The 71846-nt window shown below is 44.9% G+C and overlaps 1 protein-coding gene across 1 annotated transcript; it reads right to left on the bottom strand.

The window, feature by feature from the left end:
* Positions 1-25311: 25311 nt before the first annotated feature.
* On the bottom strand, positions 25312-46280 carry LOC106989718 (piezo-type mechanosensitive ion channel component 2-like). Its single transcript, XM_053206019.1, has 9 exons — positions 45485-46280; positions 42612-43007; positions 42018-42276; positions 38780-38962; positions 35836-36088; positions 34477-34609; positions 32126-32273; positions 31813-32027; positions 25312-26424 (listed from the first exon to the last, which is right to left on the bottom strand). Exons 1-9 carry the CDS (start codon positions 45631-45633, stop codon positions 26262-26264), a joined length of 1899 nt encoding a protein of 632 aa, XP_053061994.1. The 5' UTR covers positions 45634-46280; the 3' UTR covers positions 25312-26261.
* Between the last annotated feature and the right edge of the window lie 25566 nt (positions 46281-71846).

Here is a 71846-nt window from a genome sequence, read left to right as displayed (position 1 = left end):
ACTGATTCACAAGTGCACGTGTTATGCCCAGAATTCGTGATCCCCAAAGACCACCAGGGAGCTGAGTCCGATGCAAAAGCAAAGAGCCTTTATTCGAGCTAGCTCGAGCTCAATCCCCTACCTGCACCGACACAGCGGTGAGATGTCGGGGAGAGAGAGCGAGTTTCAAAAGCACAGAGGTTTTATAGGGGTCTAGGGGCAGTTGGTGAGGTAATGGCTGTGGCTTCAGCCGATTGGCTGGGGAAGGGTTGGAGTCCTGTTACGAAGGTCTCCGGGTGGGCGTGTTTTGATCGGGAAGTTTGAATGGGTGAGCGGGAGGTTACTCAAGGGGAGGAGGCGTGGTCTGAGGTTTCTGCGATTTTCCCGGAAAAGGGGCCATGTCGGGGACATAGTCACTCAAGGTGGAGGACACAGAACAAGATGGAGTCAGCCGGTGTAGGTCCGCTCTTTCACACAAAGCCCCCTTTGTAGGGGTCCTAGAACTGCCTTGGCATGATCTTATGATGCAGCAAGGAGCTCAGGCTCTAATAGCGAGAGAGAGGAGAGACCATTGATTGTGGTCATGGTGACCACATTTTGTGCGGGAATAAAGAAATTGAATTTATGTGTCATGGCTGTGAGCAGAGTCACCAGCACAGCATGTGCCAAATAAAGAGATGGAGCTCCCCCTCTTCTCAGGCTCCCAGGCAAGGCAGGCTCTGAGAAAGCCTGGCCATGTCCATACACTCCATCGGGCCTTCATCGGGGTGATTCCAGAATCAGCCAGTCTTGTGACAGCTAGGGAAATAGCCCATAAAAGGCATATGGCCCATTTTATTCCCTGCAGGTTAAGAGTACACGCAATCTGAAAGGCGACTGGAAGTGGGGGGTGGGAATGAAGGAGCTAACCCTACAATGCATATTAAATGCCTATTCCAGGGCAGCTGAAATGAGCCTGTAATTTACAAAGCAACTTGGATAATGTTTGTCTTTTTCCGAGTTTCGCCGGCACTGCCTCAGGGAATTAGTGTTTGTCGTTAGGAGTGTGAGTGTGAGTGTGTGTGTGTGTATTTATTTTTTTTCAAAAGTGAGGAGAGGTACCGAGGGTGGCTCCTTGAAGAAAAAGGTATACTGGGGAGAAGAGACAAGCCGGGGACCTGAGAGAAAGTTTGAGCTCTGCATAGCTTTCCCTCAGACTGTGTGGACATAAAGGGTCACATGTCTCCTGCCCCAACTGTGCTCTGCTTCTCTGCAAATTTCCCCCCGCCGCGCGGTATAGACGTCCGTGTGCGGTGTGGCAGGCAGGGTTCAGGTGCAGGAGCAGAGCCTGGAGGAGACAGCATGAGGAGTACTGGAAGTGGACACAATTGTGGGCCCCGCCAGGCAAGTGTGAACGGGCAGGTGAGGAAGGACGGCTGAAAGTCTGGACACCGTGGCCGGCCATCCATCAACATTCCCCTGCTTCAGGGATTGCTTGATCTTCTTTTATACCCTATAAAAGACTTCCCACAGACTGAATGAGGCCAGTCCTTATCTGGGCAGATTCTCCACTTACCACCGAGGAAATATTGGAAATGAAATCCTTTTCCTTTGGTGTCTGACCGCCAGGCTTTCCCATCTCTAATGAGTTACTGTATTCTCTCTCCTTCCCCTGCGGAGGGAAAAGTTCCACGGGTTGTTTCTCTTGCCAACTTTCTGGCCATCACTTCCCAACCTGTCTCTATGTTCAGAGCCTCTCCCTTCTCGTAGCACTGTGGTCCCCAGCTGGGTGTCTATCCTGCGACTCACCCATCATTAGTAATGAGCCTCAGTGGTGGCAGAATGGCCAGCCTGGTTTATTAGACACTTAGACTGATGTCAGTAGCTGAGGCACATAAGACACTGTAAGAAACACCACAAAACGGGACGCCTGGGTGGCTCACTCGGTTAAGTATCTGACTTAGGCTCAGGTCATGATCTCATGGTTCGTGAGTTCAAGCCCCACATTGGGCTCTGTGCTGACAGCTCAGAGCCTGGATCTTGCTTTGTAAGGGTTAAATTGTAGTGTAGGGCTAAAGCTTAGCTTGAAAAATAACAGCTTTGTGTCCACACTGAAGGTTAAGAGATAACAGCCTTGCTTTGCTCTGGTAAACTACACCTCATACCCTTGTAAATTAGGCTTCACCAATTAAGGAAACAAAAGTTCAAAGAAAAGAGCATCAGAGGCAGGGTCAAGGAGATCCACTGGTTGCAACTTAGAGGCAGAAAGTCTAAAGTAAACACCTCATTAGGCAACTGTTTCTTACTCATCTGGAACCTGTTTCTTTGTTCTGTTCCCAGGTGATGATAAAACGATGTGATCGGTTATAAAAACTCTGTACCCCGGCCGTTCGGGGCTGCACTCTTGTCAAGAGTGTTGGTCCCCATCGGTCGGCCTTGCCTCTCATTGTAATAAACTTTGTTGTGACTGTCACTGGTGCCCGTAGCATTCTGTTTCAGGAGTCGTGTGGATGCAACAGCTTCAGATTCTGTGTCTCCTTCTCTCTCTGACTCTCCCCAATCACACTCTGTCTCTGTCTCTCAAAAATAAATAAACATTGAAAAAAAATTTTTTTAATTAAAAAAAAAGCACAACAAAGAAAAAGCTTGCCATCAACTTTCCTTGACACTGTAAACTGACTTCAGCTAGGTTTTATCTTCCTTGGAGAAAACCATAGAAAGGTCGGGAAGATCCTGCACTTTTTCTGTGAGCTCCTCCTGCCTCTGCTGGGGTCACCGGGTGTGTATCAGTCAATTTCATGCCCCCCTTGTACCAGCATCCTGGCGGTCCTTCACGAGCTCAGTGTGTGTTCAGCACCACTGCTCTGTGTGGGATGGAACCCATTCCATCATGGTAGATTTTTCCTTTTCTTCTTTTGGCATACTGCTGATTCTATTTGCTAATATTTTGTTAAGAATTTCTGTTTATTTGTTCATGAGGGGTATCTTTCTTTAATTTTCTTTCCTTGCAATGTTCTTAATGATTTGAGAATCAGAGTAATACTGACCTTATGAAATGAGAAGAAAAGTACTCCTTCTGTTTTCTAAAAGGGCTTGTGTAACGATCGGTATTTCTTTGTAAATTTTTGCCGGAATTCATCACTGAATACACCCGGTCTGCAGTTTTCTTTGTGGGAAAGTTTCCAATTATGAATTCTAGCTTGCTAATTGTCACAGGGCTATTCTATTTTTTTTTTAATTATTTTGAGTCTGTTTTTGCAATATATGCCTTTCATGGATTTCCCCCCCACTTTATTTTAGTTGTAAAATTCATTGCCCAACATTTGTCCATAATATTTATAACCTTGCTATCCTTTTAATGTCTGTAAAATCTAAAATGATGTCTGTCCATCAGCTTTTGGTCTTTTTTAAAAAATTGTCTATCCTTTCATTGTTTTCTATCCTTAGTGTAATTATTCCTTACATTTTTGTTTCACTCGCTCTTCTTTTTCCATCTTTTTAAAAGATGGAAGCTTAAACTATAAGTTGTATACCTTCCTTATCTTCAAATAGAGGCAGTTAAGTTGTCCCCTAAATACTGCCTTACTTGCAGCCCACAAATTTTGACATGTTGTGTTTTCACTTATAATTGCTATTTTCTTGGGGTGCCTGGGTGGCTCAGTGGGTTAGGTGTCCGACTTCAGCTCAGGTCATGATCTCATGGCTTGTGAGTTCAAGCCCTGCATCGGGCTCTGTGCTGACAGCTCAGAGCCTGGAGCCTGCTTCGGATTCTGTGTCTTCCTCACTCTCTGCTCCTCCCTGACTTGCACTCTGTCTCTCTCTCAAAAATAAATAAACATTAAAAAAATTTATAATTGCTATTTTCTAATTTATCTTGTGTTTTCCTCTTTGATCCATTAGTTATTTGGGGGATTTTTCAGATATATTTCTTTTTTTTTTTTTTTTAATTTTTTTTCAACGTTTTTATTTATTTTTGGGAGAGAGAGAGACAGAGCATGAACGGGGGAGGGGCAGAGAGAGAGGGAGACACAGAATCAGAAACAGGCTCCAGGCTCTGAGCGGTCAGCCCAGAGCCTGAGGCGGGGCTCGAACTCACGGACCGCGAGATCATGACCTGGCTGAAGTCGGACGCTTAACCGACTGCGCCACCCAGGCGCCCCTCAGATATATTTCAATTATTGATTTTTTATTTAATCATGTTGTGATCATAAAACATACTCTATGTGCCTTCATTTCTGTTAACTTCATTCGATCTTGTTTTATGGTTTGACATGTGATCCATCTTGGTGAATGTTCTACTGGAAAGTGAATGTATTTTGCTGTTGGGTGAAGTGTTCTTTTTTTTTTTTTTTTCAATATATGAAATTTATTGTCAAATTGGTTTCCATACAACACCCAGTGCTCATCCCAAAAGGTGCCCTCCTCAATAGGGTGAAGTGTTCTCTATATGTCAATTAGGTTAAGTTGATTGGGAGTGTCATTCAGATCTTCTGTATCCTTACCGATGTTTTTTTTCTACTTATTCTGTCAGTTACTTAGAGAGTATTGAAGTATCCAACTAAAATTTATATTTATATGTTATGTATATTTATATGAATAGAAATTTTTTACTTACAAATCAAATAACTGTTTAACTTATATTTAATTTATAATAATTGAATATATTGTATGTATAAATAAAAATATATAATATAAATCATATAATATATACATATATATTTATAACTTGTTGATTTATTTATTTTTCTCCTTTCAGTTTGTCAGTTCTTGTTTCACATGTCCTGGAGCTACATTATTAGAGTATCTGTTTATATTTATGATGGTGACCTTTCATCACTATGCAATATCTCTCTGTGTTTCTGAAAATTCTTGCTTTCTTATCTTTTCTTATTTTTTTCCTTGTCTATTACTTCTGATATTAATAGAAATTTGTCGGCTTTTTGTGTTAAGTGTTTACATGATGTACACTTTTGTATGTTTTTACTCTTAACCACTTCATGTCTCTGTATTTAAAGCCCATCTCTTCTAGAGCAAATGTAGTTGGGTCTTGCTTTTTAAACCAGTTCAAAGGTTTCTGGAATTTCATCGAAATCTTTAGTTCATTTATATTTGCTTATGTGTTTATGTAATTTTATATGAATTTAATTATACATTGAACTGCATGATATGGTCTGCCATATGGTCTGCTATTTCTTTTTTTTTTAATTTTGTAATGTTTATTTTTAAGAGAGAGAGAGAGAGAGGGTGTAAGCAGAGAGGGGCAGAGAGAGAGGTTGACACATAATCTGAAGCGGGCTCCAGGCTCTGAGCTGTCAACACAGAGCCCAATGCCAGGCTCGAATCCACAAACTGTGAGATCATGACCTGAGCCGAAGTTGGACACTTAACCTGCTGAGCCATCCAGGCGACCCCCATTTTGCTATTTCTTTTCTATTTGTCTCACTTATTTTCTGTGTATCTGTCTCTCCTTTATTGTCCTGTGTGTGTGTGTGTCTGTGTGTGAAGCACATTATTTTTATTTATTGGTTTTTTAGCTATATTTCTTTGCATTGTTTTTGGAGGTTTCTCTAGAGATTAAATGAGCTTTTTAAACTTACTGAAATATTTTAAAAGTTAATACTGAATTACTTCTGTTAAAATATAAGAATTTTGCAATGGCATTGTATATTAAATCTGTCCAAAGATACAGTATTATAAACTTCACTTTAAACATTTAGAAAATAAAAGAAAAAATAGAAAAGATGTGTTCTTTTAAATTTATTCTACACATTTTCCATTTCTGGTGCTCTTGATTCCTTCTGTTTATCTAAATTAACTTCCGGTATCATTTATCATTTCTATCCAGCCTGGAGGATTTTTTTTTTTTTTTTTGGTAGTCGGCCAGCAATAAATTCTCTGTTTTTATTTATCTGAAAATGTCTTTATTTTGCCTTCATTTTTGATGGATAGTTTTACTTCATGTAAACTTATTACTCAACAATTTTCTTCTTTATAACTTTGAACAGTCATTCCAAAGTTGTTTTTGGCCTCCATTATTTTTGTTTTTGTTTTCTTTTGTTTTGTTTTTAATTATGTTTTTGTCTTTTATTTTTTATTTTTTTATTTCTAAATTCTTATTTATCTTTATTTAGAGAGACTAAGTTAGTCATATAATTTAATGCAGTCAACTAAAATGGTTTTTATTTTAATCTCTTGCCTTCTTGCGTGCTGGCTTTTAAACTGACTTTTTTTTTTCAAATATATGAAATTTATTGTCAAATTGGTTTCCATACAACAACCAGTGCTCAACCCAAAAGATGCCCTCTTCAATACCCATCACCCACCCTCCCCTCCCTCCCACTACCATCAGCCCTCAGTTTCTTCTCAGTTTTTAAGAGTCTTTTATGCTTTGGCTTTCTCCCACTGTAACCTCTCTCTTTTTTTTTTTCCTTCCCCTCCCCCATGGGTTCTTGTTAACTTTCTCAGGTTCCACATAAGAGTGAAAACATATGGTATCTGTCTTTCTCTGTATGACTTATTTCACTAAGCATCACATTCTCCAGTTCTATCCACGTTGCTACAAAGGGCCATATTTCATTCTTTCTCATTGCCACATAGTACTCCATTGTGTATATAAACCACAATTTCTTATCCATTCGTCAGCTGATGGACATTTAGGCTCTTTCCGTAATTTGGCTATTGAGAGTGCTGCTATAAACATTGGGGTACAAGTGCCCCGATGCATCAGCACTCCTGTATCCCTTGGGCAAATTCCTAGCAGTGCTATTGCTGGGTCATAGGGTAGATCTATTTTTAATTTTTTGAGGAACCTCCACACTGTTTTCCAGAATGGCTGCACCAATTTGCACCCCCACCCACAGTGCAAGAGGGTTCCCATTTCTCCACATCCTCTCCAGCATCTATAGTCTCCTGATTTGTTCATTTTGGCCACTCTGACTGGCTTGAGGTGATATCTGAGTGTGGTTTTGATTTGTATTTCCCTGATGAGGAACGACGTTGAGCATCTTTTCACGTGCCTGTTGGCCATCCGGATGTCTTCTTTAGAGAAGTGTCTATTCATGTTTTCTGCCCATTTCTTCACTGGGTTATTTGTTTTTCAGGTGTGGAGTTTGGTGAGCTCTTTATAGATTTTGGATACTAGCCCTTTGTCCGATATGCCATTTGCAAATATCTTTTCCCATTCTGTTGGTTGTCTTTTAGTTTTGTTGATTGTTTCCTTTGCTGTGCAGAAGCTTTTTATCTTCATAAGGTCCCAGTAGTTCATTTTTGCTTTTAATTCCCTTGCCTTTGGGGATGTGTCAAGTAAGAAATTGCTACGGCTGAGGTCAGAGAGGTCTTTTCCTGCTTTCTCCTCTAGGGTTTTGATGGTTTCCTGTCTCACATTCAGGTCCTTTATCCATTTTGAATTTACTTTTGTGAATGGTGTGAGAAAGTGGTCTAGTTTCAATCTTCTGCACGTTGCTGTCCAGTTCTCCCAGCACCATTTGTTAAAGAGACTGTCTTTTTTCCATTGGATGTTCTTTCCTGCTTTGTCAAAGATTAGTTGGCCATACATTTGTGGGTCTAGTTCTGGAGTCTGTATTCTATTCCATTGGTCTATGTGTCTGTTTTTGTGCCAATACCATGCTGTCTTGATGATTACAGCTTTGTAGTAGAGGCTAAAGTCTGGGATTGTGATGCCTCCTGCTTTGGTCTTCTTCTTCAAAATTACTTTGGCTATTCGGGGTCTTTTGTGGTTCCATATGAATTTTAGGATTGCTTGTTTTAGTTTCGAGAAGAATGCTGGTGCAATTTTGATTTGGATTGCATTGAATGTGTAGATAGCTTTGGGTAGTGTTGACATTTTGACAATATTTATTCTTCCAACCCATGAGCATGGAATGTTTTTCCATTTCTTTATATCTTCTTCAATTTCCTTCATAAGCTTTCTATCGTTGTCAGCATACAGATCTTTTACATCTTTGGTTAGATTTATTCCTAGGTATTTTATGCTTCTTGGTGCACTTGTGAATGGGATCAGTTTCTTTATTTGTCTTTCTGTTGCTTCATTGTTAGTGTATAAGAATGCAACTGATTTCTGTACATTGATTTTGTATCCTGCAACTTTGCTGAATTCGTGTATCAGTTCTAGCAGACTTTTGGTGGAGTCTCTCGGATTTTCCATGTACACTATCATGTCATCTGCAAAAAGTGAAAGCTTGACTTCATCTTTGCCAATTTTGATGCCTTTGATTTCCTTTTGTTGTCTGATTGCTGATGCTAGCACTTCCAACACTATGTTAAACAACAGCGGTAAGAGTGGACATCCCTGTCATGTTCCTGATCTCAGGGAGAAAGCTCTCAGTTTTTCCCCATTGATGATGATGTTAGCTGTGGGCTTTTCATAAATGGCTTTTATGATGTTTAAGTATGTTCCTTCTATCCCGACTTTCTGAAGGGTTTTTACTAAGAAAGGGTGCTGAATTTTGTCAAAGGCCTTTTCTGCATTGATTGAGAGGATCATATGGTTCTTATCTTTTCTTTTATTAATGTGATGTATCATGTTGATTGATTTGCGAATGTTGAACCAGCTCTGCATCCCAGGAATGAATCCCACTCGATCATGGTGAATAATTCTTTTTATATGCTGTTGAATTCGATTTGCTAGTATCTTATTGAGAATTCTTGCAGCCAAATTCATCAGTGATATCGGCCTGTAGTTCTCTTTTTTTTACTGGGTCTCTGTCTGGTTTAGGAATCAAAGTAATCCTGGCTTCATAGAATGAGTCTGGAAGTTTTCCTTCCCTTTCTATTTCTTGGAATAGCTTGAGAAGGATAGGTATTATCTCTGCTTTAAACGTCTGGCAGAACTCCCCTGGGAAGCCATCTTGTCCTGGACTCTTATTTGTTGGGAGATTTTTGATGACTGATTCAATTTCTTTGCTGGTTATGGGTCTGTTCAAGCTTTCTATTTCCTCCTGATTGAGTTTTAGAAGAGTGTGGGTATTTAGGAATTTGTCCATTTCTTCCAGGTTGTCTAGTTTGTTGGCATATAATTTTTCATAGTATTCCTGATAATTGCTTGTATCTCGGAGAGATTGGTTGTAATAATTCCATTTTCATTCATGATTTTATCTATTTGGGTCATATCCCTTTTCTTTTTGAGCAGCCTGGCTAGAGGTTTATCAATTTTGTTTATTTTTTCAAAAAACCAACTCTTGGTTTCGTTGATCTGCTCTACAGTTTTTTTAGATTCTATATTGTTTATTTCTGCTCTCATCTTTATTGTTTCTCTTCTTCTGCTGGGTTTAGGCTGTCTTTGCTGTTCTGCTTCTATTTCCTTTAGGTGTGCTGTTAGATTTTGTATTTGGGATTTTTCTTGTTTCTTGAGATAGGCCTGGATTGCAAAGTATTTTCCTCTCAGGACTGTTTTCGCTGCATCCCAAAGCATTTGGATTGTTGTATTTTCATTTTCGTTTGTTTCCATATATTTTTTTAATTTCTTCTCTAATTGCCTGGTTGACCCATTCATTCTTCAGTAGGATGTTTTTTAACCTCCATTCTTTTGGAGGTTTTCCAGACTTTTTCCTGTGGTTGATATCAAACTTCATAGCATTGTGGTCCGAATGTATGCATGGTATGATTTCAATTCTTGTATACTTATCAAGGGCTGTTTTGTGACCCAGTATGTGATCTATCTTGGAGAATGTTCCATGTGTACTTGAGAAGAAAGTATATTCTGTTGCTTTGGGATGCAGAGTTCTAAATATATCTGTCAAGTCCATGTGGTCCAATGTATCATTCAGGGCCCTTGTTTCTTTATTGACCATGTGTCTAGATGATCTATCCATTTCTGTAAGTGGAGTGTTAAAGTACCCTGCAATTACCACATTCTTGTCAATAAGGTTGCTTATGTGTGTAATTGTTTTATATATTTGGGAGCTCCCGTATTTGGCGCATAGACATTTATAATTGTTAGCTCTTCCTGATGGATAGACCCTGTCATTATTATATAATGCCCTTCTTCATCTCTTGTTACAGCCTTTCATTTAAAGTCTAGTTTGTCTGATAGAAGTATGGCTACTCCAGCTTTCTTTTGGCTTCCAGTAGCATGATAAATAGTTCTCCATCCCTCACTCTCAATCTGAAGGTGTCCTCAGGTCTAAAATGAGTTTCTTGTAGACAGCAAATAGATGGGTCTTGTTTTTTTATCCATTTTCATACCCTATGTCTTTTGGTTGGTGCATTTAGTCCATTTACATTCAGTGTTATTATAGAAAGATATGGTTTTAGCGTCATTGTGATGTCTGTAGGTTTCATGCTTGTAGCGATGTCTCTGGTACTTTGTCTCACAGGATCCTCCTTAGGATCTCTTGTAGGGGTGGTTTAGTGGTGATGAATTCCTTCAGTTTTTGTTTGTTTGGGAAGACCTTTATCTCTCCTTCTATTCTAAATGACAAACTTGCTGGATAAAGGATTCTCGGCTGCATATTTTTTCTGTTCATCACATGGAAGGTCTCCTGCCATTCTTTTCTGGCCTGCCAAGTTTCAGTAGGGAGATTGGTCACAAGTCTTATAGGTCTCCCTTTATATGTTAGAGCACGTTTATCTCTAGCTGCTTTCAGAATTTTCTTTTTATCCTTGTATTTTTCCAGTTTCACTATGATATGTCGTGCAGAAGATCGATTCAAGTTCCGTGTGAAGGGAGCTCTCTGTGTCTCTTGGATTTCAATGCCTTTTTCCTTCCCCAGATCAGGGCAGTTCTCAGCTATGATTTCTTCAAGTACACCTTCAGCACCTTTCCCTCTCTCTTCCTCCTCTGGAATACCAATTATGTGTATATTATTTCTCTTTATTGCATCACTTAGTTCTCTAATTTTCCCCTCATACTCCTGGATTTTTTTTATCTCTCTTTTTCTCAGCTTCTTCTTTTTCCATAATTTTATCTTCTGGTTCACCTAGTCTCTCCTCTGCCTCTTCAGTCTGAGCTGTGGTTGTCTCCATTTATCTTGCAGCTCATTGATAGCATTTTTTAGCTCCTCCTGCTGTTCATTAGTCACTTGATCTCTGTAGCAATAGGTTCTCTGCTGTCCTTTATACTGTTTTCAAGCCCAGCGATTAATTTTATGACTATTATTCTAAATATACTTTCTGTTATATTGTTTAAATCGTTTTTGATCAGTTCATTAGCTGTCGTTATTTCCGGGACTTTTTTTGAGGGGAATTCTTCCGCTTTGTCATTTTGGATAGTCCCTGGAGTGGTGCGGGACTGAGGGGCACTTCCCCTGTGCTGTCTTGAATAACTTGCATTGGTGGGCAGGGCCACAGTCAGACCTGATATCTGCCCCCAGCCCACCGCTGGGGCCACAATCAGACTGGTGTGTGTCTTCTCTTCCCCTCTCCTAGGGGTGGGATTCACTGTGGGGTGGCCTGGCCCGTCTGGGCTACTTGCACACTGCCAGGCTTGTGATGCTGGGGATCTGGCGTATTAGCTGGGGTGGATCGGCAAGGTGCACGGGGGCGGGAGGGGCAGGCTCAGCTCGCTTTTCCTTCTGAGATCCGCTTCAGGAGGCGCCCTGTGGCACCAGGAGGGAGTCAGACCCACTGGAGATATGGATCTGCAGAAGCACAGCGTTGGGTATTTGCGCGGTGCAAGCAAGTTCCCTGCAGGAACTGGTTCCCTTTGGGATTTTGGCTGGGGGATGGGCGAGGGAGATGGCGCTGGCGAGCGCCTTTGTTCCCCGCCAAGCTGCACTCTGTCCTCCGGGGCTCAACAACTCTCCCTCACGTTGTCCCCCAACCCTCCTGTTCTCCGAGCAGGGCTGTTAGCTTACAACCTTCCAGATGTCTAGTCCCGCTTGCTGTCGGAACACACTCCGTCTGGCCCCTCCGCTTTTCCAAGCCAGAAAGTACTGTGGTCTGAGTCAAGAGACCTGTCCCAGACTGAGTTCTGTGGTTAACCAGCTGTGTGACTTTGGACCAAGAACTTAATTTCTCTGGCATTCTCCTGCCTCATGAAGACGAGGGGGTTATGTTAGATTCTGTCTAGTTTTAACATTGGGGGATTTATTTCTGGATCATATCAGCTGCTTCTGAAGGTGACCCTGTGGTAGTGGAAAAATATCTGGACTGAGATCCAGGACCCTTGAGACCGTGGGGTGACAGTAAGACATACCGGGACCTTAAGCTTAACCTCAGGGACTTAGAAGTACAGAAGTCCATAATGCACAGATAAGACATGAAGTTAGCCCTTGCTAACCTTAAAATTGAGTTTCTGGGCCTATATAGCTGATGGCCAGAACTTAGGCCTTGAGGTTCAACCAGGAGGTAGCAAAGATGAGGCCTCCAAAGATTTCGGGGAGATGAGCCATGTGCAGAATGGCACATAGTTAATTAAAACAATCTACAAAAGGCAGCAGGGAAAAAGAGGAATATAGTGTTTTAAATTTAATTCTTTACCCTGTGACAGGCCGCGCCCCAGTTTCACGATTATGTGTATGGCAATTAGAGTAGTTACTGGCGCAATTCACTCAGACATGACACTCTCGACCTCGTTTCCTGTAGAGTAAGGGAGTTGGAATAGCCGGCCTCAACCTCCCTTTCAGCTCTACTGATCTGTGATTTAATTTTGCATCCCTGAAATCCTAGGTAGCAGATGCATTTTGACCTGATCTTACCCTCTTTGGGATGGCGACTTGATACTCTTTGTTGGTGGCAGGCTCAGCGGAGGGTGAAGGGCCACCGCGCTGCAGAGCTAATGGTTGCATGAATGCTATTGGGCAGAGAAGCTCATCTCTCAGCCTAGGGCCTCCTTTATTGGTGATAGTTCGGAGAGAAATCTTTGTGCATCCAGAGTACTTGTCTGTTACTGATAGAACATACCGGCAGATATGATGCCCCACAGGTTCCCAAGCTTGCTTGGCCAACAATCCCCCTTTCGTACACAAGCAAAAGTGTCCTCATATAAAATCTGTCCTTTCCACGGAAGGACTGACTCCCAGTCTTGCCTCCGTTCCTTCCTTCGTTTGGTGAGATGAAAGATGTTGTTTTTTCTTTGCACAGCCAAGCTTGCGGCATGATTTTTGTAATCATACTCCCCTAATTTACCAAGACAACATTTCTAGTAACAATTCTTAGAACAATTAGTAACAATTAATAGGAAGGATTAAGGCCATTTATAATAACCGTAACATGGGGGTACAGTGGGGCCCGGGGGGGCATGCATCCACTGAGCAGGGGCTCAGCCACTCCAAAGGCACAAGGACTATTAAATGGGAAGGGGGCGGGTCCCCAAATGGGGGTTGGGCAAAGTGGTTACATCCCTAGTTATAGAATTAATGAATCTGATGCCTCTTCTCAAACCCCCAGGAATGGGGGATACTCTTGCACCGTAGGTTATAGTTGCTTTGATATTTGAGGAGGAAGGCAGAGGTGCCCAAGGTTCCAGGACGGGCTTAACATCCTGTGGTCCCTCATGTGTTGCTTCAGGTGTTTTGTTTTCTCAGCTTCCAAAGTGTTTGTTGAGAAGCAACAAACCGTGGGACAGACATTCTTTGCAAGCGGGGTCAGTGCATTTTCTCGTAAATGTTTAAGAACAAGCTTGGTACCATTTTGTGTCCAAAGACTGCCCAGTGAAGCGGGGAAAGCCTGAGTTCTCGAGTCAGAAACCTGGGGGTCAAATTTAGGCCTCTGTTTTCACATCTGGGTAACTGCTACTTAGGCATTTCACCTCTCTTTCCCGACTGGTAAGATGGCGGTGGGCCCATCAGTCTCCTCTACGTGAGAGGGTTTTGTGGGGATCAAATGAGATTATGCATGGGAGAATGTTTCATAAAATCAAATAGTTACATGGATAAAGGTCATATATTTAAGAATTTAAACTAATATATAAATGGTATGCTCCCAAGTGTTTGTGTGAGTGAATGAACTTATCTTAAGTGTTTTAAATGTTTCGTCCACTTTATAAAGCCCACATCTGTGTTCAGTCAAGATATAACACCCTATTTTTGCTGCCCTAATAAGTTACCACATCATGATTCTGAGCAAGGCACAGAGTAGCCCATGCAGGGGAGGGAGCCCACAGGGATGACTGGGGGCTCTCAAAAGCTTCTCATCTTGGGTCTAGGCACCCCACCAGATCTAAAGCAGATGTATGACAGACCAAGGAGTCACTCATTGCTGGGGTGTGGGTGAGATGAGGACACCACTTCTATAAGAGACATGTGAATTCCAGAAACCTCAGTCAATTTCTCCATTTGGAGGGACTATTTAAAAAAGTTGTTTTCTAGAAGCAAAAGATTAAAAGGTCATCTTGGTGAGGAGCTCTAAAGGATCCCACGGCACCAGTATGATATGAGGTCGTGTGGTGGCTGGATGGGTCAGAAGTCATCTGTGACTCTGTGAGCTTCCCTGAGATTGGGGCAGTCCTGGGGTACATACTTATGCCCGCGGTAGTAAGAGCAGAATCAATATTCCTTGAACTGAACTGAAAAGGACAACCTTTCGTCCTTTGTCTTACAATGGTATTAGAGGAATTTTGTGGTCCTAAAACACCTGTATTTTGAGAGCTGTAATTTAGAACTAAAACTTATCTACCCCTTTGCTACCACCTTGCTCCCCATCCTTCTAAAAGACAAAGGGGGTGGGATTCTTAACTTTCTAAGGAAGACATTAACGAAAACATTAGTCTGAATGAAAATCAGGTCAATAAATTTCAGGACAATCCTTCAATGTCTCTTAAAAGAGAGACAGAATAGATCCCTATCTCAACTGCATGATTCTGTGGGAATATACTCCCACAGTTCCTACCGTAGGAAAATCATCCCCCTTGGGGTGGGGAAGTGTGTGGGTGCCCAACAACCGAAACCACAGGCAACGTGAGGGGCCTCAGTAGCAATTCGTAAGCTGGCACCCCACCTGTCCACCCAAGCAGCACAGATGAGTTGGTTGATCCACAGAGTATGTTAAGAAAGTGTGAATTGGCTGAAGACATTTAAATGTTGGGGCATTCCACACAAAAATTTGTGTTTCTGACTTCCCTTGAAAAATCCAGAAGACCAGGAAGCCTGGGGCATGTATGTGCACAGGCCAAAAATGGACCTCTTTGCTGGGTGATGGCTGCCACGGGTAATGGCTGGACCCCTTTCCGTCTCTTGCCTGGCCCCGCAGTGATTTGAACTTGTGACTCTTGCTGCTAGGGTCTTTGAGGGAGGAAGGGAGGGGTAAAGTAAGGATAAGTCATTAGAGATGTTGAAAGCTAAGCTTTCATGGTGAACAATCCAAGCAAGAATCAATGATTAGGTATTTCAGGGCAGGAAACCTAAACTTTATAAAGTTGACTTTTTCCATTGATTTTCCAAGTGTATTCATATTATTAAAGTCCTTTAGAAAATTACCAGCGTTTACAGATGGGCTGAGGGTGGGAAAAAAAAAAAAAATAAAAGACCGAATGTGCTGAGTTGGAGGGGAGGAGGATAGTTGCCCTTTCACTGTGGCCTTGCAAGGCTCCGCGCTCTTGGTTTGTAACTGTTCCATGGGTCCTTGGAGAGTTTATATATTCTCTATCTGTAGATGGTTGTGTTCCATAAATAACGGACACATCAAACTTCTGAGCTGCCTTGTTCAAATCTTATTTTTATTGCCCTTGGTCTGTAAGTTTCTAAAAGAGCTGTAGGATCATCTCCCACTATGGCTGGGACTTTGGTTTTATCAATTTCTCCTTGCAATTGTGTTTCTATATTTTGAAGGGGATATGATTAGGTCCAACTTATTACTATGTCGTTTGGCTCTGTATGCTTATCTCTACCAAAAATGATAAAATTGCTGATCAAAAGGGTACATAAATTTCCTCCATCTGGCGATCGTCCCTAACTGACAGGACTTGGCACTAGTTAGCTATTTGTTGCTGATGTACATGCTTTCATTTTACCCTAACGCTATCGTTGTGAGGCCATAGACATATTGGTATTCCCGATTTACTCCAGCATACATGGATCTCGCACCAGAACCTCAAAGTCTGGGCTCTTTCCTAGGCCCATGCTGTCTCAAAAAAGGCAAGCCAACATCTGAGGCCAAAACAATCGTGCAAAATCCATTCCCCTCGGAAGCTGTTTTGACGGATCTCCGTGGGGCAAAAACTTGTACTAGAAATTAGCTGTTCCGGCTGTGTCTTGCCAGATTGCACAGCACCTGCCTGCTCTTTCGTTTACCTGGACCCCGTTAGCACCTGGGAGCACACAGTGGCCCTCAGCCACACCGTCGTGATGAGGGAGAAAGGAATACGAGCTATGTAGTGGAGATGTTTTCCTAGCTTGTAAACCTTCCTCCTTCTAATTCCTTCCCTGAAATATGCATTCCCTTTGCTGGAGCACATTTCCCAGGTTATTCTCACGAGGGGTCCCATACATCAGCCCTGAGTCTGATGATTCATGTTTATACCTCTGCCTCGTGAAGCTTTTGGCCCGATCCTGTGTTGGTGTTTCTGTGGAGCCTGCCTGACTCCAGTGTGTTCTCTCTGCCAGACCCCAGCGTGGGGAGGCAGCCTGGTGGCACGGTTAGGCTCCCAAGCCGACTGCTGTCTGCAAGGGACTTTGTTCTGTCTGTTCTGCAGAGAGGCTTTACTTTAGTATATCAACTTACATCAGACGTTTTTTCTCTGTTTTCTGGCATTATTATGTTTTTTGTTTTTGTTTTTTCCCCTATTTAAAAAAAAAATGTTTCCTGGGTTTCTTGTCCCAAGTGCAATGCAGGACAAAAGCTGGTTATTAACTGCTGCGGGCTCAGGGCAGGGCTGAACAATGTGAGGCACAGCCATCTGCAAGGTTCATTAATATTTCACTGCCTTGCATCAGTCTGGGTGCCACGAAGCAGCATAACTCATAACTGAATATTGCTGGTGTGCAGTTCCCTAATGCATCATTAGTGTTTTAGGATGGTCTGGCCCATGGAGCATATGTTGCATATGTGCTGGCAACCTCAGAGGTCAGGCTCTGGGCAGCCCTTCTGCACCAGGGGAGGGGAGAACATGCTGCGCAGAGCAGCCCAGCTGAGCTGTCCGCTAGCCAAAGGCACTGGGAGTTCAGGGAGGTTACCTCAGAACTTTCCATAGCTCAATCCACCTCGGTGTTTGCACGAAGCCTTCCTACACGGAGATGGAACAACATTCACGGACGTAAAATGTTTTCAGAAAGGACTTCGCTGCGATTGAATTCGTACCAAAAACATAAAAAGATGAATGCGTTATGAAAACAGCTAATAGATGAACACTGATTTTATTTAGGAAGATTTTAAGCAGTGATATTTCCACACTTGGAAGTGTAGACATTTATGATTTGGCTTGGCTTTAGGCTTGCAAAAAGCCATCATGGTCCCTAAGTTTTGTGTATTTGGTTGAATACTCCATCCTGTAGACAAGTCAGGGCGGGACTGTATTCTGCCCTGGTCCAGGTACTCTGGACATCACTCCAGGTGATGTCCTTCCCTGGTGACTCTAAGCCTTTTTTTACTCTCACCCTCTCATATTTCCTATTCATCTGCGCTCCATATATCAAAACGGATGCCTGGAGATGATCCACCCCTTGGCATAACTTCAAGACGATGTGTCACCTTTCCTGGTGGGACTTGCGTATATGAATTCTCTCTAGCTGAGGATAGAAAAATTTATGCTTTCTTTTCAAAATCATCTCTCCTGTAATCCAAGGGGGAGGAGGCTGATTTCATGTGAGGTGTGAGAGCCTGCTTAGTATTACTGAATCTACTCCAAGTGGGAGACTCATGGCCTTTTCTAGTTATCTTTGAGGCCACGCTTAGGGCCACCAATTGTGCCTCCTGGATTATCATTTATTGATGAGTCCAGCCAGACATTTCCAATTATTGGCTATTTGGTCCTGAGCCCAGAGACTTCCCTTGTCAGCCATTATTTTTAGAAGGCTGCAAACATTCTTCACTCTTCTCAGTAAACTTGACCTAGTTTTCCCAATAGGCATTTGACCAACACCCGAGCAAGTGTAACTGATTAGGAAGTGAATGAAAGGGAATGGACCCCTACCTTCTGTCTCTGGAGCTCTAGTTCCCCAATTGCTTCAGACATCCTCTTCATGGGGAGTGGTGGGGACAAAACTTTGGAGCCAGCGTGGCTGGAAGGATGGCAGAACCAGCCTTTATTGAGCATCTTCTATACATTACCATGATGCCTTAGATATAGACGTATCTGGCAAGGCTCAACTCGAGGGCAGAAAGGGAAGGGAGTATCTTCTGACCTGGCTGAGGTTGAAATCATCTGAAAAGGTTTAGACCCTGGCCTTCTAAGTCAGAGTCCTAGGGAGTCCAGAAGTCTATATTTTTTTAAATTAATTTTTTAATGCTTACCTGTTTTTGAGAGAGAGAGAGAGAGAGGGAGGTTCAGGGAGAGACAGAGAGAGGGAGACACAGAATCCGAAGCAGTCTCCAGGCTCTGAGCTATCAGTGCAGAGCCCAGCGTGGGGCTGGAACTCACAAGCTGAGAGATTGTGACCTGAGCTGAAGTTGGATGCCCAACCAACTGAGCCACCCAGGCATCCCCAGAAGTCTGTATTTTTTACAAGAGCTGGAGATGATTCTAAGCAGTTTAGGAGCTAAGGAGTTTTAGGAGCCTTTGGGTTAGAGGTACCGTCCTTAAACACAGATCCATGACCGATACTTCAGAATCAGCTGGGTGCAGGTAAAAAAAAAAAAAAAAGGTATTTCTGGGCCCTAGATCTCTATGATCTGATGGTTTAGTCTTGTAGGCTTCTGAACTCTGGCTTTTCAAAGCTCTCTGTCGATTCTGATCATCAGAAAGATCTGGAAGCTGCTGGAACAGAAAGGATGGATGGAGAGTAGAAGCCTGGATGCCCAAGAAGGGGTCGCTGCGGTCAGCAAGAAGAAGTGTGGGGGCAGAGCCACAATACCGGCATAGCAGAGGCTTAGGGGACTGGACCAGACAGGTGTCTGCTTGACTCGGTGGCTTGAGTGAATGTCAGACTGTCTGAGGTCCTCAGCCTGAGACAGTATTAGTAACAAATATAAGGCAGGAAAGTTAAAGAGAGCTGAGGTGAAAATCATGATTTTGGTTGGGGGCATATTGAATCTGAGATGCCAATGGATTATTAACGTAGAATCCCTCTACGTAGAATCCCTCTGAGTGGTTAAGAAATCCCTCTGTGGTTCGAAAAAGCAGAACGGATAGAAAAGAATTAAGACTATACATCTAAAACTGCCTTCATGGTGGGGACATTGAATGTGGACAAGGGTGACATTCATCATTGATGGTGACATGCATCATCCACGAAGCCAACTTGGAAGAGAGAATCTTCAGAAGAAAAAGGGACCATAGGGAAGTAAACTTGGCATTACTTCCCGTAAGTAAAAGGGTGACTTTATATCGGGTGCATAGGGATCTGCAGAAGAAGTTCTGTCCCTGTTAGACGATGGCTTGTCTTGTCTATGACCTGGGACTTGGGTTACTTATGAGGAAGAGCTCATATAGTTGATCCTCCACTAAGAGCCAGGCTCTTTACATTCCTTCTGTGACCCTGAATGAAACTCATGGGCTGTTCTGAACTTCAGTGGTCACCTGTCAGTTAGGTTTGGAGACTGACCTCTTACCCAAGGCAAAAATGCCATTAATCAGCCTAGAGCCTGATACCTCCTAAGTAATGGAAAGACATCTTTTAAAAATATAACCCAACTATATATAAATAACTTATACAACTCTATACACACACACACACACTCCTTACACAACCCAAGAAATAATCTGATTTAAAAATGGTCGGAACAGGGGCACCTGGGTGGCTCCGTCGGTTAAGTGTCCGACTTCGGCTCAGGTCATGATCTCACAGTTTGTGAGTTCGAGCCCTGCGTCGGGCTCTGTGCTGACAGCTCAGAGCCTGGAGCCTGCTTCAGCTTCTGTGCCTCCCTCTCTCTCTGCCCCTCCCCTGCTCATGCTCTGTCTCTCTCTGTCTCAAAAATAAATAAACATTAAGAAAAAAATAAAAATGGTCAGAACACCTGCACAGACATTTTTCCAAAGAAAACCTACAGATAGCCAACAGACGCATGAAAAGATGCTCAAAATCACTCATCATCAAAGAAATGCAAATCAAACCCGTGATGAGATATCACCTCTCCCCCGTGAGGATGGCTAGAATCAAAAAGCCAAGAGATAACAAGTGTTGGCGAGCATGTGGAGAAACGGGAACCCCTATGCACTGTTGGTGGGACCGTAAATTGATGTGGCCCCTGTGGAAAACAGTGTGGAGGTTCTTCAAAAAAATGAAAAACAATAATACCAAGTGATCCAGTACTGGATATTGACTCAATGAAAATGAAAACGAAAACACTAATTGGAGAATATTATGTTTGCTGTGGCATCATTTACAATAGCCAAGACGTGGATGCAGTCCAAGTGTCCATCCACGGACGGATGGATAAGGAGGACACGGTATAGATATACAATGGACTATTACTCAGCCATAAAAACTACAGCGATCTTGCCATTTGTGACAACCGGGTAGGACCTAGAGGGTCTTATGCTAAGTGAAATAAGTCGGACAGAGGAAGACAAATACCGTATGATTTCACTTATATGTGGAATCTAAAAAACCAAACAAACCAAAGGCAGAAGCAAATCCATAAAGACGGAAAACAAACTGATGGTAGCCAGAGAGGAGGGGGGAGGGGATGGGCAAAGTGGGTGAAGGGGTGTAGGAGACACAGGCTTCCAGTTATGGAATGAGTAAGTCACGGGAATAAAAGGCACAACGTAGAGAATATAGTCAATGGTATTGTAATAGTGTTGTGTGGTGACAGATGGGAGCCACACTTGTAGCGAACACGGCATAACTTGTCATCACCTTGCCGTACGCCTGACATTAATGTGACATTGTCTGTGACTATGTGTCTATTAAAAAATATGTGTCTCATCAGCCAGGAATGAGGTGGGAATTCTTTGTAAGACAGCACAGATGTGCCAGTGAGTGTGAATCCTCACATGGGGAGGGTCCGTCCTCTGTCAGGGAACGGCCTGGAGGGCAGATCACGGGACGCTCTCTTCTCCCTCTTCTCCTCCATTCTGGAAAACCTAAGCTCACTCCCTCAGCCTTTGGCCAATCCGTCTCCTCTCTCTCCCAAGTGGCACCTGAAGCCCGACCTAGCAGAGGGTGATGGCCACGTACACGGAAAGCCGGGAAGAACCGAGACGGGGGGCCATGGTGAGGTAGGCGTGAGCAAACTAGAAAGGATGAGAGGCTGCGGGAGGGGGCGAGGCGTGTGGAGGGCTGACCCGGGTGCTTAGAGGTGTGTGAGACCGCACCCCTGCGCCAAGCCCGAGGATATGGGAAATATACTAGGTGGCTTCTTCCCAGTCCAACCCCTCCACGTTTCTCTATACATTTCATTGCTTGATGTAATTCAACGACTAAATGCCCTTCCAGCATCCATGTGTTTGCTGACATGAGGCTGGGCTCCGACCCCCAAGCCCGACGAGCTCACTGAAATGAAGCTGCCAGGCTGTTCTAGAGCACTTTCTCATAACAAATCTTCGGGCTCTTTCCAGAATTCCTACTCTGGTGTCTCAGCTCTGGTCACCTGGCCTGGGCCTCAGCCACACTGCTAGAGGTCCCTGGCCATGCCACTCTTCCGTGGGCAGATGGAAACACCTAGGCATCTGACAGCCTCCTGGGTGAAGGTAGGCTTTCAGAAACACTTTCCCAGACCTCAGTGCAGGACAGAGGGCAGGAAAATAGGGGGCCCAGAGCTACCTAAATGACATCTACAGTTTCCATTCCTCCCATGGCATCCTTACCTGAGACATTTAGCTTCAGTTCCTTCCTTTGGCAAAAGGTTTCAAACTAATGTTTTGCTGTAGCTCTAAATCTTTGCCTACCGTCCCCCGAGACGATGAGAACTTGTCCTGAGTCCTAAGCTCTGGGGTACATGGGTGCTGCAGCCAGGGTGGAAGGAGGGCGCAGCAGGTGCTTGGCTGGGGGCTGTGGCACTCAAGGGCTGGGGAGCTGTGTCCCCCACCCAGCACCTTCTATCCTCCTGGCTGGTATTACTTACCCTCACTGCCGGAGAGAATGAGAATTAGAAATACGGATGGTGTGGAAATCAATGTTCAACAAAGACTTTGGGGAAAGTGTCCCTGCAACCTATTAAACAATTTCCCTAAAAGCTACCAATTTCCCTCACCCTGAAGGTGATTCTTGACACATTTGATGCATTGCTCTAGAACCGCAGAACAGCTTCATTCTATGGGCACCACTGAGTGCTGGTGACATATGCAGATAGCGGTGGCACTACGTCAGGTGCCTCGACATTCCGTCTGCATTTGCTCCCAGAACGGGCTGTCGAGAGGCTAACCTTGCATTCGTGTAGCTGCTCCATGAAGGGCTGCACAGTCCACCCCTCCCGTAGTCTGGATAATTAACTGCACGTGAGGAAGAGCCCTTGCGCAGGAGGCTGATTTTGGAGGTCCAGATAATTGCATGCCAAGGGGATGGTGGGAGCTGTTACCACAGCTCAGGACTGATACCGCCTCTTTGTAACTAAATAGAAAGTAGACCCAATAACATTCCAGCCAGTAGTAATATGGGCGTGAAGAACAAATGGGAACCGAGAAGTTACTAATTGACCGGGAGGGAAAGAGGAGCATCTCTAATGCATTTTATGGCTGGAGCCGTCAACACTGCCAATCTCCACACTCTGTAAAGAGGGCAACCCCGGCTCCCTCCCAACCGTGTCTCTCTGAGAGAGGGGACGGGGTGCAAATGTGGATTCCTCCCCAATATGGCAAATGCACCGAGCCAAAGGTAACCGCTCGTTGGGATAGATCTCTCTCTGTTGAGTTAAGATCATGGCTGTGGATTTTGCTTCCCTGGTGCGGACTGACTGCCTTCTCAGCCAGTCTTGGATCAGCATGATTTTCCCCATCAGTTTCACTCAAGCTCCCCTGAGTTTCTGCTCTGGGTTTGCAGTACTCTTGGTGGTTCCGAGAACATGCTTTTGTCTTAGATAACTGGGGAGGCAGGACCTTTGATCATGATGGGTGAGTTCTGTGGGTCCTTTTTGATTTGGGGCCTCTTTAGAAAATGAAGCACAATCAGAAACCTGGTGTTGAATTGAATTGTTGTCTTTTAAACGGTTTTTTGAATTTATTTATTTTTGAGAGCGACAGAGGCAGCGTGAGCATGGGAGGAGCAGAGATAGAGGGAGACAGAGAGGATCCTAAGCAGGCTCCATGCTGCCAGTGAAGAGCCCGATGCGGGGCTGGAACTCATGAAACTGTGAGGTCATGACCTGAGCTGAGGTCAACAGATGCTTAACCAACTGAGCCACCCAGGTGCCCCGAATTGAATTGCCATCGTAAGGACCAAAAGAATCTGTGAAGACAACACAAGCTGCTTTCCTGAAGCGACCTCAATTTCTCTAAGGGGCTGAGAACATCTCTGCCTGAGACTGATCAGAATCAGAAATGGAGGGCTTTAATCTCTTTGACTTTTAATTCGTGAAGATAAGAAAGCTATTAGTGTTCTTGGGTTCTTGGACATTGACTTGGTTAATAGTTAATCAATAGTTAATAAATGAATAGTTAATATTTTAACTTCCCTTTCTCACTGAAAGGACAGGAGGCTTATATTTCAATTTGGAACAATTCCATATTAGTATTTTACTTGTCAAGTGTCTTAATATTGCCACCTTATTTCACTGCAGAACCTCACCTAGGTGATGTCAGCCAAAGTACTGGGACATAGTTTGTAGTGGAAAATTATTTAGAGATTGAAATTTTGGTCTTAGGTATAGAGTAATGGAAATTACTTAACGAATAGAGTGTTCTGAGCTACTTCAGAACCTTCTGGGGACAAAATCTAGACTAACCATTGGAGGTCCCATGAAGATGTCCCAAGAAGCAGTGTGGCTGGTGTTGAAGGATGGCCTCATTAATGTGGGTGCACCCACATTAAATACCACAGGTATTTATAACTTGAAACGATGCTCTAAGCTAATGAAAAATAGCTTATTTTTTTACAAAAAATTATTCTTCCTCCAAACAATGTAGGCTTCCAAGAACTAATCACTTGTGCACACTGTCCTAAAGCACCTTTATCGCAAGTAATTGATTTAAGCAAGCCAGGGAAATGTAAGGCTGTTATCCCTAACTGTGAAATTAAATGTATTCTTCCTTGTTGAATACTGTGATTCTCTGTCTGCCCCTCTCTCCTGCTCCTGCTTGCTCCCTCTCCCTTTCTCAAACAACAACAACAACAACAACAAAACTAACAGATATAAACTGCTTCTCAGGACCAGGCCCCATGCCTCGGGGGCACTGCTAGGAATAGAGGGGGCAGAACAGGTGCCGATGAGAAGAGAGAACCATGTAGAGGCTGGGTGGGCCTCATGGAGAGGTGAGCAGAGCTGGGGGCTTCAGAATGGAAGACATATTTGTGGACACTCCGGGACTGTGGGAGGGGTCTCCAGAGTCGCAGAGCCAGAAGAGCTATCCCCTGACCCAAAAGTTGGGAAACCTAGTGCCACACCCCAAGGAGCCACAGAAAAGGGCTGTACTTAAATACAGTATCAAATTCGTATCAGTAAAAAAGAATAAAGAGCAGAATCAGGTCCCTAGAGACAATACAAGTTTACCAGAAAGGCATGGCCGCAACAACACGGGTGAAAGCTATAACCCAGTATTTCAAACAGACGAAAATAAATTAGCAATTAATACAAGACACCAAAGAACAATAGAAATCAGGATTTGAAAGCCAGTGAAAAAGGAAAATAATCATTTTAGAAAGGATCACTAAACTAGAAGGACAATAGGACAGTTCTGGCAAGGGACAGGGGCACCTTACGGATGGAGCCACATTACAGATGGGGTCACCTTACGGAAAGGGTAGGCTGAGAGAGGAAGGCTGCGGCTATACAGTCGGGGAGGGAGGCAGACGCTGGTGCTCAGGGGTCCTGGGGGGACCAGACTGAACAGTAAAAGAGGTAAATGCAGCAGCTGGGACCAGAGCAAGGCTGGTAACGAGGACGCTGGGCCCCTGTGGCCGAGGGTCTGGCTCACCCTGCCCGGCTCCCTGCCTCATTGGGACAGGGACCAGATGAGGGTGAGGGGAACCTAGAACAGGTGGTGGAGGATAGATGCTGAGTATTATGTCTGGCTTCAAAACCAGCTGCGGCAGCAGGGGCCGGATCTCCTGCGTCTTACTCTTCCCTCATAAGGGAACTAAGTCCTCACAATCTTCTTACAAGAAGCCAGTTGTACACCTGATACGTGAAAGCTGAGGGGAGATGAGAGATGTCAGAGGGAGCAGGACATGGGGTTGGGGGCACACAGTAGACTTAGTAGATGGTGGACTGAGTAGCTGCCTCAGGTTAATAAGATTCTGGACTTACGTTCTCATATTTGGGAATGGGTTGGCGTGGGCTCCTCTCTGGCCTAGGAACTATTCCCTGTTTCTTGACTAACACAGAGCTTCTCCCAGCTGGAGACCTAGGTTCACCCTAGGCTCTTCAGAGCCGCTTGGGTTATACTCGGAAATTCTCCCCTAGGCCACTCAGCTCTGCCAAGTGAACACTAATCCAGCCCATTGAAGAAATATCAGGCCATACACAGAGAACACCACTAAGTGACTGACCGAGCACACTCAACACCTCTTCTGTGACTAAGTCACCTGTCGCCAGGTCTGGTACAACCAAGGAGCCAGCGGTGCCATGAGCAGCCTCACCTTCCGGGCTGTGGTATGATCTTCATTGGAACAGAGAGGAGATACTACCAACGAAATTCTTACACGGAAGAGCCGATAGGCCTTGTCTAGTAGCTAACTTACTACCAGGGACAAGCAAGTCATGTGGCATTCAGGTTGACGTTAGGTGGAATAAATGGCCCTCTTCAACGGAGGAACTCATTGTATACGCAAAATTCCAAGGGGATCTTCAAATAGTACAAATGCCGAATTTCTGTTCCATTGTGCCCAGAAATACATTAATACCTAAGGATCGTGTATCCCTGGTTTTCATCCTGAAATGTTAGCACAGTAATTATGCAGGATCCAGTAATAGAAAATTAACCCATGTGGATAATTCTAGAACTCCATGCTGACCAGGTGTGTGGCAACTACACCTAGAAAGGCTATTTCAAGAGGCGTACCTGTCTTTTACCAAAAGTCATAAGAGTTCTGTGATGATCTAAATTGCCCCATCAGCCTTTTTTCACCTTCCTGTTTCTTCCCAAGGAAACAAGTGCCTTTCTATTGCCAAGCCTCCCCTCTGTGAGTGACTGTGACAACACAGAGTGTCCTTCCTTACCCTTGAAACAAGAAGAGGTTGACATAATTGTAGCTCTTGGTGAGGAAGTTTCCAAGGACTCGCGTTGGGTAGCCACAACGGATTTGGTAGGCAGACAACCCAAAGTAAACACATTTCACAAAGTACCAAAGCTGAGCAACCAGGTTCTGGCTGAATTTCCTAAAGCGCAAAAACATAAAAGTGAAATAATGGAATATTCTTCTGGTATAAGAGCATACCAGTTTAGGATTCAAAAAAAAAAAAAAAAAAGTCGAATTGCCCCTCTGGCATGTAGAGCCAGTTCAGTCAATTGTAAGGAATTCTCTGCACCTAGTAGTAGATCACTTCGAAGGCAAACAGCAGGGTAAGAAAGTCTCATAATTAAAAACAATTCTACAAATGGTGCCTCCAATGTGTTAGTGCATAATTCAGTTGTTTAGGCCATGAATAAACTAATTTCTTTTTAAGCGCATTTACTAATGAACATTTTCTCATAATGTGAAAGATGCTGCTACCATGATCCAAATTAAAGTTCATCAAAAAGATGTATTTTTTTTTTTTTTTACTTCAAAGGACCTGTAATTTGGAAGATGTAGGAGGAGGTATCCTGAGGAATGAATCCCCCCCTTTTTTGCTACCACCTTCCCTGTGTTTAAAGTTAAGAGCAACACTTAAAGCTTCCTCTTTATTCCTCTTTATTTTATGTTTCAGATTCGTCGTCTTAACTTTTAATTCTGACATTAGAAGAAGACATGTGTTATTTTTTTTTTTTTTTTAACTGAAAATACTATTTAGTTGACCAGATCTAAGAACCAGCCGGGGATGCACTGGCCCATGTATCTCAGGGACCTAGGGACCTCTACGTGGATCTCAACAACTGGAAATCTTAAAAGTATTTCTTAGAAGTGTCTTCCCCTGTAGAGAAACCAGCTTTGGTATTTCAGGTCCTAATATGTTAAATACACTTGACCATGATCTAGCACTTGACAAGTTATTAATAAACATATCAGAACTTTACAGAGAGCCAATATCAACTATTCCTTCCCTCTCCCTTTCTAGGGACTGTCTCTATTGGTGTAATAGTAAGAAAGAACATTCTTTCAGCTTTCCAGGGAAATGTCCTTGGATTTTACAAATAATTTATATGAAAACCGCATGAGGAAAAATTGTTATCTATCAAAATTATAATCAAAATTACAAAACTGTGGGGCGCCTAGGTGGCTGAGTTGGTTGAGCGTCCGACTTCGGCTCAGGTCATGATCTCACAGCTTGTGAGTTTGAGCCCCATGTTGGGCTCTGTGCTGACAGCTCAGAGCCTGGAGCCTGCTTCGGATTCTGTGTCTCCCTCTCTCTCTGCCTCTAACCCACTCGCATCCTGTCTCTGTCTCTCTTAAAAATATATAAACATTAAAAAAAATTAAAAAAAAAGGTTACAAAACTGTGTTGTCTTCTATCCCTTATAAAAGGACCAACCCATGTTGTGATGAGTACCGGGTGTTGTATGTAAATTTCAAAATCACTAAATCATACATTTGAAACTAATATTACACTGTATGTTATGCTAACTGGAATTTAAATAAAAACTTGAAAAAATAAATGAACATTTCCCTTCCTTCAACCTTAAAGTGAATCAACTTGGAATAAGTTAATCAGTGGTTCCTGAAGTAATCCTGTTATATCTAATAGGAACATTAAGGTTGTCCCACAGTGAAGGACTTTTTCTTTTGGTGGTCTCTCCATCCTTTATTACTAGCAGCTGGAGTTATGCCTTACTCACCAATCTGTCCCCCACAGCACCAGCCACATAGCACTTTGTAGACTATAGGCAACCACTGAAAGTTTGTGAACTAAATAAATCACGTGCCCACACACAGAAAAAATCACTTATCAGATGAATTATTTAAAATATTGGAGCTTCCTGATACTGAATATTATAACTGGTAGCCATAATTTTTTTTCTGTGTAGTTTCAACTCCTAATCTGTTCCTTCTCTTATTCTTTTCCTGTTTTGAAAAGGATTTAGATAACATAGCTATTAATGACTGCTTTCTTTTGCACAGTAATGAGTAAAATTTTTAGCAACAATATCTGGAGGAGGAAAAATGAATCTGGGATGTTAACAAGTGATGGCAGCATGGCTTGAAATGACATGAAATTATATTGTCACTGACATGCTGGCAATGTAGACTCAAGGCTCACCAATCCTAATATATCTTGAAAAAAATGTCCAAAAATAAAGATAGGGTAATCCATTGCACTAGGAATGACCATTAGGTGAGGCTCAAAAGTGAGATCCAATGAGACTGAAATGATCTCTGTGGCCATTTTTTTTTTTTTGGTAATATTTATAGCAGCTTTATTTGTAATTGCCAAAGAACTATAAACAACCCCAATGTCCTTCAACTTTTGTATATTTAAACACTCTTTGGTACATTTACATGATAGAATACTACTGACCAACAAAAAAATAATTTAGTACTGATACATGCAACAACATGGATGAATGTCAAATATATTATGCCAAGTGAAAAAAGCCAGCCTTAAAAGCCATAGGATGTGTGATCCATTTAAATGACATTCTGAGAAAGGCAAAATTGTAGGGACAGAAAATGGATGTACCAGAAGCTAGAGGTGAGGGATAAGCTTCTGTCTACAAAGGGCATAGGAGATTTTATATATAACATTATATAATATATATAATATAATTATACTAATTATACTAATATAACATTATATTAGTCTTAGGTGTGCAGCTATGGGCATAGTGTTAGTATTTATCATAGTGCCTCAATCTCTGGAATCCCATCATGTGGTCCTTCCCAGATGGGGATAGGTCTCTGCTTTATTCACGTTAGTGTTATGCCCCTTTTCACCTGGTCTACTGCCCTGGACATAGCAGGTACTCAATAAATGAGAAACTGAGTTGAAGTTTTCATTAATTCAGGTATTATAACAAACATTCCAGCTCTATTCGGTTTGCAAGGTATTGTTGCTTAATCCCCAGAACCTGTGAATATATTACCTTTCATTTTTTTAAAAAAAAAATTGAGAGATTCATTTTTGAGAGACAGAACATGAGTAGGGGAGGGGCAGAGAGACAAGGAGACACAGAATCTGAGGCAGGCTCCAGGCTCTGGGCTGTCAGCACAGAGCCTGATGTGGGGCTCAAGCTCATGAACTGTGAGATGATGACCTGAGCTGAAGTAGGACACTTAACCAACTGAGCCACCCAGGTGCCCCTGTTAACTTTCAAAGAAAAAGAAGGCCTTATAGTTGAGATTAGATTAAGGACCTTGACGTAGGGAGATTGCCTAGGTTATCCAGGTGGGCTGAATCTAATCAATGAGCTCTTAATGGAAGAAATCTTTCTCAGCTGTGGTCAGAGGGAACCATGATGGTGGAGGAAGGGAAAGAGTGAAGCAATGAGAAGAGGACTCCACTCACTGATGTTGGCTTTAAAGACTGAGGCCGGGCCATGAGCCAAGGAAGGCTAGCACCTCAAGAAGCTAGAAAAGGCGAGGAAAGGGATTCTCCCCTAGAGCCTTTAGAAAGGAATGCAGCCCTGCCTACCCCTTGATTTTAGTCCAGCGTAAGATGATAAATTCATTCTGTTTTAAGCCCTAAGTTTGTGGCAATTTGTTACAGCATCAATTGGAAACTCATACCAGCAGGAATAACCCAACTATTTGGTAATTTGATCCTGCTGAAGGATTCTGCATGGCTTCTCCATTGCCCTATTTCTGGAAACACCAGTCTCTATGAACTTTTCTATTAGGACATGGCAACATCCATGCTCTGGAACTCTGTTCTGGGGATGGAAAAATAAAATCCTTTTCACAACTGCACAACGAATTGTAGGTTGTATTATTTCAAGAAATCTGCTTGGTAGTGAGCACCCCCCCATGGGAGGTGGGGTGTAGCATACAGTAGGGTCAAGAGGTCTGTGATTGGGATCTGGTCTCACCACTAGCCAACTGAGTGACTTTGGGGACACCACTCTTCTGTATGGGTTTTACCTATCTTCATCTGTGAAGTTAGCAGGTCTAGAAAGCTTTTTAAGGTCCCTTTCATCTCTGAAATTAAGAGTTTCTAGGAAGGCTGGTGGAGAATGCCCATTGATGCTCTTAAATATCACAGAGATAACATTCATCATCTAACTACCATGGCTTTTGAATGTGGTTTACTTCTCTGAGTTGACATGTATATAGAATTATTTATAGAGAAAAGCGCATTTATTTCACTTTAAAGACTAACAAATAAGATCCACAATGTCCTTACAAAGTATTTTAACAAAATACTAGTCTTTTAACAAAAAGCTTGCCTTAATCTGAATTATTTTTATCAGCTGAGGTATGTTTACTCTCCCCATACGCAGTATAGTGTGAAGGACTTATTTGGCTGTTGGTATTTTTCTGGGTAACAATTCTTTATTGACTTAGTTTTACTTCAGACTCATGGGAAATATCCTAACTCCATTTTTGCTTTTACAATATTTGCATTGCCACCAAAATCAAAAGGTCACAGCCTAACCATCCAGGTGAGAGTGGACAGGTAGCTGAAGCATTGTCAGGAGAGAGTTGAATTTCCTCGTTAAGAATGCCATTTGAGTCAAGTTATGAACCACATAAGTGAGAGCAGTTTTCATTACTTTCTAGTCACTCTTCGGAAAATGGCATTGGCCAGCCAGATTGCCATGTTATTCACAAGGCTTGGCCAGGAATGACCCTTGAGGTCAGCTTCTTGTAAAACATGAAGACTTTTAATGATATGTTCATTAAAAAGATCATTCCTATTACATTATATGGGTGCTTCCATGTCCCCTTCTGTTCACCCTTTGTTCCCATAATGTCCTATTTATAGCAGTCTCCCTTGTTTCTCTTTCATTCATTGGCGCATCCATTTGCTCATGCGTTTGGCACCGACTCGGTCCCAAGTAGTGTTTCTGGTGGAAGCAACCTGGGAAATCTAAAGGGTGAGGAGGAAGAGTGGGTTGGAGGCAGGAGAGAAGGGCAGTGAACAAGGTCCCATGAGGTGTAGGAGGACAGGGTGCCCTCAATATGACTGGACCTTAGAGCTCAAGGAGACAGGGAAAGGCAGCAGACAGCCACCTCCAAGGATCTCACTGGCCCTTTCCCCATTGAACTTTAGGCTGCTCTTTTTATGTCCCACTTTCTCATAGGACATAGTCTGAGAGCCTCTCATTCTCTTAGCAGTGCCTGTAAGACCATCTCTGGTCCATCTCTGTCTACTAAGGGGTAGAGACAATCACAATGGAAGGCCTCTGGTTTTCTCAGATGGCCAAGGTCATCACTTCTCCCACCCTGAAAAACCCGATTTCTATGAATGCGTACGAACACACAATGAAAATGTGTTTGAGGAATCAGTTCACGTTTTGAGCCACACTGAATTTGATAGTGATGAAGATCTCTAACTTTTCCAACCCATGGTGTTGTTTGGCCGTGCCTCTGCCTGTACCTGGTGATTTTGTTGTGGTGATGCGTATGGCATGATAACCTCCTGGAACATATTTGCGTTAAAGTGGGAGCGTGCCTCCGGCTTCCACCTTACCTCTCAGTCACACCAGGCAAGATGAAGAACATCCAGAAGTGAATTCCAAACACAAGAATGACCTGGAAAATGACCTTTCCCAGGACGGTCTTCCTGAGGTATAGTGCTCGGTCCACGACCATGGTTCCAAACTGAATTAGGACCATCACCAAAAAAGGCCCAGGCACCTGGTCCTCTGACAGCGAAGAGGTGATGTCTGCTGCTGCTGAGTGTTTCTGGGAAGGAAACAACAGGTTTAGGCACGAGTGGCACTTCACAGGACAGCATCGCTCTTACTCGTTAGAAGTGTGGTGGCCTTCACCCCCCAACCTACCCCAAAGGCCCAGAAGCCAAAGACGATGATGACAAAGTCAACAGTGTCAGCCAGGAACATGAGCACATACACATCGGTCACGGCACTGTAGTCTGGATGGATGAGGTTGTAGAAGAACTGTCTGATGGGCACATATATTTGCAAAGTCCTGCAAAACAGAGACCCCCAGCACTTGCTTCAGGAAGGGCAGGATGGGAGGGATGACCGGGTATTTCCATCATTCCATTCCTCCGTATCCCTCTCTCCCAGTAGGTCACACCTCCCTTTTCAGCCCCAGCAGAGCCCGGTGTGGGGTGGGGAGGCTTCTGCTCTAATGGCAAGTGCAGACACATTCAAGTGCCTTCCTTGGCACTCTGCCTCCTTGTGCTGATGAGACCACAGGCCTCCTCTGTTGTTCGAAGCACAAGAGAATGGTCGAAAGCCCCAGAAATGAGGTGTTGGGTTTGTCACCTGATTCAATTACTCCCTGCCTGTGAGCCCCTGAGCATGCTACTTACTTCTCTGTGTTTTTGTTTCCTCTGTTGTAAAACCCCACAGGGCTGGGGTGAGAATTAGATGGGACTACATAATGGTGCTTAGACCTGGAGTCTGACCTGAGCACCCTGTACACATTAGGTAGCCTCTGCTCCTCCCCTTTATGGGTCCTGTGCCCCTTCTGATTCCTACATAGTGCCCTGGGCTTTTGACTACATCTTGTTCTGTCCAGCCTCTGCTCTGTCTTCCTTGTTTTCTGGGTTCTGCCTTCAATTCAAGGCCATGTTCACGTTGGATGGCCCTCCTGGTCTCAGAGGCCACATTCTAGGCCAGCCTTGCCTAACCTCCTCCATTCCCATTGCTTGTCTGCTGCCTGTCAAGGTCCCTGGCACTGGAGGAGGGGCTCATGCATTTTGCTGGAGACCAGCTGTGTGCCAGTGAACCTCAGTTTCCCCTCTCCAGGATGAGAGTGTTTCTCTAACCTTCCAACTTTGACATCATACACCTCTCTGTCTAGGTGGGATTTAGCATGATGATGCTTGGAAATACATACTATGAATCCTTGAAATTACTTATTCTATTCAAATAAGAAACCTATGTTTATAAATGTAATGGATATAAAAATGAATCACACTGAAAAGTGATTTTTAAAAACAATACATTACCTCACACAAAAAGACAGAAAAATAACATGTTGGTGAGGAAGTGGAGAGAAGGGAACCCTCGTGCACCATTGGTGGGAATGCAAATTGGTGCAGTCACTGTGGAAAACAGTATGAAGGCTCCCCTCCAAAATTAAAAAATAGAACTGTAATATGATACAGCAATTCTACTTCTGGATATTTATCTGAAGGAAATGAAAACACTAACTCAAAAAGATCTCTGCACACCAGGTTCAGTGCAGCATTATTTATCATAGCCAACTCATGGCCCCCAAGTGTCCCTCAATGGATGAATGGATAAAAAAAAATGTGTGTGTGTGTGTGTGTGTGTGTGTGTGTGTGTGTGTTTGCACAGTGGTATATAATGAAGTATATATATTATTGGGATGAATACACACACACACACACACACACACACACATGGAACAAGCCTGAGAAAGTCAAATAACATATGATATCACTAATACGTGGAATCTAAAAAAAAATAAAAATGAAGAACCCACACTCAGAGATACAGAGAACAAATAGGTGATTGCCAGGAAGGAGGGTTGGGCAAAAGGGTGAAGGGGGTCAAAGCATACAAAGTTCCAGTTATAAAGTTAGTCCTGGGTGCACAGCATGGTGACTGCAGTTAATAATCCTGCACTTTACATTTCATTAAAAAAATTTTTTTTAAGTTTGTTTATTTTGAGAGACAGAGAGAGCAGAGGAGGGGCAGAGAGAGAAAGGGAGAGAGAGAAACCCAAGCAGGCTCCATGCTGTCAGCGAGGAGCCCGATGTGGGGCCTGAACTCATGAGCCGTGAGATCATGACCTGAGCCAAAACCAAGAGTCAGACGCTTAACCAACTGAGCCACCCAGGTGCCCCGTGTACTTCACATTACAAAGCTGCTAGAAGAGTAAATCTTAAAAGGTCTCATCATAAGAAAAAATCTGTAACTACAGGTGGTGATGAATGTTGACTATTGTGATCATCCCACAACGTATACATCGATCAAATCATTATATTGTATGCCTGAACTTAATTTATATGTCAATTACATCTCCATTAAGAACAATACAATAACAAGTCATTTTCTTATGCCTTAAGCAGATGATGTTTGTGATATGAGAGGTAACTTCTCTGCTCTGCACCCCTGGTTTACATGAAATAATTGATATCAGCTCCCTGACGCTAAAATAAAACACCCCACACCGAGTGTCTTCATGGACTCACTTCTTTATGGTAAATGCTTTTGCTTTGATTAAACGTTCTTGAAGCTTTTCCATATAAAGATCCCTTTTACTTTTCTGCTTGATGCTCAAAACACTGCTTCCTTTTTGACTGCTGTTTCGGGTGCTTGTGCTGCCTAGAGACAGAAAAAAACCAAGATGTGCTGAGTTACAGGTTTGTTGACATAAACCCCACAGAAGCCCCTGGAACCCACAGAGCAGAGGATGGCTTGAAGCAGATTGAGAGGGTGACTATATACGATGGACTGTAAGAATAGTGACTGGGGATTTGCAATCTGCAGTTTCAACTCTGCCTCCACAGTGAAATGTATTTGGGTTTCTACACCCAACACTGGCTCCTTCTGGGGTTGTTATGCCATCTTTTTTTTTTTAAGTTTATTTATTTATTTTGAGGGGGAGAGAGAGAGAGAGGGAGCTCAAGCAGGGGTGGGGCAGAGAAACGGCACAAGAGAGAATCCTGAGCAGGCTCCATTCTACCAGTGCAGAGCCTGACATGGGGCTCAAACCCATGAACCCAGAGATCAAGACCTGAGCCGAAACCAAGAGTTGGATGCTTAACAGACTGAGCCACCCAGGCGCCCCTGTTATATGATCTTTATTCCAGGAAGAAATAGATTGGAAGAATAGTTTTTATCGTGCTAAACGGGGTCCCAGGTTGTAGGTTTTCCAGATTGGGTCCATGCCCCATGTCTTTTTCATGTCCAGATTTCTCTAACTGTAAAACGAATGTGGATGACTGCTGGTGCCTGCCTGAAAAGTGTATTCTGAAGATGAATACACGGGTGTTTGGAAAGCTTCAGGCAGGAGCACTATAAATACAAAAGCCCAATTTCTCCAAGAGTGGAAACTGGAGAGCTTATCTATCTGCTGATAATACCCAACTATTTAGTTAGAAATTAACTAGCTTAAGGAATAAATAGGTGGTTTTGCTAAAAGTTTCCACTGATAAAATCTAAAAATATTTTCAAAATAAATTGTGATTTATAGCATTCTGGACACACCCTGAAATATCTCATATCTCTGGATATGATTTAAAAACTAGCATGTGCCCAGCACTTACTATACGAGGCAGTGTGCTGGCCACTTTTCACAACGACCCCAAATCCTCGTCCTGGGAAGGAATCAGATGTTGTAAAGAACGATATGGCTGCCCCAGGTCACACAGTTGAGCTACGAACTGAACTTGAGCCTGTGATGTCAAAGCACTTTCTTCTCACATCACCACATCTGTCTCCTTGAGAGCACCCCGTAAACGCCCCTGCCCAAGACCCAGACCCACTGGCACTGGAACAACCAGAAAGCTCAGAGTTTTTCCAGCCTAAGGAAATCATGCGACAGATACCTCTTTTGGACCTATTGGAAGAAAAGCTGGATCTGGGGGATATCTGGGAGCTACTGCCCGATCGCTTCCTCCGGATGGCCGTGGGCTGCTCCGGGAAGGACACATGCACCGACTCCGCTGACGCGGCCAGGTTGATGGATTTCAGAGAATCAGAGGAGGCTCTCCTGCCACCACTGAGGGACAGCTCATCATCCGACTCTTCCTTGTCTGTGCCACTGTCGGTGATGTCATCTTCATCCCATAAGCCGTGGCACTGAGAAAGCATAAGGGACAACTCACACGGCCATTCCCGGTGAGGTAGCATCGCATCCCCACGATTAGAAAGGCAAATGTGAAATACGGTGACTGTGGCTGTGATATTGCATCATAAAAGTGACATTTGCTAGATAGTTAGAATTTAAATGTTCTCACAAAAAAGAAAGAAAGAAAAAATAGAGAAAGAAAGAAAGAAAGAAAAAAGAAAGAAAAGAAAGAAAGAAAGAAAGAAAGAAAGAAAGAAAGAAAGAAAAAGAAAGAAAGTAAGAAAGAAAGTAAGAGGAAGGGAAGGAGGGAGGGAGGGAGGGAGGAAGGAAGGAAGGAAGGAGAGAAGGAAGGAGAGAAGGAAAGAAGGAAGGAAGCAGGGTGGGGGATGGGAGGAAGGGAGGAAAAAAATAATGAAAAAGAAAACAGATATATACGGGAGGCGATGGGAACTAATGAACCCTATGGAGGTGATCCTTTCACTGTGTCTACGTAAAACACATCACCACAATGTATACACTTTAAATATATTACAATTATTTTTGTCACTCATACTGCAATAAAGCAGAAAAAGGATTGGAAAATGAAGGGACTCTAGGAAAGCTTATTATCTAGATGTTTATGATAGTCCCAGAGAGCGGGGACAGGCTGGTGCAGATCATGAGTTTGGCTAACTAATTGACATGGATGCAGATCATGTCTGGCAGATGGAGTAAAGGCGAAGTTATAATCACGTAACTCGTTCCTGCGGGAAAGCTCTTTTCTAGAACATATTTCTCTGTGTTTACAAGTAGCGTTTTAAATATCAGTGGGTGAATTTAGCCCCACCGTCCATGTTCACCAAATACCTACACTTGAATACAAATGCTGTGTCTCCCTGAACAGCCACGGTAAGCTGTGAACCCCTGCATCACCCACGGCTGGGTCAGGAACAGAGCCGCAAATACTCTGCTCAAAAAATGTTGGCCCACATATGAGACAGAGATTGTGATGCACTCTGTAGCGCCTGCATTTTGCTTCAAAGAAATGGGCCAAAGGGGCTGGTAGGACAGCAGGAGGGAGGATAGCAGGAGAGGCTGAGAAAAACCAGGGGTCTTGCTGGTGCAAGAGGTTACCTGGGCAGCAAATCCACCTTTCAGTGACCTGGCTGCCATGTCTTGAAGCTCCCCAGGGAGCCCACTGCCTCCTGAGTGCCCAGACTGCCAGGCTATGCATTTATTCCCCAGGAGCTCACCCAGTCCTCCCTCTGACACATGCTGTAGAGGATAAGAGCTCCAGTCCAATTTGCCAAAATTCCGTTGGTCAAAAAATAACTTGGAGCATGATCAACTCCTTAAAAGACAATGTCACCTAATACACAGATTATTCTTTTATTTTTAATTTTTTAAAGGCTATTTATTTATCTTGAGGTGGGGAGGGGCAGAGAGAAGGGGAGAGAGAAAATCTGAAGCAGGCTTCATGCCCAGTGTGGAGCCTGACGTGGGGCATGATCCCATAAACCATGAGATCATGACCTGCACCAAAATCAAGAGTCTGACACTTAACTGACTGAGCCACCCAGGCGTCCCTATTCTTAAATATTAATAGGTATATTATTGCAAAAAGAAAAGTCAGTGGATGCATTCTTGAAAACATAACAAACATTCTAGATTTTCCTAGTGGGATTTTCCAACTTATATTGATTTCTTTTAAATCATTTTTTTTCTTTTAAATCGTTTAAAAAGTTGTTTTCTCTTTGGCCAACATTGGAACATGTTTAGATTCTTTTACTACTTTCATGGTAGTGTATTTGTTAGTGAATTCTTCCAATTATTTATAAGATCTATAGCAATTCATACCAAATAGGATAGTTTTAACCACATTTGAAATTTCCACGTAGTTTGAACTGTTTGGTTTCCTAGATTTCCAAAGCTGTAGGGTAGTTTTGTCTCCTTATGAAAAGATTTGTTATTCTAAAAACGATTTTTCATATCATTAGTCAAAATTTCAGCATAAGAGTACCTCAAATACATTCACCATAGATATGAAATTTTCTAAGAAGCCAGAGTAAGTATATCAATAGGAACCGCCAACATTTTGTTTATTCTATGCTTTAAATATTCAACTGTAGCTGCTAAACCACGGAAATATTAATGAGAAGGCAGCAAAATGCCTAAAGGTTTATATATACATTTTTTAAATGATGTGAAAAAGGATACAAGTTGCAAGAGAGTTGTGAAGTGACCAAATTTATACAATCATGTCTTTTTTTTTAAACGGAGGTGTAGTGGACATACAACATACTACCACCATGTCTTAAATGCAGAAATTTAAACTTCAATTTCTAGAACTGAAAACATAATGTTAACACATTTGTTAATATATTCATAACAAGAATTAGTAAACTGCATGAATTCAGGTAATTTATCAGAAGAACCAGAAAATTCAGGCAAACTCAGTTTTGGCTAAGTGGTTTCCTTGGATAACATACCTTTGCAAGGTTATGCATTTTCTCTAACATAATTCCCACAAATATGGATTAATTATGATATGTTCATAATAGAAGTAGAAATATGGGGGAATTCTCTTCCAAGTTTGTTACAGTTTCCCTTATTGAGCCCCATAGGCCTTGGCCTCATCGCCAATCGTAATGTTCAGGTTCTCCAGGAGTATCACCCGGGGCTGCAATGATCAACATGACCTGGTTAAGTGTTACGTGCAGTACCTTCAAAATGGACCGATGGAAGAAAAGAGCCAAGAGCTGAATGAGATCATAAAGGACGTAGCCTTCTTTCTTCTCCACTCCTATGATATTCGGTGGGTGGAAAGGTTTATCTTTGTTCAATTCCACGTTCTTGTTCCAGGGAAAGAAGCCAAATTGGAAGAAATACTTGACCACAATTGCCACCTACATGCAGATGATGGAAATAAAAAAAAAAAAATCACTCCTTTTAAGAATGGTTCTATATGAAAAATAGTGATATAAAAGCTAAGAAAAAGATCATTTCACAGTTTTGGTGATAAGATCACACACAATGATGTGGAAAAATAACATTATCATTCGTACATGGACTTTAGACCAAGAGCGATATCTTACTGCTGCCAGGGCAGGACTGCAGATACATCAGAGCCGGCCAGGTTACTCACGGCACCTACTTATGATTTTTTCTATTTTTCAGGACTTGGCTAGTTTATGCTGATTTAATAAGGTTTAATTACTCAGCTATTAAGATATGGTAACGAGGACAAACTTGAACAAAAAGAATTCTATATTTTACATATTGCTTTCATTTGTAATCTTCCTGAGCATCTCAGACAGTTTTGATGCCTATTTTCATTTTCCTCTGACCTCTTTGTTCTCACCATTAAAACAATTTTTTTTTAATGTTTTATTTTATTTTTGAGAGGCAGAGGGGGTAGAGCGTGAGTGGGGGAGGGGCAGAGACCGAGGGAGACGCAGATTCTGAAGCAGGCTCCAGGCTCTGCACTGTCAGCAGAGTCCGATGCAGGGCTCGAACCCACAAACCGCGAGCTCATGACCTGTGCCGAAGTCAGATACTTAACCGAGTGAGCCACCCAGGTGCCCCTGTTCTCACCATTTAGTTGCTCCCTGGAAGTTCTCAAGAAGAAATAAAAAGAAATAAAAACTTGCCGGTTGTGGTGACTACTTAAGGGTACAAATGTTGGGGAGAAGCGGTCTGTGACAAAGACACATGAGAAAATTGACAGGCCTCATCTAAACATCCCTCTGACAGCTGGGTCACCGGGAATTAATTGCAATTCATGCAATTCATCCATAAAAAATATTTTTCGAAGTCCTCTTCTGACCTAGAGTCACTTTGCCCTCCTCCCGTCTCTCTCCTTCTTATAGCCAAGCTTCCGCAAAGAACAGTCCTGTGTTTCTTACCATGCTGAGCAGCACTGCCACAAACGGATGCCAGAGCAGATACCTGAAGACTATCTTTGCCTCTTTCCTTCTCACTCGCACCCCCAACCCGTTTGGGTCACTTACTAAAACTCCTCATTTACCCCATTCATCTTCAGCCTCGTGGCCATTGGGTCAGTTCACATCCCATGACCTCTCACAGTCTTTTTAATCTTTCATACCAAGGGGAGAAAGTCCTGAGCATACACCCTGTTGACATTCACAAGAGCCTGCTACCGTGCTGTCCACTCACGGCCTGCCTCCCAGCCATCACAAGCCATGTGTCATTCTGGGCACACGTCAGAGTGTCTATACCTTTGTTTGACCCTTTGCTTTTTGTCCTTTGATGACCTTACACTCTTCTGTTAAGACTCAGTTCTAAGTTGTCTTCTACTGAGAAGATGCTATGATGGCCTCTCTCCACACCACCCAGGCTGCACGAGGCACAGACCATATCCGTATTTCTCGTACGCTCTCTAATGCGGTTTTGTGTTGTACTGTAGGGCAATTCTTTGTTTACATCCTACGTGTTCACCATATTGGTTTGTGAGCCATTGAGAAACAGAAACAACTTTTTTTTTAAAAAAGTTTTTTATTAAATTTATTGTCCTCTTCTTATGCTTGGCATAGTTCCTGGGTTTTGGTGCATAGTCTAACTTGTAGAGTGAATTAACATCATCTTAATCTTCTACTTCCTCCCTTCTTGGTGTGACAGAGAAAATGGGGAACCCCAATTTAACTTAACTAGGAAGATTTCATTTTATGATGAAATAACGTAAGTAGCTCTTGTTCCCTTCTCTAAATTTTTAGAGAATTTCCTTCTTCCTTCACTTCTACATCAGAAACTCCCTTCCTTCACTTCTAGGTTAGAAACTCCCTCACCTCTGTACAGAGGTGGTACAGAGAATGGACCCATTCCCCAAATAGGGGGTCATTTATGTCCCGGATCACAAAGTTTATGTGATGGAAGTAAGACTTAAAAATGATTATTTTGGCAAGATCGTGACAGACAGTCTACTTAAAGTGATAGCTAGGTAGGTGGCTTTCCACCTTTTATAAGTATTTAAATATATTTAAATAATTACTATGGAAATAAGATACATACTTTACACTGATACTTTCAAGATGCTTTGATAAAAGCTTTGCTTCATTTTACTGGTGAATTACCTATAAACCTACAAAATTTCTGGAATCTCAATGTACATCCATCATGAATTCCATCCTTTAAGAAGCAACTACAGTACCAATGTTAGTGAAAACTTTCCTTTAGAGCCAGGTAAGAAAATTCGCCTTCTTCAAAGACCTCAGAACACAAAGAACTACAATAACCCAAGGAAAAAAAGTCTATTGAGCCTCCCTTTTAATTCCCAATTTTATCATTGTCATGGGAGTTTGTGACATTGCATATATTTGATGGGGAAGGATAGAAAAACAGGTTCGTATAATTGGGAAGAGTGTCTCCTGTCCCTCACACATGACGAAAATGAAATGGTAATTTACCCTCGTGTTACTCAGATTTTTAGGTAGGTGCTTATGTGACTTTGTGTTTTTGTGTGTTGAAACTGGCTTTAAGCTTAAAAATGGGAAATATGCATGTTGTATCAAACTATATTCAAATTGCTTACTGTGTTGTTTAATTGAGCATCCATTCACTGGACATCCACCGGCACGAGACACTAATTTCTGCATAAATAACACATTATTTCAGTAGTTCATATCATAGAACAGATGACCAGATTTCAAAAGCCTCCCCCATCACTTGCCAGTTGGGGCAGCCTGGGTCAGTTATTTCATCTCGCTAAAGCTGTTTCCTTTTATGTTAAACCAAACAATATTGGTGCCTATCTTGGTGTGGTGTGACCTGTGAAAAGACATGTACAATCGCCAGCACTAAATAACTGTTAGTTAATAGTCATTTGCCTATCTAAGAACATCCATTAACTTGAATGTCCTGCGTGAAACTGTCTGGGAGACAGGGCTGGCCTGCCTCGAGTGAATGCCGGAAGCGATTTATTAGCAATTCCCACTCGAGGCTTACCTCTGTGTAGACAATGGCCATCATCCAGAATCGTCTACTGGGCCTGGGCACAGACAGCATGGCCCAGAGGAAGATCAGAATGGGAAGCACAAGGGTGATCATGGAGGCAGAGACCACGTGGTTGAGGATGATCACAAAATAACACACCATTTCTGAGCGGGCCACCAGAGTGTTGTACATGGCATAGAACAACAGCAAGAACCGGGGTTGGCCAACGTAGAATTTTTCGGACTCTTCCAGCTCGTCATCATGGAACATCCTGTTCAAATAAACAACATGAGAATAAACTCGTCTTCATTTCTCCAAATCACTGATTTCTGCTTTGCATGATCCCTCTTGTCCCTCCCCTCCTTCCCATGTGGCCAGAGTTCTGGCGGAGTCAACCTAATAGCCTACTGGAGGAAGAAATGTGTGCACAAGTGTCTGTCACGGACGGCTTTGGCTAGTTCTGTGCTTCACGATGGGAGCACTGAACATTGGGTCTGTTTGCTCTGAATGTCCAGGTGGACGGTTGTCCACGGGAGTTTGTCTACCCACAACCTGCGGAACACCCCCCCCCCCCCCCCCCGCCCCCCACCCGCCCAGCACTCTTACTTGTTCAGCAGCAGCTCGCTGGCCGTCAGCTCGTGAGTCAGGGGCGGTAAGATGCTGGACTCGAGCCTGTCTGAGCGGCTCTCGTCAGGGCTCACGGCCATGTGGCTCTGGCCTGCAGAGTCGTCCCGCGAGCCAAAGGACAGGCGCTCGAAGCTGACCGCCTTGCTGTAGGAGGGAGGCGCCTCCACGTCCCCATCCTCGGTGGAGTAGTGCGGCAGCTCGGCATCTGGGGTGAGGCCGGCCTCCGAGGCCTCCACCGGCCCCAAGTCCGCGGCCTCCTCCCCTCCCTGATCAGCGTCTTTGGCCACCGCCTCGTCATCCTGCTCGGCCTCCACCTCCGCTATGGTTTCCGTGGTCCCCTGGCGAGAGTACAGCATGGTGCACTGCGTGGGCTCGCTGTCGGGAGAGAGGGAGGGCACACACCCCGCTCTTAGCATCCTCCCGATTCTCGAGACACCTTCCCAACACTCCCCAATACAAACGTCAAGGTGGGTGAGAAAATTACCACCCCGTTCCCTCCCTGCCCCCACCACCCCGCCCCCAACATTCCATCCACCTGCTTTGTTCCTTCAGAGTATTCATGTCTGGTCTGCAGAGACTGCAAACAGCAGCCTCAAAATGCGAAAGCCCACAGTGCACGCTCAGGGTTGAGACCCTGAACAAGTCACATGACATGGCTCAGACGTTGCTAAAGCCATCTATGCACAGAGGTTGTCTAAATCGTATCAAGATTTGCAGCCATGGTTTCCAGGGTTTCTTTTCAAATGGAGACAGTTAGCATAGCATACCTACCGCTATATTAAAGGATGGTGCCTATGGAGACGAAACTTTGCCAGTTTGGGTCCGTGGGTGTTGGCCAGGAAGTACTCTACTCCCAATTCTACGTAATGGGCCCCATCCTACCCATAAGGGGAGGATAGGAATGAGAAAATATTGGCTAAATTAAACAACCTGCATGCTTTATGGAAAAAATGCCTTATTTCTTGGATATCTGTTCCTCCTCCCTATTTTTCCATCCTTTACCTCTTTCTTACTGGTGCTTATTACATATGACTGAATTTTCACCATCTCTCTGGCTCCCAACATTCCCCGCTGGGTTCTTTGTGTTGCACATGGGAAGGCCTGCCATTTTGTCCTCCCCAGTGTTATGGACCCTCTCCAGTGCTATGGATCCTGCAGGCTGCACCCTCAGGGTGTACCCTTGCTATCTCTGTCCCCAGTGACTGCAACTTATCTTTTCTACTTGTTCCCCATGGAGTATTCATTCTCCCTAAGCTTCCCTACTTATCTCCACCCTCCAGTTTTGGCAACCTGGCCATCTCTCTTGTACCTCTCCTTCTCTGTCCTTTATCTCCTAACTTTCCCTGCCATGTCTGTGTAGGCGACTTTGGAAATGAAAATACAGCAGCCGTAACAGTGAAATTCATGGCCTGCCTGTTTTTATTGTCTACCCCAGCCCCTGAAGGGCAGAAAGGCAAAAATGTTTTGGAGATGTGGAATCTGGTAGATAGAGGACCATACTATGTTAGACTCTGAAATTGTACCGTTATCTGAATGGCATACGGTGAGCAGCTTGGGCCTACAAACACAGAGATTCTTAAATATACAGGTCGTACCCACTTTTCTTGTCATGGACGACAGTAGACATGTCAATAAGTGAGTGGATGGGTGGATGGATGGATGGATGGACAGATGAACAGGCCTTGGCAGAGCCTTCATGGCATCCTGAGACGGAAGAACATTTATGTGAACCCACATGCCCACTCATGTGTTTATGTTCCCAGGACCTTGGACTTCAGTACGGGACATCGCATAGAAAGCTCTTGGAATGCCAAGGCAAACTGGGTATTTTTCTAGGACTTACCTCCTAGGAAGGCCATGAAATTGATCACCCCAGGCAATTTTCAGAACAGTGGAGCCAACCCCACATCAAGTCTAACTTCCAGCTGGACTCTAACCAATTACAAGCACGTTCTTTATGGTTTTGGATCACGTCTGGCCCTGAAGGGAGTCAACGAGTCCTGGTACCTTCAGGACTCAACCGAGTGCAGTGGAAGAGAGTAAGTTAACACCCCTCTGATTTACCACCATGCACGGTCAAAACTGAAATTTGTCTTGGTTCGGGTGATTTTTCTGGTGTCACGAGAAGCGCAATGCAGCTGATGTTTCTGTGCCCCCGTGGACCATTCAAAAAGGCAATTCCACAAAGAGCTTTGGGACTGTATGTCAATCATTTCATTTCTAAATGAGTATTGTCTTACGGTAGGACTTAATGAGAAAACCCAAGCCCAAAGCAATAAGTTCCAGTCGGCAAAGGCTCTATATTCTACTGCACGATAATGTTCTTTACAAAAGCCAATGGTAAAGTATATTCTAAGTTCTGTAGATTTGGTCTTATCCACTAAAAACGACTCCTTGTGGCAGATTTTAATTTTCTTTTCTTCTATTGCATGTCTCTTTTGATGAAATCATGAGAAAAAGTCTTCTATATTTCCTGGCACATTTTCCTCTGTGAGGACTGCCCACATGAGCTCTCCATCAAGGAGGGAGCATGCTTATCTCTTTACACCTAGGAAGTGGAAAATACTTACAAAATGGAGGACAACGTTTGTAATAAGGATTTTTAAGAAACTCCTAACAGACAAAAAGCAAAGAGCGGTTAGTGTAAGAGAATGCTGTCCTGGGAGTGACCAGTCATGTCCCAGAATGAGCGGCGGTTATGCTTTTGGTTAGTCATGCAAATTCTTAAAACGAAAATTAAGAAACCAAAACCAAAACCAAACGGACAGCACAAGAGCTTATGTTTGCAATGACACGAAGGGGGAAAAGTGGTAACGTGAGGGAAAAAAACAAAGCATGCACGAGTTAAGCACCTTGATGCTAAACTGCCACTGTCAGCTGATGAGGAGGACATATCCATGCTGAACATTTTACGAAGCCTAGGTCGAGCACGCTCACTTGTTTTAGGAACAGTTTCTGGTCCATCTAAATCATCAAGGGTAGACTGCCTTGAGAACAGCATGGTTGCTTCAGTGTAGCAGCTAGCAGCGCAAACAGTTACAGAGACACAGTGTTAAAACACCAGCGGTACATCAGTTTACACACGGCTCAACTGACCAACACACGGTCATGCAGCAAATCACACACGACACCAATACTATGGACAACAAGTGCCACAGCGGGGCTCAGGGATGGGGAAGGACCTGTTCGGCCGGACGAGAAAACAGAGCAGTACTACGTTTTTATAAAAGTATCCCGGCTGGCAATAAATCACGAAACGTCACTCTCTGGGTGGGACAGAGAAATAGAAGAATTACAAGTCCCAGTATTTCTTTCGCAGAGTGGAATTCGTACTTCATGACTTTGTAGCTGAGTTTGGTTTTGTTTTTAAATTAGAGAAGATATGTTTTATTTGGAGCTCCCAATACTGAGTTCATTGAAACCATTTGGTAACCAAATGGCTTAAGCAGAAATACCTGCTTGGGTAATATTTATATAGAACATTTCGTTTTTAGAAAAAACATAACAGTCTCCAAGATGAGAGAGGGAGCGAGGCTCAGAAATGACCATGACAAACTGAATTATCCACCCCATTTTCTGAGTGGTATTCAGTGAAGCCAAACTAGATGCCTTGCGTGTGAAGGAGATGCTGGTTTGATCTGCAACCAGATATAAACCAACATCGGAAAAAAGAAAAAGAAAAAGAAAGAGAAAGAAAGAAAGAAAGAAAGAAAGAAAGAAAGAAAGAAAGAAAGAAAATGATACAAAGAAAACAACAGAGGAAGTCTAGCAATGGCAGGGTCATTTTGTCTGTTAACTTCTCATGTTGCCTAATGAATTTTTTTCTTCTGGATCACGTTTTAGGTCTTGGCAGATGTTATTTAGGGCGAGGACCCATGGGCTAAAATCCTCACTTCTTGTTACCCCACGGAGCAACACTGGGGGAGAGAAGGCTGGTTGATTCAGGACTGAGGACTGCGTGAGCGACTGAGGAAGAAGCAGACAGAGTTATGACGTGGGCAGAATTTCAGTGCTGACATATAGTTTAACCCAAAGGGGTACAGGCACCCGAAGAACCTATGCAGGAGACTACTGGAATGAAGAATCTTCTAACCTGAGCACTAATGACCTCGCTGACCCAGCGGGACAGGACTTTGTGACACAGGATGACTGATCCCCTGGCCGAACACCATTATCATGTGAGTGACTGAGGCCTACTGTGTGCCCAGCCCACACAGCCAGATGTGCTCAGTCAGACTTTGTGAGGCAGCAATGGAAACCATTCAGGAAGTGACAACGTCCAGGGCTCAGGGAGCGTAGGGATATCTGAGTCACTCACTCACGGAACCAGTTAAAGGGCTTTTCAAGTTCCGAGAGCTGTGGCACCAAGCCCCTGAGTGCTCGGTGGGGCCCCCCTGCAGTGCATGTAACATGCTGTGCCTGTGGTCAAGATGCAGGGCAGTGACAGAGGAGAGTTGGGGAACAACCAGATGGTCTCCAATAAGGCCAGAGCGACTGTTTTTTTTTTTTTTTTTTTTAAAGGCCCCAACTCCTCTAGATATCACCAAATCCTTTATACAATGAGGAGAGGAGGACAAGATCGAGTAGAAACGCACTGGCCAAGTGCAGTGAGGGCTGGGCTCAAGTCCCCACGCTGACAGGAACTGGCTCTGGGGGTTTAGAGAAATTCGTTCTCCTCTCTGAGCTCTCCCTCTCTCTCTCTCTCTCTCTCTCTAAGAATCAGAAGAGGTTTCATTATGGTGAAAATAACTACAGATATTATTGCTTATTTGATAAAGTTGTTCGGTAGAAATTTTTGACTTTAAGTTTATAGAATTGATCACATATAACCTGTTCTTTCTCATTTATAAGATGAGGGAAATGGATCTTTGAACTTCTGTATTTAATTTTCTAGTTTTAGGGGTGCACCCTTACCGCCATTTAGGGGTGAGCATGCAGGCAAAAAGATACCGTGTGCCCTCTCCTGTGGCCCTGCTCAGATTTTCTGCGTGGGAACCACTGTTCTAATCCCAACGTCGGCTTCATCTTGTTAATTCCTGGGTCCGCTGTCACACTGGCTGACCCTCAGACCCCACACCATCCCACCCAGTTTGGTTACTTGGAGTGAGACCAATCTGTCGTCCAATCCAGGGCATTTTAAAAGTGAAAGGGAAGATTGGGTGCTCTCTGATAACAGGCCCAGATGACAAAGGTGAAAGGGACAGTTGCTGTCACCTCCCTGATCAGCCCACGCCTTTTAGGTGACACATTTCAAGTGACGACCACTCCTTTGGTATCTAGGAATGCTCTTTAGAATGTCATCTAACGCTTCTCGCAGCTATTTAAAATAATTTATTTTCGAGGAATGTAGACGATACTGATTTCAGGAAACAACCATTAAAATAAGTGCCGTTTTACAGCCGGATTTGAAGGAAATCGTGACTTTTGCAATAAGTCAAGGGAATAGAAAGTCATTTGTTAGGCTTTTATCCCAATTCCGTCTGCAGTATGCCCAAAGGTGAAAACGGGTGACGTGGAAGCCAGAACACGTGTGGCAGGTGCGACAGCCCCATCCAGGCTGGGTCCTCTGCACGGGGAGGGAGGGCCATGCGCAGCCCCACTGGGGGACGATGTTAGACCCTGTCTAATGACACAGGTGTCTCAGAGTGACCTTCCACTCGGAATCCCTTCTAGGGAAGATGCCTGCCTTTCTAGTAATCAGCATGGCTTCCAGCAGACTTCAGTGTAGACAAATTTTGTCTGCAGATTGGATAGTTTCCTAAAGCAAAAAAAACCAGAAGGGGAGGTCAGCCACTAAGAAAAGGGCAGGTATATTAACTCATTTATTAACAACATAATGACCTCTACTGTGCCTCCCCTTTCTTTAGGTTGAAATAAAAAGTAAAAAATACATTAGGAACGAATTGTAATTCTTTTTTTTTATGCTTTTATTTTAGAGAGAGAGCGAGTGGGGAGAGGGACAGAGGGACAGCGAGAAAGAGAGAGAGAGAGAGAGAATCTTAGGCAGGCTGCACACTCAGTGCGGAGCCCAACACGGGGCTCAATCCCACGATCCTGGCATCACGACCTGAACCGAAATCAAGAGTCGGTCGCTTAAGCAACTGAGCCACCCTGGCACCCCAGGAACTAATTTCAAAGGTATCGTTTTCTACTAATAAATTTATTGACTGATTGACTGGTTTTAAGTTTGGAGGAGATTTTGCCAGTCTTTGTTAAAAAGCAGTCGATGGATTTAAATAATTCCTACCTCATGGTTTTTAATCACGGGAAAGGTTTTACACTTGTAATCTTGGGTCCAACTTAAAGGTAGTTTACTTGATTTCATTTTGATCAATCTTCCTCTTCCTTCTTTTAATCCCTCTTATGTTGTGATTTATAATATTAAGTTGAGTTCCTAACTGGGCATGTTGTCAATTATAATGCAGTTACAAGTTACTAATATAGGCATTACATGTTTATTTTATGGGCAACTCGTTGTCAGTCTACTCTCTAATTCTCTTTGATATATTTGATTCGGTTTGGTTCCTGAGGAGTTATTTTCCAACCAGGCCAGAAGGCCTGTAAAACCCTCGACAATTTATGGAAAAAAAATTATATTTCTGGGTAGTTTTCCCCGTTGGGAGATAGGACATAGCTTCATGAGACTTCAAAAGAAAAGCGGTTCATGAAAAATAATGTTGCCAATTACTAGCAGTGTCATTGCAAATTGTTGAAGGAAAGTTATTCCATCCATTCTCCTTTTTACTTGCCAAGCTTAGGGACCCAGGTAACAACAGCAACAACAACACCCTCTGTATTATGAAACTAGGCAAGGGAAGAGGTTAAGAAAACGTTCATTAGAAAAAAATAAGTCTTATTATGGGCATTATTAGTATTATTATTTAAGAACAGATGCAAATAAATATGCAATAACCACATTATATACCCTGGGTGGATGTTAAGTGTATTCTTCGCTATGTGGGAGGAAATCCTCCCAGTTGAATATGAATATGACTTTCTGTTAAGTTAACCAGAGCTGACTGAAGCCTTTTATTCTGGAATGCAGATAAGGGAAAACGGTTTGCGTCAGACCCAGTGTGCAATACAGAGCAGCGCTGTCCGAAGCTGAATGCCGCGGGACATTTGTACATGGTATGCAATAACTCACCAAGTAACTAAGATGTATCTTGAGAAGTATACATCTTACCATTCTCCTTTTTTTTTTTTTTTTTTAAACCAGTTGTTTGGTCATGAATAGGTTACAGAGTGTGGATCTGGAAACTGTGTGATCCCCCGGGGGCCTTCGTTGACCCCTCTCTCTAGAAAGTAACATCTGTCAGCATCCTGAATATTCACTACCTTCAAACAAATCTTGCCTCCCCCTGCCTCCCTGTTGACACATTGAATACTTTTGTACCCACGCTCATGCAGGCTTTATTTCTTATTATGGGAATAGCTACCACGAAGTAACGTGGGATATGTCAGAGCCTGGGTAGAAGGTAGACAGAAATGGATTTTCAGTTTTCGCATCAAAATGAATCGAGAGAAAATAATTCTGTTTAAATGACTGATTTGTAGATAGAAAACTGTTGCAACAAGAACAAATTTAAGAAAGTTGGAAGCTTCCAAATAGACGAGTTATTATGATTTGCAGAAAATGAAAATAAAATATAAACCATAATGATTTTTTGTCTCAGTGGAGTCTGTCCAAAGAGAATGAAGTTCCCCTTTCAAAAATGCTATTTTCCTGAAAGTGAAGACACACAAGGGGGCGCTGTCAGCACTTGCCAATCTAAGGACATGAAAACTAAATTTTCACGTTGTAACTTTGCTATTACTAATGGTTTCAAAAACTACTGATTGAGAAATGTGTGTATGCCTGGGTGGAAAGAGAATGAGAAAATTTTATTAGCATACCCACTGTTCTAACAAATATTTTATTCTAGAAATTAAAAGCATCTTGAACAGGATCTCAATTACAAATAAATGCTTTGACCTTGAAAAATTTTTTTAATTAAAAATTAATGTTTATTTATTTTTGAGAGAGAGAGAGAGAGACCGAGCATGAGTGGGGGAGGGGCAGAGCAAGAGAGGGACACAGAATCCAAAGCAATCCAAAATCCCAAAAGAAACCAGTTCCTGCCAGGGAACTTGCTTTCACCGAGCAAACACCCAACGCTGTGCTTCTGCGGATCCATCCCTCTGGCGGGTCTGACTCCCTCCTGGTGCCGCAGGGCCCCTCCTGAAGCGGATCTCCGAAGGAAAAGCGAGCTGAGCCTGCCCCTCCTGCCCCCATGCACCTTGCCGACCCACCCCAGCTAATACGCCAGATCCCCAGCACCACAAGCCTGGCAGTGTGCAAGTAGCCCAGACGGGCCACGCCACCCCACAGTGAATCCCGCCACTAGGAGAGGGGAAGAGAAGGCACACACCAGTCTGATTGTGGCCCCAGCAGTGGGCTGGGGGCAGACATCAGGTCTGACTGCGGCTCCGCCCACCAACGAAGTTATTCAAGACAGCACAGGGGAAGTGCCCCGCAGTCCCGCACTATCCAAAATGACGAAACCGAAGAATTCCCCTCAGAAAAATGTCCAGGAAATAACAACAGCTAACAAACTAATCAAAAATGATTTAAACAATATAACAGAAAGCGAATTTAGAAAAACAGTCATAAAATTATTCGCTGGGCTTGAAAACAGTATAGAGGACAGCAGAGAACCTATTGCTACAGAGATCAAGTGACTAATGAACAGCAGGAGGAGCTAAAAAATGCTATCAATGAGCTGCAAAATAAGATCGAGACGACCACAGCTCGGATTGAAGAGGCAGAGGAGAGAATAGATGAACTAGAAGATAAAACTATGGAAAAAGAAGAAGCTGAGAAAAAGAGAGATAAAAAAAATCCAGGAGTATGAGGGGAAAATTAGAGAACTAAGTGATGCACTAAAGAGAAATAATCTACGCATAATTGGTTTTCCAGAGGAGGAAGAGAGAGGGAAAGGTGCTGAAGGTGTACTTGAAGAAATCATAGCTGACAACTTCCCTGATCTGGGGAAGGAAAAAGGCACTGAAATCCAAGAGGCACAGAGAACTCTCTTCAGATGGAACTTGAATCGATTTTCTGCATGACATATAGTGAAACTGGCAAAATACAAGGATAAAGAGAAAATTCTGAAAGCAGCTAGGGATAAACGTGCTCTAACATATAAAGGGAGACCAATAAGACTCGTGACGGATCTCTTTACTGAAACTTGGCAGGCCAGAAAGGAATGGCACGAGATCTTCCATGTGATGAACAGAAAAACTATGCAGCCGAGAATCCTTTGTCCAGCAAGTCTGTCATTTAGAATAGAAGGAGAGATAAAGGTCTTCTCCAACAAACAAAAACTGAAGGAATTCATCACCACTAAACCACCCCTACAAGAGATCCTAAAGGGGATCTTGTGAGACAAAGTACCAGAGATATCACTACAAGCATGAAACCTACAGACATCACAATGACTCTAAACCCATATCTTTCTATAACACTGAATGTAAATGGACTAAATGCGCCAACCAAAAGGCATAGGGTATCAGAATGGATAAAAAAACAAGACCCATGTATTTGCTGTTTACAAGAGACTGATTTTAGACCTGAGGACACCTTCAGATTGAAAGTGAGGGGATGGAGAACTATCTATCATGCTACTGGAAGTCAAAAGAGAGCTGGAGTAGCCATACTTCTATCAGACAAACTAGACTTTAAATGAAAGGATGTAACAAGAGATGAAGAAGGGCATTATATAATAATGACAGGGTCTATCCATCAGGAAGAGCTAACAATTATAAATGTTTATGCACCGAATACAAGAGCCCCCAAATATATAAAACAATCACAGACATAAGCAACCTTATTGATAAGAATGTGGTAATTGCAGTGGAATTTAATACTGCACTTACAGAAATGGATAGATCATCTAGAAACATGGTCAATAAAGAAACAAGGGCCCTGAATGATACATTGGACCACATGGACTTGACAGATGTATTTAGAACTCTGCATCCCAAAGCAACAGAATATACTTTCTTCTCCAGGCACATGGAACATTCTCCAAGATAGATCACATACTGGGTCACAAAACAGCCCTTCATAAGTATACAAGAATTGAGATCATACCATGCATACATTCGGACCACAATGCTATGAAGCTTGAAATCAACCACAGGAAAAAGTCTGGACAACGTCCAAAAGCATGGAGGTTAAAGATCACCCTACTGAAGAATGAATGGGTCAACCAGGCAATTAGAGAAGAAATTAAAAAAACTATGGAAACAAACGAAAATGAAAATACAACAATCCAAACGCTTTGGGACGCAGCAAAGGTAGTCCTGAGAGGGTAATACATTGCAATCCAGGCCTATCTCAAGAAACAAGAAAAATCCCAAATACAAAATCTAACAGCACACCTAAAGCAGAACAGCAAAGACAGCCTAACTCTAGCAGAAGAAGAGAAATAATAAAGATGAGAGCAGAAATAAACAATATAGAATCTAAAAACACTGTGGAGCAGATCAATGAAACCAAGAGTTGGTTTTTTGAAAAAATAAACAAAATTGATAATCCTCTAGCCAGGCTAGAGAAACAGGAACCGTCTTGCACTGTTGGTGGGAAGGCAAACTGGTGCAGCCGCTCTGGAAAACAGTGTGGAGGTTCCTCAAAAAATTGAAAATAGATCTACCCTATGACCCAGCAGTAGCACTGCTAGGAATTTACCCAAGGGATACAGGAGTGCTGATACATAGGGGCACTTGTACCCCAATGTTTATAGCAGCACTCTCAACAGTAGCCAAATTGTGGAAAGAGCCTAAATGTCCATCAACTGATGAATGGATAAAGAAATTACAGTTTATATACACAATGGAGTACTACGTGGCAATGAGAAAGAATGAAATCTGGCCCTTTGTAGCAACGTGGATGGAACTGGAGAGTGTTATGCTAAGTGAAATAAGCCATACAGAGAAAGACAGATACCATATGGTTTCACTCTTAGGTGGATCCTGAGAAACTTAACAGAAACCCAGCGGGGAGGGGAAGGAAAAAAAAAAAAAAAGAGGTTAGAGTGGGAGAGAGCCAAAGCATAAGAGACTCTTAAAAACTGACAACAAACTGAGGGTTGATGAGGGGTGGGAGGGAGGGGAGGGTGGGTGATGGGTATTGAGGAGGGCACCTTTTGGGATGAGACTGGGTGTTGTACGGAAACCAATCTGACAGTAAATTTCATATATTAAAAAAAAAAAAAAAAAAAAAAAAGGCTCGAGGCTCCGATGGAGACAATCACCAGCGCGGGGCACGGTTGACAGTGTCTCAGGAAGTGAGCTAGTGCAGGGCGGGGCTGGTCCCGGGTGGGGCCGCGAGGATCCGGAGGCGGTTCTGAGTCAGTGGCAGTTGCGTGGAAGTGGTTGATGGGCGGGGCAGCCGTTGGAACCCCAAGGCAGTTATAAGAGGCGGTTCCAACGCCAGAAGCAGCCTGCGCGGAGCTGGGCTGGGCAGAGGCGGAGGGTAGAGTGTTGACTCTTCCTTCTTCGCGCTTTACAGTCTTTGACTCACAGTTTGTGTTGCAAGGACCGGAGAAAGAGCAGGGCTGGGGGCGGGGGCGGGGGGAGGGGCGGCGGGTGTGGGGGGAGGGGGGGCGGCGGGGAACCGGGAGCAGAGCATTCCTGCCACTGTCACAGGCTTGGGAGGAAGTTCCTCCTGGCCACGCAGCCGGCAGGGCTCGGGTGGGGTGAAGCCCTCAGAAGACAAGATTCCCCTCTTCTCTCACCTCTCACCATCAGGCCGGCTCTCTGCACCCCCAGCGCCGCTGGCCGGTGGAGTGAAGAGGCAGAGGAGCCATTTCTAGAGAGATTCTCGGCTTGGACAACAGCACCTGTTGGGTGTGTTGGACTCTAGCATTGGCCTCTATTCCCCATGAGGCTGGCCGAAAGGGAGCCAGAGCCACGGGGGTGATGCAAACCCACAGTTCCCTGATTCTCCCAGCCATCCCTGGGCTCTACGCATTTCTCTATGGGGATATACCTACTGCCTTTCTCTCTTGTTTTTTTTCCTGACTCCAATCTACTCTCTACAAAATAGTTTCAAAACTTAAAAAAAAAACCATCAAAAAGCAAACCAAAAAACCCAAGAAGCAGTCCTGGCATTTCCTATCAAATCTCTGTAACGTCCTCTTAGGCCCATGGGGCCTGTAGGCCAGGTCTGACGTGGCCCCCTGGCCCCAGCTCTGGTACGTTGCCCGGTGGTCTGGGGCTGTCCGCCACTGATGGAACCACCCCGCTGCTCTTGCCTCAGACCTCCCAAGTCTGCTGCCTTGTCCCGGAAACATTCCTTACCTCTGTCTGGGGCTCCTCACCCTTCGTCTGGGTCCCGGCAAAACCACCACTCCCTTCGAGGCTTCGTGACCGAGCTGGCAGCATCTCCCCGAGAAGCTCTGTCTCGGTGTCCTGTTAATTTGCTCTCAGCCCTCACCAGGTGTGCCATGTATTTGCTCAGTCTGTGTCCCTAGAGGCGGTGGCCGTCACACGGGATTTCTCAGCCAGCACTCAGCACGCAGCGTGCACGGTGTGTGCACCCGGACTCTTGGGTCTCCTGTTTACGTTACAACCTATGCATTCTGCCAGGAGGAAGGCTCCACTCCTGTGTTAGCTGAGTGCTTACAAGCGTTGGCAGCCTTGATTTTTACAGACTGAATCTGCAGCGTCTCAGTCAGGCTTGCAAGGGGTCCAGGCGTTTCTTCCCACTCTGGCCCGCTGGGCTGGGGAGAGGGGTGACATCTTCCCATCCCTCTCTGAACGAGCTAGCTCTTCTAGATCATGTCTTCTGGCGGTGCCTTTTCCATATTGAACTCCTGTCTGTCTTCCCTTGATAAGCCAGTTGCTTCTAAAATTTGCTCTCTGATGTCCTCTCCTCTGAATTATTTTAAGGATTCGTTTAGACCATTAACTTTGGTGGCCCAGTCACATATCACTTATTGATAACTATTTCTGTGACTGTGTGCTTTGTCTATCTTCCCTCCAGTACTTTTAAGTTTTTAAAGGGCAAAGGCTATGAATTTTGTACTTTTCACAGTGCCTTGCAAGCAAATCAAACCTCAATAAAACCTTGAATTTAGGAAAACAAAAAAAAAATGTGATTCCTACTGGACTATAAGAGCATGCGGTTGCATGAAAAAAATGATTTTCAAAACTGTTTTGATCACTCTTGTATCTTTGGAACCTTGAGTCGTGCCTGGTACACTAATAAGTATCGGTTGAATGAATTAATCTTTTAAAATGTGGTGGGGAACATATCCTTATCCCATAAAATGTTCATATTTTGTAATAATAAGAAATTAATATGGAAGTAACATTCCACAGTTTTGAGTTGTTTTGAATGTCCCTTCAATGTACCAGCTCATCTCGATCATGTCGAATCGGCTAACAGCGTTGCTTTGCCATTTCTGTCAAAAAGGACAATGAAAAAGTAGCATTTTGGTTATAGAAATTTGCTTTACAGTCCAACATTATAAGCCGATGGGCAAGTAGTGTGTAGCTAACACAATCTGATAGAGAGGGGGAGTGGGATTCGTGAGAAAGTACTGTGGTCTGAGTCAAGAGACCTGTCCCAGACTGAGTTCTGTGGTTAACCAGCTGTGTGACTTTGGACCAAGAACTTAATTTCTCTGGCATTCTCCTGCCTCATGAAGACGAGGGGGTTATGTTAGATTCTGTCTAGTTTTAACATTGGGGGGTTTATTTCTGGATCATATCAGCTGCTTCTGAAGGTGACCCTGTGGTAGTGGAAAAATATCTGGACTGAGATCCAGGACCCTTGAGACCGTGGGGTGACAGTAAGACATACCGGGACCTTAAGCTTAACCTCAGGGACTTAGAAGTACAGAAGTCCATAATGCACAGATAAGACATGAAGTTAGCCCTTGCTAACCTTAAAATTGAGTTTCTGGGCCTATATAGCTGATGGCCAGAACTTAGGCCTTGAGGTTCAACCAGGAGGTAGCAAAGATGAGGCCTCCAAAGATTTCGGGGAGATGAGCCATGTGCAGAATGGCACATAGTTAATTAAAACAATCTACAAAAGGCAGCAGGGAAAAAGAGGAATATAGTGTTTTAAATTTAATTCTTTACCCTGTGACAGGCCGCGCCCCAGTTTCACGATTATGTGTATGGCAATTAGAGTAGTTACTGGCGCAATTCACTCAGACATGACACTCTCGACCTCGTTTCCTGTAGAGTAAGGGAGTTGGAATAGCCGGCCTCAACCTCCCTTTCAGCTCTACTGATCTGTGATTTAATTTTGCATCCCTGAAATCCTAGGTAGCAGATGCATTTTGACCTGATCTTACCCTCTTTGGGATGGCGACTTGATACTCTTTGTTGGTGGCAGGCTCAGCGGAGGGTGAAGGGCCACCGCGCTGCAGAGCTAATGGTTGCATGAATGCTATTGGGCAGAGAAGCTCATCTCTCAGCCTAGGGCCTCCTTTATTGGTGATAGTTCGGAGAGAAATCTTTGTGCATCCAGAGTACTTGTCTGTTACTGATAGAACATACCGGCAGATATGATGCCCCACAGGTTCCCAAGCTTGCTTGGCCACCAATCCCCCTTTCATGCACAAGCAAAAGTGTCCTCATATAAAATCTGTCCTTTCCACGGAAGGACTGACTCCAGATCTTGCCTCTGTTCCTTCCTTCCTTTGGTGAGATGAAAGATGTTGTTTTTTCTTTGCCAAGTTTGAGGCATGATTTTTCTAATCATGCTCCCCTAATTTACCAAGACAACATTTCTAGTAACAATTCTATTAACAGGAAGGATTAAGGCCATTTATAATAACCGTAACATGGGGGTACAGTGGGCCCGGGGGGCACGCATCCACTGAGCAGGGGGCTCAGCCACTCCAAAGGCACAAGGACTATTAAATGGGAAGGGGGCGGGTCCCCAAATGGGGGTTGGGCAAAGTGGTTACATCCCTAGTTATAGAATTAATGAATCTGATGCCTCTTCTCAAACCCCCAGGAATGGGGGATACTCTTGCACCGTAGGTTATAGTTGCTTTGATATTTGAGGAGGAAGGCAGAGGTGCCCAAGGTTCCCGGATGGGCTTAACATCCTGTGGTCCCTCATGTGTTGCTTCAGGTGTTTTGTTCTCTCAGCTTCCAAAGTGTTTGTTGAGAAGCAACAAACCGTGGGACAGACATTCTTTGCAAGCGGGGTCAGTGCATTTTCTCGTAAATGTTTAAGAACAAGCTTGGTACCATTTTGTGTCCAAAGACTGCCCAGTGAAGCGGGGAAAGCCTGAGTTCTCGAGTCAGAAACCTGGGGGTCAAATTTAGGCCTCTGTTTTCACATCTGGGTAACTGCTACTTAGGCATTTCACCTCTCTTTCCCGACTGGTAAGATGGCGGTGGGCCCATCAGTCTCCTCTACGTGAGAGGGTTTTGTGGGGATCAAATGAGATTATGCATGGGACAATGCTTTCATAAAATCAAATAGTTACATGGATAAAGGTCATATATTTAAGAATTTAAACTAATATATAAATGGTATGCTCCCAAGTGTTTGTGTGAGTGAATGAACTTATCTTAAGTGTTTTAAATGTTTTGTCCACTTTATAAAGCCCACACCTGTGTTCAGTCAAGATATAACACCCTATTTTTGCTGCCCTAATAAGTTACCACATCATGATTCTGAGCAAGGCACAGAGTAGCCCATGCAGGTGAGGGAGCCCACAGGGATGACTGGGGGCTCTCAAAAGCTTCTCATCTTGGGTCTAGGCACCCCACCAGATCTAAAGCAGATGTGTGACAGGCCAAGGAGTCACTCATTGCTGGGGTGTGGGTGAGATGAGGACACCACTTCTATAAGAGACATGTGAATTCCAGAAACCTCAGTCAATTTCTCCATTTGGAGGGACCATTTAAAAAAGTTGTTTTTGGGGCACCTGGGTGGCTCAGTCGGTTAGGCGGCCGACTTCGGCTCAGGTCATGATCTCCCGGTCCATGAGTTTGGTCCGTGGGTTCGAGCCCCGCGTCGGGCTCTGTGCTGACAGCTCGGAGCCTGGAGCCTGTTTCACATTCTGTGTCTCCCTCTCTCTTGACCCTCCCCCGTTCATGCTCTGTCCCTCTCTGTCTCAAAAATAAATGAACGTTAAAAAATAAATAAATAAATAAAAAAGTTGTTTTCTAGAAGCAAAAGATTAACAGGTCATCTTGGTGAGGAGCTCTAAAGGATCCCACGGCACCAGTATGATATAAGGTCGTGTGGTGGCTGGATGGGTCAGAAGTCATCTGTGACTCTGTGACCTTCCCTGAGATTGGGACAGTCCTGGGGCACATACGCCCGTGGTAGTAAGAGCAGAATCAATATTCCTTGAACTGAACTGAAAAGGACAACCTTTCGTCCTTCATCTTACAATTGTATTAGAAGAATTTGTGGTCCTAAAACACCTGTATTTTGGGAGCTGTAATTTAGAACTAAAACTTATCTACCCCTTTGCTGCCACCTTGCTCCCCATCCTTCTAAAAGACAAAGGGGGTGGGATTCTTAACTTTCTAAGGAAGACATTAACGAAAACATTAGTCTGAATGAAAATAAGATCAGTTGTCAATTTCAGGACAATCCTTCAATGTCTCTTAAAAGAGAGACAGAATAGATCCCTATTTCAATTGCATGATTCTGTGGGAATATACTCCCACAGTTCCTACCGTAGGAAAATCATCCCCCTTGGGGTGGGGAAGTGTGTGGGTGCCCAACAACCGAAACCACAGGCAACGTGAGGGGCCTCAGTAGCAATTCATAAGCTGGCACCCCACCTGTCTACCCGAGCAGCACAGATGAGTTGGTTGATCCACAAAGTATGTTAAGAAAGTGTGAATTGGCTGAAGACATTTAAACGTTGGGGCATTCCACACAAAAATTTGTGTTTCTGACTTCCCTTGAAAAATCCAGAAGACCAGGAAGCCTGGGGCATGTATGTGCACAGGCCAAAAATGGACCTCTTTGCTGGGTGATGGCTGCCACGGGTAATGGCTGGACCCCTTTCCGTCTCTTGCCTGGCCCCGCAGTGATTTGAACTTGTGACTCTTGCTGCTAGGGTCTTTGAGGGAGGAAGGGAGGGGTAAACTAAGGATAAGTCATTAGGAATGTTGAAAGCTAAGCTTTCATGGTGAATAATCCAAGCAAGAATCAATGATTAGGTATTTCAGGGCAGGAAACCTAAACTTTATAAACTTGACATTTTTCGTTGATTTTCCAAGTGTATTCATATTATTAAAGTGCTTTAGAAAATTACCAGCGTTTACAGATGGGCTGAGGGTGAGGAAAAAAAAAAAAAAAGACCAAAAGTGCTGAGTTGGAGGGGAGGAGGAAAGTTGCCCTTTCACTGTGGCCTTGCAAGGCTCTGCTCTCTTGGTTCAGAAAGGCTCCAGGGAGCCGCCAGGGGGCGCCCCACACGACCTCCTTGCTCCCTGCCACTGGAGACTTGAGGGTCCACTTAGCCTCTCTTTTTCGTCAGTTTTCCTTTATTCACATTTGTCAGAGAGAAAAGCTGGTTGGTGGAGACTGGGGCAGAGAGGGATATAAAAGAAAGAAAGCCCGAAGGGACAATGGAAGCTCAGACGAACGGAGGCAAGAAGTTCCTTTTTTCGTATTCTTAGGAAGATTTTGAGACATCTTCTCAGAGGGGAGGAGTGTGTGTGCTGTGGTGGGAGCACTCCAAGCTTATTTAAAACTTTTTGGAAGAGAAGAGATTGGTAATATGGCTTGGGAATTCACTTCTCAGGGTGTAATGGTTTAATTTCGCGGTTCAGGAAGAAACTTGAAATCATTTTCTAGGTCAAGATTTGTCTTGTCCCCGGATGGACATTTAGTGACTGCTATTGAATCCTAGCTCAGTGCTTGTGTGGGTGAATTAATGGGTACCGGTGCCCATCCCAGGCAAACGCCACCCCACTTGTAGCCCGGTCCTGTTTGCTCAGGGACAGTTCCTGTTAGGGAAGCGCAAGGCCTCACCCTCCTTGCCTCCACTCTGCACCCGCTGCCCACCTTCAGGGCAGATCTGGCGTGTTCTTGCTTCTGCAGGACAAACATTTACTGAGCCAGATGAACCATCTGGCTCTTACTTAGGTTCTGAGGAGAAATGAAGGGACTCCCTCACTTCTAACACCCCTTTCTCTGTCCTGCTCTTTCTTAAATCCCTGTCACGCCTCTTCTGGGTCTTCTCCCCAAATGTTTTCTCCAAAGGCCCTTCAAGCCCACTCACTTTTCTTTCCTGTCTGACTTCTCGAAATCTCAACTTGCCTTTTGGTCAGGAGAAACAATAGAAAAATTTCCTGAACCCCGAAGGCCTGTTCCCTTCAGCAGACCCCTTGGGTTTGGAGTTGGAAGGCCTTGATTCCTCCTAGTTAGGAGAAGTGACCGTTAAATATGACTTGCCAAGTGATGATCTGACTGTTAGCCTTTGTGTGTTCTTCTGTAGCCATGGACCTCCACGTGCCGACTTGTTTTTTGGGCAAGAAATAAAGCGAACCCTGTATTTCTGCATATAAACAGAGGCAAAAATGGGATAATAAAAGTGAGAAGCTTTATTTGTAACGTAAGACCACAACTGCCTTGTGCGGAGGGGACCCCGGTGCGTCTTGCATGGACGGTGGGGTTTTCACGTGTGGCCCTGGGCTGAGGGAATGGGAAGGCTGGGGGGCTCTGCATTAGGGCTGGAAAGGGAAGACTTTGGAGCCTACCAGACTGGGGGCTGAGGGAATGAGAAGGGGCCTAGAACAAAGGCCTTGGGTTTCCTATCAAGATCGTACTCCCATGTTTACAGAGGAATAGTTTATGGAATCCATATGGCTCACCAAGGCTTTTGTGTAAGTTGGTTCTTTCAGGGCAGCTTGGGGAATATGTTCAGGTTCATGACTTGGGTTGGCGGGGTGTGGGGGGAAGGTGGGGTGACCCTGGGGGTGTGGGGACCACAGGGGCAGACAGCATGAGCACTCGCGAAGTAGGGGCTTGTCTGGGAGTCTCCACAGACGAGCGTTAGGAGGCTTAGGTTTCCAACCTGTGGTAGGTTTGAAGGGATGACGGGGACGGGATGTGGTTCCAGGTCTGTCTCGTGAGGTTGTCGTCTCAGAGAGGGCGTTGCAGATGTACGAAGTCGCCTTCTGCTAATGCTGGTCACATTTGCTCTTGATTTTCGGGGTTTGAAAGAATAAGGAAGTCAGGGTGGTTGTCGGCGAGGAAGCCGGGGAAGGGGGTCAAAGGTGGTCCAGTGTCCCCGCTACCCATGTCCTGTTGTCTGAAACCCTGTGGCAACACCAGCATATTGTAGAGGCTTTCTCCTCCCCTCGTTTAAAAGTAGAGTTTGGTGTCAGTCTCACCCACTGAGATTCTGCCAGTCGTCATCTTTGTTGAGGACAGTCCAAATGTGCTTTAGCTGTCAAACAGGCCCGGGGCCTGGCTCTTCCCGGGGCGAGGGCGGGGGGGGGGGGGGCTGCTGCTCTGGCCTCCTTCTTTGCCTGCAAACCACGAGTAAGGACAGGCTCTCTCTACCCCACAGGGTTGTTGTGAACAGCAAAGGGGACAATAAGTGCCAGGTGGTGCTTTAAAAAGAGTCCCGAGTGGCTGTGCAAAGTGTACTAGTTATTTGGGGACCCGCGCGAAGCGAGCAGTGGGATATTGCGGTGGTTGAGGGTGCGATGAACTGACTACCTGTGAGCTGCCTGAGCTCAGACCTCCTTGACTCCATCCTGAATCACAGCTCTGCTTCCTCGAGGCCCTCACTGACTCCATCCTGCCTCAGGTGGCCCAGTCGCCTCTGCGACGGCCACGATGATATCCGAACACACGTACCTCACCCCTCACGCCCAGGTGGATATTTCAGTGGAAACCTGGCTGTGGACTTTGGGCAGTGCACCCGCTTCTCGGGTTCACTACCACCTCCGCCCCCCGCCCCGCACACGGCCCCTCTGCTGAGTGTGCCTTTGCACACTCTCCTCACATTTTAGAAGGCTGCTTACCTCTTCTTCCCAAATGCAACCTCTTCCGGGTGGTACCACCTCTAACAAAAAGTGAAAATAATTATTCGACCTGTATATGTAAGTCCTGTATGTAGAGTTGAGAGGGGATCATAAAAAGCTGCCCTTCCTTGCCAAACCGGTAATAAATGCGTGTTGTACGTTGCAAAAGTCAGACAGGCATGTGCTTTACTTCCGATGCCTTTGGCTTTGCTCCCTGTGGCTGGAATCAGTGCCCTGTCGCCAGCCAGTCTGTCACCTCCACGTAGTCCCTCCCCTGAACGTGGCAGGTGCATTTGTCACGGTACATATGCTGGTTTCTATTCGGTTGACTTTGTGACTGTAGGGTCAGATGATGCCCTTTCCCCTACACAAAGTCCAAATTCCCTGCCTGGAGTTAAGGGCTCTGCATGGTCTGGTTTGTGCCTGACTCTTTGAGGTCAACTCAGACTCTTCTTCTCCTGGGTTACCTTCTCCTTTGGCCTTTGGCCTATATGTGGGCCATGCCAACCTGTGCCTCCTCATCCCTGGGAAAGCTCTGCCCTCAGGCTATTCCCCTTGTGGTTATGAGCTCCATGAACTCACACATCACACCTCAGAGGAGAGATGGTGTTCAGCACCCCAGTCTTTCGAGAGTGGTGCAGATGCTCTCCGCCACATCAGCCTTCATCATCTCTGCCTTGACCCGTCTTATTTGTCCGCTTTTGCCCCGTCTCCCCCGTTGTGGGGTGGCAAGCAGAGAGAGGTCTGGTTTAGTTCTCTCCAGCGGTGCCTGCATCAGTGCCTGGCACGTAATCACTCAGTAAACCCTATGGGACAAATGTCTTGCTTCTCCAACTAGATTGTAAGCTCTTGAGCACTGGAACAGCTTGCCCTTGCTTTGATTCCTTCTCCAAAGTGCCTGGAACACAGGCAGTGCCGGGTGAGCATGCATTCGTTCATAGGTTATCGAATGTGGTTGGCTCTCGTTTGGTGACACCAGTTGGTGGAGAGGAAGGCATCTGGGTAACAGGTTTCCCGGTGGTGCTGTGAATTTGCTCGTACACACTGCATACAGATTGGGAGCATGTGACACGGGGCAAGCTTTGACTTGGCTTCTAGTTCCATTGCTACCACTAAGCAGCTGTGCGTTCTTGAGGAAGTATTTTCATGTATTCTGCAAGGGAGTGAGCCTCCTAGCCTGACCCCCTCAGTTCTCATACCTCTGAACATGGGAATTAGGTGAGGGAGGATCTGGGCTCCCTCCCAGCTCTACATTCTGGCCTGCGTCCTTTGAGGCCAGCACGTCCCCTCATCAGGTCTCTTCCTCTTGGTTTTTTGAATATTCACTGATATTGGTAGCTCAATCCTATGCTGTGGGAAGCACCGTTCTTTCCAGGACAGAGAACAGGTACAAAGGCGAGAGGCATAGATATGTCACTGAGAAGTTGGGTCCGGAGGTGTAGGCAAGAGAAGAACCCCGTAGTGGGCGAGCAGAGGTGCCCGGCTGGGTCCTGCCCAGCTGTTCCGGGCTGGTTGCTCAAGTGAATGCTCTCAACGTGCCGCGTCGTTCATTTGTGAGAACTGACCTTGAAAAGCAACCTGGTGATGGAGGTGAGGAGGGCAACCGATGGGCAAAAGTTTAATTCTGCAAAGAAAGTTTAATTCTGAAAAAGAAAAGACAAAAGTAAAAGTTTAATTCCGGGCCACATTGTGGTGCACAATTTCAACACAGACTCCGTGGAGGGAAAGGAAAAGCTGATTCCCGAAACTGTTTGAACGAATGCTTCAGCCGATACCCTTCAAAAGCACGAATCGGATGCTTCCTAAGGGGGTGTGTGTGTGTGTGTTTCTGGATGGCTTTAAGGCGTATTCCTTGTGAACATGGATAGAAAGTAAGATGCGGGCACATGCCCAAAGTGCCTGGGGTTGGAAAAATGCCAGCGCGCCTTCCTCAGCTGCTCCCACCGGTGCCTCTGCTGGTTCTCACCTACTCATTCCTCTTCCTTCCGTTCCTGGCTGATCTTCCCCGGGGGCCCAGCTAGTGAGCGTGGTCTCAGGTCACAGCTGGGGGCTCTGAAACAGTCCTGGGGAGCCTTCTATCCAGGGTGCTGGGTGCTCCTCGCCCCCAGGTCAAGTCATGGCGTCTTGTTCAAGTAGGTTTCTCCTTCCGATTCCGTGTCTAGCGCATGCCGCTGGCCCCTGATCCTGATGCCCTGGCCTAACTTCTTGGTCCCCTTGGCAGGACAGTGCGGGCCCCTCCCTCTGGTTGCGGTCAGAGTCCAGCCACGAGTGCCGTTTGTGTAAACAACAGCGCTGCCACCGCGCCCCCCCCCCCCCCCCCCCAATGCAGTGGTCCTTTCCTGACAGATGCAGCCAACCAGTTCTGCGACGGCAAGCCTGAGGGCCCACGACCTTTGGGCTTCCTTTTGTACACGTCTTAGGTGGATGAATCTGTCTGTCCCGGCGGAGGCTGGGGTGGGGGGGTGGGGGCGTGGGGGAGGGGGGTGGGAGAGGGTGGGGGGTGGGTCGGCTTCGTGGCCGCCAGCGCACTCTCAGGATTCGTTGCCTTTCCCTTCCCCCAAGTTCAAGGCGCTGAGGCTACGTGGCAACTGTCCTCGCATCCACACCGTGCTTCAGGGCGAACCTTCCCTGGGAAAGGAAATTAACCTCACGTTTGAAAGCGATCCCAAACGTCTCACTAGTCGTAGGGGAGGTTGACTTGAACTTTATCGTTTGACGGTCCGGGGCCTGAGACAAACGAACTTAAAAATGAAATGAATTGGCGACTTTAGGATTGTTAAATTGAAAAAAAAAGAAAAAAAGTTGAATTGTTACCACCCCATCAGCCAGTGGGGTGGTCAGGATCCTGTTTTTTAGATGGATTGTGCATGTTTATGCCAGTTGGGAGTGTTTGGGAAACTATGTGTGCTTTTCATTATTTTAAAGTCTGGATCTTTCGGCCATTATACTTTTACTTGGGCCCGCGGTAAGCACGAATATTTGTGGAAAACATCCAGCTCTGTGGATAAGGTTTGCAAACCAAAGAGCTGTTTATCCACACTGTCTCGAACCACATAAACGTGGGAGATAATTTTTTACTCGATACAGAACCACGGGGCTCTCGGGGAGGAAGGCAGTTAGACGTTTGCCCAGACCTACCTGGTGCTGAAATTCCCTTCTGGTGTTCTGTCTGAGGACACTTCTGATGGCAGAGAACTCATTACCTCTGAAGAAAGACAGGCTTAAGCTTGGTGTTAGGCCGGTCTTTTACTCAGCCCAAATGCATCTTCTCATACTTGGCTCTCTCCCTGCTGTTTGAATTTAATTCTTCCCTTTGGGGCACCGTGGAAATAGCCTGGGTTCTCTAGAGATCAAAGCTGGACACAGAAGGAAGAGGGGCTGGGGATAAAGAGGAATGAGGCAAGGGAGTCCGTAGCCGGGAACTTGTTCTTGATCATGACTGATGTCCCAGTCCACAGGACCATGCTTTTGAGGGGCTACGCCAGCCAAGCCCTAGGATGTTCCGTTGGCAATGACAAAGGGGGAGAATCCACGCATTGGTTTGGGTCTCCTACTGGGGGGATAGCTCCCTTACACTCTGGGCGCCACCCACTCATGTGTTGGTGTGGACGCGTGGTGGTATAGAACAGTGACCTCTCCAGGGTTGGGGACAAGAGGCATGTGGGCAGCACTGTCAGGTTGTGCCTGCATCGAGATGGTTGGTGTACTGCTGATCAGTAAAGGTCAGACCAGGAACCCCTTTGAAAGTGAAAAGGGACACAATAATTATGTCAGAACAACAGGCACACACTGGGATTGTTCTGGGCAAACTGGGATGCATGCCCATCCTCCTCAGAGCCCATGAAGAGCAGGATCCAGGACTCATGAGGTCTCGAGGCTCTGAAGAGGTGCCTAAGAGGCTCTGCTGTGACTCTCATCCACATGATAGTGTGAGTTGAGGGTTCATGCATTCATTTCCACAAATATTTATTGAGTGTCTTCTAATCCCAGCACTGCACTGGGCCCTAGGGAGACAGGAGTGAGCAAAGCCATGCACAGGTTTCTGCTTTCCTGGAGTCTGCAGTTTAAGAGAGCACATACCCACTTCGCAATTATTAAGTGACTATTTAATTACCCGTCTGGTGCTGTGGAGAAATGCTGTAAATACATAGAAGGTTATAAAGTCTTCTGGGGCTAGCGGCAATCAGGAAAATGTCCCTATGGGAGTAATGTTAAAGGCGAGACACTAAAGTGTGAGCAGAATTGGCCAGGCTGGGCTGGGCAGAGGAGGAAAGCATGAAGGAGGGAGAAGGGAAGGGGCAGGGCAGGAGAGAAGAGTGTCTTGGGCAGGGCAGGTGTCATGGCAGAAGACTCCTGGCTGCGAGGAATTCGGTGTCCAAGACGATAGGAAGTGCAGCCGTGAGCCTGGGGCCCGGCATCCAAGGGGAGGGTTAGATGGGGGTGAGAGCACGTGGAGGCTGGGGCCAGGTTGCTCCCGGCACCAGGCTAAGGATCACGTCTTCGGTGATTTAAACGGAAGCTGTGTTCTCACTACCATCTGCTGTGTGGCGGCACGTGCACAGGGGAAAATCCCTAGGAGGTTTTTGGGAGTGTCGTACAGTGAAAGTTGCAGGTGCTTTGGGTAGGACGGAGGGGGCGGAAATGGAGAAAAGTCGATGGGTCGGGGATATTTAGAAGACAGGACTGGCAGAGCTCAACGACCTGACCTGTTGGGTGCAAGTGGGGAGGGACAGGGAAGGGTCAAGGATGAGCTCCAGGTTTTAGCGCGAAGGGCTTCAGCGCCGAGTTGCCATTTCATGGAGGTGAGCAGGGCAGAGAGGGAGGAGCTGTTTGTGTGCAAGGAAGAGACCCAGCCATGTGTGCGTTCTGGATTTGCAGAGGCTGGGGCGATGTGCAATCCTCCCGTGGAGAGGTAAATTAGGTAGCTCATGGGGCGGACTGGAAATGGAGCAGAGATCTGGCCTGGAGTTAGGGATCGGGACATTATGAATCTCTGAAGCCACGGAAGTGGTTCGACCTTCGAAGGAGAGCCCCTAGAGAGAAGGGAGTCTAGGACAGCATCTCGGTGAACTCCGATGTTTAAAGCTTTGGAGGAGAAGGAAGAGCTCTCAAGAGGAAACTCAGAAACACTGGCCGGAGATTCAGAAGGGAAACAAAGAGAGTGGTCACTCAGGAAGCCGGGGGAAGAGTGTTTCAAGAAGGAACAAAATGGTTAACGGTGCCCAAGGCTTCTGAGAGGTCCAGAAGATCGAGACCCTCCAGGCAGCAGGTTTATCAAGAGGCAAAGTCATTGCTGACCTAAAGGAGAGCTTTAGCGGAGGGCAGGCTGACTGGGGAGGGCAGGAGAAGTAGTGGGGGCTGAGGAAAAGCAAATGGGGAGTGGGCATGAATCAGAGGGAGGCTGAGACAGGAGAGATGGGGATGTCGCACTGGCGGCAGGGGCCACTGGGGAGGCTCACGGCGAGAGACAGAAGACTGTCCGCAGGCTGCTGGGAAGAGAGCTCGCAAGGAGAGGCTGAGGGTGTACAAGAAATGGCCGCACTTTGGTTCAGATAAGGTGGTGGGCAGGATCTGATGGAGTTCCTGACTGGTGGCCTCCGATGAAACGTCTGAGATAAGTTCACCCACTACATGGTGGCAAGAAATGCTGGAGGGGTGGGGGGACATTTGGAGGTATTTACTAGGTTCCATGATACAAAGATGGCCCAGAGGAGTTAGCCAGCTCCTAAATGTTCCCTGAGAAGTAGGCCACTTCAACCAGCAGCACAGACAGTGGTCACTTTCTCAAGAGCCTGTGCAGATATTTGAGGCACAATGTTCCTGCCTTGTCACCGAAAGTCGTTCTGGGCTCAAGTATACTAATGAGCATCTGAGACACTGTTCCCACCTTCTTAGCTTTTCCGTTCAAAACGTTTTCACAAACTACTTTTCTCTGCCCCCTGGTGAGAGATCTCAAATTTGGCTTAAAAAAAAGAAATCGCTTTCTGGGAATGCCCATGACCTCATAGCTGAAGCGACAAAGCCCATACCCTTTATTTTTTATTTATTTTTAATTTTTAAAAAATGTTCATCTTTGAGAGAGACACACACACACACAGAGACAGAAAGAAATAGAGATTGTGAGTGGAGGAGGGGCAGAGAGAAAGGAAGATACAGAATCCGAAACAGGCTCCAGACTCTGAGCTGTCAGCACAGCTTGAACAGCATGGCTTGAACCCATGAAAGGTGAGATCATGACCTGAGCCGAAGGCAGATGCTTAACTGAGCCACCCAGGCGCCCCCATACCCTTTAGAACAAAGTACATTTTCTTGTTTTTTGTAGTTGTACATTGGGATGGGGGTGGGGAGGGGTGGGAGGCAGAGCTCGATTTCATTGGCACAGGAAGGCCCCAAATGCATGCATATCAGAGGGGGAAACTGTCCTGTCTCTTGTCTGTGCTCCTTTGTTGTAGAAAAGATGGTAACATTCTCTGGGCCACATCTGGAGGCTTGAGTTTGCTAAATGTGCTCTCTAGCTGGACAAACCACAGACAATTTTTCCTCCAAATTTCTATTTAAATTCCAGTTGGTTAACATACAGTGTAATGTCAGTTTCAGGTCTACAACATAGTGATTCATCATTCCATACATCTCCTTGGGCTCATCACAACAAGTGCCATCCTTAAAGCCCATCACCTATTTCACCCATTCCCACCCCGCCCCCCTACCTGGTAACCATCAGTTTGTTCTCTACAATTAAGAGTCTTTGGTGTGCCTCTTTCCCCTTCCCCCACCCCCTTGCGTTCATTTACTGTTTCTTAAATTCAAAGAAGTGGTATATATACACTGGAAAACTAGTCAGCTGCAAAAATGAATGAAGTCTTGCCATTCACAGACAGCTTTCTATGAGAAGCTATTTAAGGGACACTGGCCCTCCTGGGAATGCCACAGAGATTCAAGGGATTTAAAAGTCTGGAATAAAATCTGTCGCAAACCACTCTATTGGTGAACGGCCTAGTTTTGAGCTGTGTCTGGTTGAGATGCCCCACTAGTGGGCCCGAAGCCCTTGTGGGAGGGAGTAGTGTTGATCCGGAAGCTGTGGTTTAGTGCTGTGGGACTTCCAGTGAATTCATTTATGAGGGATATAAACTTTGTGCCTCGGAGTTACGATTAGGGATTAGATAGAAGGATAATAGTTATTCATAAACACGATCACTGCTGCAGGCTCCCTCTTGACTTCCGACTCCTCACCACGGGGCTGGTCTCACCTCTGATTCCTGGCAGGGAAACTTCCACTCTAGCTCTGCAGAGTAGATGAGGCAGAATCCCCTTGAACTGCCCTCAGGAGCACTCTGGACCCCATGTCTTCTTTCCCCTTGACGTCCTCAGTTCCTTGAAGAGTGGGACGATGCCTCCTATGTGTTTGTATTCCCAGGGTTTCCCACTGAGTCCTTTCTGGATGTACGAAACTCCTCGGATTTTCAGAAGAGTTGCTCAACTGTAAAGACCAGACACTGAACTTGCTAACAAAATTTCCCTTTTACTGTGACATCAGCAAATTCTCTTTTCTATCAGCTTTTAGTAGGCAAAGAGCAGCACCCTCGTAATTTCCCCGTTGTCCAGACCCAGCTCGCCCGTTCTCCTCTTCTCCTCTCCATCACCTTTCTACTGTTGAATTAATAAGAGGTGAGCCAAGAAGTGCGATCCATCTGTATGAAGCGTGACCCATGCCACGGGAATGATTTCATCCTGGAGGAAAACAGGTGCTGGCAAGGTAATACACAGCGGTGTAGAGCGCCCTCTGCTGGCTTCACTCAGAACCGCAGAGAGGGTTGGTTTAACCCGCTCTGTGTCCCATTAATGGAAGAAGAAATGGCTTCTCGTGAATCTAGACTTAGCCTCTTGGGAATGCGAAGACGTAGGTTAATGTCCCTTGGGCCGCCTCTCCAAAGCTGTAGGTTTCATTTTAGTAAGTCGCTTAGCATGACTGGGGGAGGCCGTGTTGCTTTAGAAATCAAATGGTATTTCTGCTTTACAATTTTACCAGACCCAGGCACTCAGCGAAGGTGTCCTTTGAAAAGCCACACTTACCTAGAAGCCAAAGCAGGGGCAGTGTGCCCTGAGGGAAACGGGGGTGGCTGGTGCTGAGGAAAGGGCGCTGGGCTTAGTAGTGGGGAGGTCAGCCTTGGATTGCTGGCTCCTTCCCTAAGCTAGGTTTTTCCTTGTGAAAAATAGTCGTTTGACTAGATGATTTCTAAGGACCCTTCCAGCTCTGTGTCTATTGGAGGCAGCACCATCCCTGCCTTCCAGGAATTTATAATCCAAGTAGCACATTTACTGGACCTACTGTGGTAAAGCACGTGCATGGCCTGGCATGGCTGGTTGGGTGAAGTGATCTGACGTGATGGATGGATGGCCACCTCTGTGACTGAACACATACACACACACGCGCGCGCACACGTGCTTCCTTCCTGGTCACTGACCCTATAGACTCAACGTTGGCTGAGGTCACCTGGGCATCCAGCACTCCTTCCCAATTCCTGTGTGCATCCCTACACAGCGTTCCCTTCCATTGAGCAAGAGAGCTCTTTCAAAGCTTCCCCGCCCCAGTCCTTTGATCCTGTCGCCTGTTACCATACTCTTCACAGACGAATCTGCCTCCTTCCGGCTTCACAGAGGAAGACAGAAGCTATTGGTAAAGAATGCCCCCACACTGCCAGCCTCCCTCTCATGGCTGGCCTGCTCCCACTAGTATTGAACTTATTCATGTCTGCCCCATCCAAAAAAATAATAAGCCTCTCCCTGGAGGACACACCCCCATTCTGCATCTTCCGTGTCCTCACGTTCATAGCCAAATGTCTTGAAAGCACTGTCTACATTCACCGTCTCTCTGAGGGCCTTTTCCCCACTCACCCCCTGTTCAGTGTGGTTTTCTCCCTCCATTCCACTCCCCTGAAACTGTCCCCTCTGACCTCCATGTTGCTAAGGCCAGTGGATACTTGGCATTTCTTGTCTTCTCAAGGCTAGATGGTTCCGCTCTCCCTCCGCAAGCCTCTCTCTCCTCGCTTGACTAATGGTTCCACTGGATGCTACCGGTTTCTCTCCTCTCTCTTTGGCTGTTTATTTCTGGTGTTTGGGGTCCTGCCACCTTCGTCTTTCCTTTGGGTTCTGTCCTAGATGCTTTTCTGTTTTGCTCCACACCCTCTCCTGTTGAGA

The sequence above is a fragment of the Acinonyx jubatus genome, chromosome D3 (assembly GCF_027475565.1).
Source record: "Acinonyx jubatus isolate Ajub_Pintada_27869175 chromosome D3, VMU_Ajub_asm_v1.0, whole genome shotgun sequence".
In the NCBI taxonomy this organism is placed as follows: Eukaryota; Metazoa; Chordata; class Mammalia; order Carnivora; family Felidae; genus Acinonyx; species Acinonyx jubatus.
The sequence above is the reverse complement of the archived record's forward strand: the minus strand, read 5'-3'. Positions and strand labels throughout refer to the sequence as shown.

Bases quoted from the DNA above. Each gene is read 5' to 3' on its own strand.
- LOC106989718 (XM_053206019.1), bottom strand. From the start codon at position 45,633: ATGCTGTTCTCAAGGCAGTCTACCCTTGATGATTTAGATGGACCAGAA. The intron at 43,008-45,484 runs GTGCTTAACTCG...CTCTCCCGACAG, and splicing joins AGTGGCAGTTTAGCATCAAG to CGAGCCCACGCAGTGCACCA. The intron at 38,963-42,017 runs GTAAGCCTCGAG...ATCTGCATGTAG, and splicing joins TGGCCATTGTCTACACAGAG to GTGGCAATTGTGGTCAAGTA.